A 70,862-nucleotide genomic window follows, 5' to 3' on the forward strand; every position below is an offset into this window, starting at 1 on the left:
GTGTAGCGGTGGCAGACCACATGAAAGGCATGCCGGTCTCTTCCCAACAGATCTCATCTTGGGTGACATCCTGCATCTGAACATGCTACAAATTGGCTCACACTCCCGCTAGCCATCTCACCGCCCATTCTACGCGGGCGCAAGCCTCTTCTGCCGCCTTCCTGGCGCATGTCCCCATCCAGGAAATATGTCGGGCGGCTACCTGGTCATTGATTCACACCTTTGCCTCACACTACGCATTGGTTCAACAGTCTAGAGACGATGCAGCCTTCAGCTCAGCAGTTTTGCATTCTGCAACGTTTCACTCCAACCCCACTGCCTAGGTAAGGCTTGGGAATCACCTAATTGGAATCGATATGAGCAAGCACTTGAAGAAGAAAAGACAGTTACTCACCTTTGTAACTGTTGTTCTTCGAGATGTGTTGCTCATATCCATTCCAAACCCGCCCTCCTTCCCCACTTTCGGAGTAGCCGGCAAGAAGGAACTGAAGGGCCGTTGGGTCGGCAGGGGTATATATCTGGCGCTGTAGCGGCGCCACGCCAGGGGGCGACCCAGCTGACCCACCGAGTGTTTTAGGGTAAAAATCTTCAGACGAGTGTGCACACGGCACGCACACACCTAATTGGAATGGATATGAGCAACACATCTCAAAGAACAACAGTTACAAAGGTGAGTAACCGTCTTTTCACCCTGTGGTCGTGGGATTTGGAGCTATTTCTGGCATCCTTGTTAATTTTAGTCTTGGTTGTTGGGGGGGAGGGTGACCAAAGCCAGGGCAGTTCTTTTCTGCCCCCTGGATGAGGCAATCTTCAGTCATATACATTGAATATAAAGGAGGAGAGGGAGAGAAACAACAAACAAATGTGACAATGAGTTTTTCCTTTCCAAGCTTTTATTAGCTCTGAATTTGAACTTTTTGTTATGCAGCCAAAAGAGGTGAAAATAAGTCAGTACCGAATGCTCCACTATTTCCTGGTACACTACTGCACCTTTTTTTACCGGTACCCCATACTGGCTTACTTTCACCTCTGCCTATGACACACCACCACCGTCACCCCTCAGCTTCCCCGATCTCACCCCAACACTCCACATCCCACTGTCACCCTATGAGACCCCACTGACAGTGTCACCAAACACACCCAGTCTCACCCCAACACTCCACATCCCACTGACCCTCCCCGTCACCCCACCCCACTTGTTACCCCACAGTCACTCCAATGACCCCGCCCCCAACACCCGCAGTCTCAGCGCGCAACACCCCCAATGTCACCGCCCAGGCGCGAGGCTCTGGCTCGCCACGTCACTAACCCCCGCCCCCAGCACAGGGCGGGCTCCCAGGGCGTCCTGCGGTGGGGGGAGGGGCACACAGCGGAGTGCTCCGCCCAGCAGGCGGGGGCTGGCGCCGGAAGTGGGGTCGCTGCCGGCCGGAAGTGGGTCGCCGCCGCCGCTATGGACTCGCTGTGGAGGCTGAAGCGGTTCGATGCGTTTCCCAAGACGCTGGAGGATTTTCGGGTCAAGACCTGCGGGGGCGCAATCGGTGAGGGGCGGGGGCGCGCTCGGTGAGGGGCCTGGCCTGGGGGGGCGGGTGGAGCTGGCAGGTCCCCCTGGCTGAGCCCGTCCCCCGCTGGGGCGCTCGCTGCGGGCCCCGGTCGGAGCCCGTGCAGCGTGCGGGGCAGGCGAGCCCGGGGTGTGGGGCTCCCGGGCCATCGCTCTCTTGCCCCACGCTGGAGCCCTGCCCTCGGCCGCCCGGAGCGAGGCTTTCCCGCCCCCCAGCGCTCCCCGCCGCCTCTCACGTGTAGCCGGGCACCTCCGCAAGGAGCCAGCGGGCTTGCTACAAAAACCACCTAATTCTCCCCTTCCCTTAACCAGCCCCGCCCCCCAGTGCCCAACCTGCAACCCCCTCAAATACAGAACGTGATGGGAGAAAAACACCCCCTCGCTCTGCAGGGATAACAACCCAGCTGTTCCTCTCCCGCTAAGGCTAAGAATAGGTCGTTTCAAGTCCAGCTACATTCTTATCTCTTTCTCCCTGAGCGTCTTTCACCTCCCTAGTCACTAAGGTGAACCACCCCATGCGCAGGGGAAAGGTTGTCATCTAACCCACTCCAGCCCGTGGCCATCAAAGCTGGAATAAAGGACGTCTGCTTGTGTAAAAAGAAAAGAGCCACCTCCCTTGCCCGCATGGTAAGAACCATCAATACCCATCCAAACAAACTGTCCAAACTCACTCCTCAGTCCTAGAGCAGTACTCATCCCTCAACCCAGAAACACAACAATCCCAGCCTCCCCGTCCATGTCATCACTTACACAGCAGAACATCCAGCCCTCATATAGGGCAGATAGTGTCTGATCATCCCAAAGCCAGAGTGATGTTTCCAGCTGGAGTTAAGGGCCAGAGGTGGTAATAAATGGGCTAGGAGTGGCATATATTCCCTCACTGTATTGTTCACACACACCTTCCTTCTGATTGTCTCCCTGCTTCCCTTTCCCATTGTCCTCTCTCTGTTCCTTCTTCCACCCCTGCTTTGAGGAGTAACCTGACCAGTGCCAGCACAGCCAGTAACAGCAGTGAGGGATGGGTAGGGTAGATAGAGGCTGTTCAGTCTCCACTCAGGCCCCAGAACCTGGTTTCTTTTAACTCTGAAGATGGTCAGTGGGCATGATGTTTGGGCTTGTCTACACTGGCAATTTACAGCTCTGCAACTTTTTCTCACTCAGGCATGTGAAAAAACACCCCCCTGAGCGCAGCAAGTTTCAGTGCTGTAAAGTGCCAGTGTAAACAGGGTACCAGCGCTGGGAGCCACGCTTCTCATGGAGGTGGGTTTTTTTACAGCGCTGGGAGACCTGGCAGAAAAAGTGGGAATATGCTAATAAAGTTTGCGGATGACACAAAGCTGGGAGGTATTACTAACACAGAGAAGGACCGGGATATCATACAGGAAGATCTGGATGACCTTGTAAACTGGAGTAATAGTAATAGGATTAAATTTAATAGTGAAAAGTGCAAGGTCATGCATTTAGGGATTAATAACAAGAATTTTAGTTATAAATTGGGGACACATCAGCTGGAAGTAACAGAGGAAGAGAAGGACCTCGGAGTATTGGTTGATCACAGGATGACTATGAGCCGTCAATGTGATATGGCCGTTAAAAAAGCTAATGCAGTTTTAGGATGCATCAGGCGAGGTATTTCCAGCAAAGATGATGAGGTGTTAGTACCGTTATACAAGGCACTGGTGAGACCTCATCTGGAATACTGTGTGCAGTTCTGGTCTCCCATGTTTAAGAAGGATGAATTCAAACCGGAACAGGTTCAGACGGGCTACTAAGATGATCCGAGGAATGGAAAACCTGGCTTATGAAAGAGACTCAAAGAGCTTGGCTTGTTTAGCCTAACCAAAAGAAGGTTGAGGGGGGATATGATTGCTCTTTATAAATATATCAGAGGGATAAATATTAGGGAGGGAGAGGAATTATTTAAACTTAGTACCAATGTGGACACAAGAACAAATGGATATAAACTGGACACTAGGAAGTTTAGACTTGAAATTAGACGAAGGTTTCTAACCGTTAGAGGAGTGAAGTTCTGGAACAGCCTTCCAAGGGGAGTAGTGGGGGCAAAAGACATATCTGGCTTTAAGACTAAGCTTGATAAGTTTATGGAGGGGATGGTATGATGGGATAGCCTAATTTTGGCAATTAATTGAGCAATTGATCTTTGATTATCAGCAGGTAAGTACGCCCAGTGGTCTGTGATGGGATGTTAGATGGGATGGGATCTGAGAATTCTTTCCTGGGTGCTGGCTGGTGAGTCTTGCCCACATGCTTAGGGTTTAACTGATCGCCATATTTGGGGTCAGGAAGGAATTTTCCTCCAGGGCAGATTGGCAGAGGCTCTGGAGGTTTTTCGCCTTCCTCTGTAGCATGGGTCACTTGCTGGAGGATTCTCTGCAGCTTGAAGTCTTCAAACCACAATTTGAGGACTTCAATAACTCAGACATAGGTTAGGGTGAGTGGGTGAGATTGTGTGGCCTGCATTGTGCAGGAGGTCAGACTAGATGATCATAATGGTCCCTTCTGACCTTAAAGTCTATGAGAGCTCTCTCCCAGCACTGTGCCACGACCACACAAGGCACATTAAAGCGCTGCCAGTGTAGAATAGCCCTTTGACTCCTCACTTCAGATTTAAAATTTCAAATAAAGGCTGTGACTCCCTTCTGTCTGTGTCATCCTCCCAGGCAAGGCTCAGTAAGCTCTTGTTCTTTTGTTTGTTGTGTTGTTTTGGGAGTTTTAGGTATAGTGAGGTTCTGGGAGTCCTGCAGGCACCCTTAAACATCTTATCTATTTGACCAAAGTAAGTCATAAGAGACTGTGTTTTGCTATAAGAAAGACCTGTCTGTTTGTTGCTGTATAGGAGAGCCAAGTATTCATATGTAAGGTTTCTGTAGTGCAGAATTTTGGAGCAAAGTGGTGATCCAGTCAGTCAAATAGCCTGTTCCTGACAGTGGCCAATACAAACTAGTGCAGAGAAAAGAACAAGAAACCTCCCACTGGGCCATTATGGAATAAACAGCATATAGGGAAGATGCCCTAAAGCAAAAGGGTTTGCTTTATGCTGCCCTAAAGCAGGAGGGTTTGATTATGCAAATATATATGTTTAAATAATAGAGCCAAAACCACCCCATTAAAAGAATATTAAAGTGGCCAAGTCAAGCCCTCCAAAATTAGGAAATATCAGAATTAAGGTTACCATAGAACCTTAATCCTCCTCCCTCTGCCAATGGTGTGTGTTATGATACAGTCTTTAATTACGTGATCCCATATTATTTTTTCCACAGGACCCTTGCCTCATTCAGGGAATAGATAGTGTTATGGAGCCACAAGATCAGTGCTGCACCCCCAGCTTTGGAACAGTCTCTTGGAGGAACCCCTCTGATGTGCCAGACCCCCAGAGGTCTCGCTCTTCCCTCAGGGTAGGCCACCCGGCCTCGCTGCCTCCTAAGATTGAACCTCTGGGGCTGCAGTACTCCTGCTTTATACAGTGAGCTCTGTTCAGCGAGTCAAACTGAGACAGACCCCTGGGAGAGACTTGTCCGCTCTGCAGGGATTAATGCACCTCACGAAGTATTTAAAGGGACACTTAACAGTGGTTTCAAATCATTTGGGTTTATTTGTCCCTGGGCACACAGCATGGGAAGTCCTTAGGTTAGCACAGAGAAGTGAAGCTTAGCACAGTCCAGTCTGGTCAGCCCAGAGTCCCAGCCATGCTGGGGTAGTGAACCCTATTTTCAGGCTCTGTCTCTCTCAATTTGACCTTCTGTGTTAGTTCCCAGCTTCCTCCAGAAGCCCCACTGCCCACCTTCCAGTCCTTTATTCTTAAACTGGGCTCTCTGCCCAACTTCCTTGCTGAGAGGCCTTATCTCCTGCTTCTTTTGCTTTCCTCAAGCAGGTCTTGCTCCTGACCTGCCTCTGGAACTCCTCATTGTGCCCCTGCCCCGTGAGCCTCCCTGGCTGCCCCTGACAAACCAACCTGAGTTGCCTGAACGACATCCAGCCAGTCCACCTCTGAACTGGACCCAGAAAACACGTGAAGCGCAAGCATGTACACCATCCACTTCCCTGCCCTTGTGTCCCACCCTAACACTAAATGGTGGGACCTGTTGCCACCTAAGGAGGGTGGGCCAGTCTGTACTCTACTCTGGTTCCACAATCCCCCAGCAATATTAGTTAGCAACTCCTCCATGGAGCTGTGAGCACAAGTGAGTACCTGACACAGTTCATGAATTCTCCCTACACCTGTCCCTTGTGTGGTGAAAGGGAGAACCTGGCACACATCTGTGTAGAGTTTGTAAGGTTGCAGTTCCTCTTCTGGCTCCCCCAGAATCTCTTATTGAGGTTAAGTGCACTTTTCCACACACTTTCTAATTCTTGCACACCCCATCCATGATCCTATAAAGTTGCAGGACCTCCTTGTCGACCTCCTTTTGGCACTGGGCAAGATGGCCATCCATCACTCCAGGAGGAGAAAGCTGGATGGGGGTACTCTGACTGTGGGGGCCTATTTCCGGTCCCTTGTCTGATCATGGCTCGAGGTAGAGTTCCTCCAGGCAGTATCCACAGATTCTTTAGATGCCTTTGACGAGTGGTGGGCACAGACCAGGGGTCTCTGTTCAGTGCCCCCTTCTAGTTCCCTGATTATTAACCTTTGACCTCGCTCCCGTTTCTGTTTTCCCCTTTGTTGTCCCATGTACTCACTTGTGGTTGGGCTTAGTGGTTCCTCCCCCTTAGCTGAGGAGGCAGACCTTTAGTTTTGTGTGGGCCTAGACGCGCCTATCCTGGTACCTGCAAATAGAACATGCCTTCCAACTATTGCAACAGTTGAAGCAGCAGGGGTCCTATAGACAACAGCTTATTCATCCCCAGAGCACCATCTCTCAGTTCTAGGATTAACTGCATCTCTGCCCCCTCTGTGGTCTCCTCAAGGGGCACCAGACCTCACCTTTGACCGGGTAGGGACTTGCATCCCTGTCCCTTCATCCAGCACCCCTCTGCCAGGGACTATGCCAGAGTTGTCAGTGACCAGACAGTTTCCACAAACCACAAATCAATTATTTAGAACAAAAGCATTACAGAGAAAACATAATAAAGCAATAAACAGTCTCCATTGCATGCTAGTTTACTGGCCCATCTTCTGACACAGAGACATTGGCAGGTTCCAGTCCTTCACACCCTTCCAACAAGGTTTTGGCCTCTTGATTATAGTTTCATGTCAATTCTTGGATCAGAGGTACCTCAGCCAGTTCAGGCTTATCCTTTATGCCACAAGTGCTTTCTTTGTCTCCTGGATCACGGCTGAACCGATCTGTGTACCTTCCAAAGGGTAGTACTTCTCTGGAGTAGTTTACCTGTCCCAGGATTTGCAATAATTACCCTCATTGATTTCAGATGTTGCGGTAAACTCAGTAATCCTCTGCCATGGGCTAGAATAATGTCTGTAGCTCAGAGTTATGTATCACATGTATAGAGAATTAAATCCACAGCTGACTGCAAGGAATTACAAAGGGATCTCACAAAACTGAGTGACTGGGCAACAAAATGGCAAATGAAATTCAGTGTTGATAAATGCAAAGTAATGCACATTGAAAAACAATCCCAACTGTACATACAAAATGATGGGGTCTAAATTAGCTGTTAGCACTCAAGAAAGATCTTGGAGTCATTGTGGATAGTTCTCTGAAAACATCCGCTCAGTGTGCACTGACAGTCAAAAAAAGCGAACAATGTTAGGAACCATTAGGGAAGGGACAGAAAATATCATAATGGCACTATCTAAACCCACAATATGCCCACATCTGGAATACTGTGTGCAGTTCTGGTCACCCCATCTCAAAAAGATATTTGAATTTTAAAAAGTACAGAGAAGGGCATCAAAATGATTAGGGGTATGGAACAGCTTCTATATGAGGAGAGATTAAAAAGACTGGGACTGTTCATGTCTAGATGTGTTTTTAAAACCTTGAATGATGGAGGCTCAGCAGCCTCTCAAAGTAATTTGTTCCAATGCTTAACTATCCCTTACAGTTAGGAAGTTTCTTCTGTGTCTAACCTAAATCTCCCTTGCTGCAATTTAATCCCATTACTTTTTGTCCTGTTCTCAATGGATAAGGAGAATAACAATTTTTACATATGTCTAGACTGTTACCATGCCCCCCCTCAGTCTTCTTTTCTCCAGACTAAATAAACCCAGTTTTTTCAATCTTTCCTCGTAGGTCATGTTTTCTAGACCCTTAATCATTTTTGTTGCTCTTCTCTGGACTTTCTCCAATTTGTCCACATCTTTCCCAAAATGTGGTGCCCACAGTTGGGCACAATACTCTACTTGAAGCCTTATCAGTGCTGAGTAGGGTGGAAGAATTACTTCTTGTGTCTTGCTTACCACACTCCTGCTAATGCATCTGTCATGGGGTGCACCACTCACTGCTGGTCTGGCACCACCTGGTCACTCTGGACATTAGCTCATTCAGTAGACCCCTATTTAGCGGTTTGCATGCCATTGCTCCAATGCTGTCCAGCCTGCAGCCCCTTTCTCTGTCTCAGGAATCACAGCATCCTCTCCATGCCTCAGTCCTCTGGCTAGGTCACTCAGAGTTCTCCCTTCTGTGGTATAGTTCCTCAGCAGTCCTAGGTAGTCTTCCCATTCACTGCCTTGGTGCCACTCCCCCAGTGGCTGGTAGGGGAACCAGGTCTGCTGTCTGCTCTGGGTTCCAGTCCAGACTGTCCTCCTCTACCCTCACTGCTCTTTGCTTGGGCTGCTTTCTACCACTGGTTCCCCTTCTCTTTCTTGGTTTATCAGTTCCCAAAGCCTCCTCCCTCTTCCAAGGGAATGACTGCAGCCAACACCCCTGTAGTCTCCAAGCATTCCTCCCATCTCCTGGGAGTGTCTGCCCTTTCCCAGCAGCCCCTGCTGCTTCCAATTTTCTGTCTTTATATGTCCTGCTCAGCTCATTCCTTCCCAGCTGGTCCCACACTCACTCAGGGGATTACTTGCCTGCCTGATTCTCCTCAGCTGTGCCCTGTCGGGTTAATTAGCCTCCTTCTTGGCCCTCATTAACCCTAGTGGTGAGTCGGGATAGGGTGGAACACCTCATCACAACATACCAGAATGAGGTTTGCTTTTTTGACAGCAGTGTTACATTGTTCTCTCATATTTAGGTTGTGATCCACCATAACTCCAGATCCTTTTTCGCAGTTACTCCTGGTTACTTTGCTAGTTGTCTGGTCACGTTATTTTTTGTGTGAAGACTGAATCAAAGTAGGCACTGAGCAGCTCCACCGTCTTCTGATCTTCCTTTTTTGCAGTCATTTTCCATTTTCATAGAATCATAGGGTTAGAAGGGACCGCAAGGGTCATGTAGTCTAACTCCTTGCCAAGATGCAGGATTTGTTGTGTTTAAAGCATCCAAGACAGATGGCTCTCCAGCCTCCTTTTGAAAGCCTCCATGCTATGCCTCTGTTAATGCATCCCAAAATCACATTTGCCTTTTTTGCAATTGTCACATTGTTGACTCATGTTGAGGTGATCCACAACTCCCAGATCTTTCTCAGCAGTACTGTTGCCAAGCCAGTTTTCCTCCATTCTGTATTTGTGCATTTGATTGTTCTTCCCTAAGTGTAGCACCTTACATTTGTCTTTGCTGAATTTCATCTTGTTGTGTATAGTCCAGTTCTCCAATTTATCAGGATCCCTTTGAATTTTAGAGCTGTCCATCAAAGTGTTTGCAACCCCACCTAGCTTTGTGTCATCTGCAGATTTTATCAGTATGCTCTTTATTCTTACATCCAGGTCATTAATAAAGTTGTTAAATAACACCAGACTCAGAACAGATGCCTGTGGAACCCCACTTGAGACCTCCTTCCAATCTGACATCTTTCCATTAATAGTCACTCTGTTTGCGATTATTTAACCAATTATATATCCACTTAATGGTAGTTCTACTGAGCCCGTGTTTCTCCAGCTTACTTAAGAGAATATTATGTTGGACTGTGTCAGAAGTATCGCTGAAGTCCAGGTATATTATGTCCACTGCATTCCCCCTATCCATCAAACCAGTTGCCTCGTCAAAGACGGAAATCAAGCTAGTTTGGCATAATTTGTTTTTAGTAAATCCATGCTAGCTGCTAGTGCTCACCCCTTCATCCTCCAGGTATTTGGAAATTGAATGTTTTATATGTTGCTCTAATAGCTTCCCAGGTAATGAGGTCAGGCTGATTGGTCTATAGTTCCTTGGCTCCTCCTTTTTCCCCTTTTTAAAGATGGGCACTATGTTAGCCCTTCTCTGGTCTTCTAGGACCACTCCTGTCATCAGTGAGGTTGAATATATTATTGCCAGGTGGCTTTGAGATTTCTACAGCTAATTCCTTCAGCATGCTGAGTTGAATAGCATCAGGCCCTGCTGACTTGAATTCATTGTAATTAAAACATCTCTGATGTGTTCTTTATTGTCCTGATCTGCATGCCTTCCCCTTTATTGTCGATGGTAACTTTGCTAGTTGTCGGGTCATATGTTATTTTGTGTGTGAAGACTGAAGCAAAGTAGGCATTGAGCAGCTCCACCTTCTTCTCATCTTCCGTTACCAGGCACCCATGGTTGGGTTCAGATGCAGGTGGAAGAGCCAGGAGCAGTGTTGGCATTGGCAATGCAACCTTTCCAAATCATGGTGATTGTATTCTTTCTCCCTCCAAACTCCCTCTCAAGCTTGCCTGTTTGCTGCCCCCTTTTCGCTAGCTGGGTTCAGTTCCAGGTTCTGGAGGGGAATGTGCTCTGCTGGTTATAGACTCCTCTGCCCCTGTGTGCCCAGCCTGGCCTCATTGCCCTCTCCTTAGGACCTCCTCCCATTTGGCACTTATCCATCCCCCCATCTTCCTGCTCCTGCCCCCTTTCTGCTCTGCTCCTATCCAATCCCCTCAGAGGTTTCTGCCTCCCCCACCCCGCAGCTGCTGTCCAACCTCTCTATCTCTCTCTCACACACACCCCCCCACACAGAGTCCTGCACTATATATTCTCCCATATCCCTGCCCTTCTCTCAATCCCACTCCGCCACTGTAGCATGGGACTGAAGCATGCTCAGTTGCTCTGCACACCAGAGCTGTGAGGGGATGGAGCACGCTCAGTACAGATGGAATCTTTGGATAGTTTAGTTGTCAAACTCTAACAAGTCTCTACTGAGCATGCACAAACAGATTTTTCAGAGGCTTATAGCTTGGCCAAATTTGGCTGAATTTTCATGGGGATGTTAGAAGGTACCTCTCTGACCCAAGGGAGACCCCAAATTCCACGTCTCTGTTCCAAAGCATAGAGGCTCTACTGTGTCTGAACAAAATGGTTGTAAGATTTTTTTAGCTTGGGCAGAATAACATATTTTCCCTAATTTCATTCCAGAAAGGGCTGAACCCTTTTAGCTGAAACTTTCCAAAAACAAATTCAGCCTAAGGCAGACACCAAGCATGGAAATTTTTGTCTTGAATGGTTAAAGTTATAAGCAACTGAAAACAGAGTCTTGTAATGGGACATGTCAGTCAGCCTGAAATATAGGCAGTGCTACCAGCTCCACCTATAATATATTTGCAATATTTAATATATTTTGAAGGCCAAGACCATAAGAGGGTTCAAAAAAGAACTATATACGTTAATGGAGGATAGGTCCATCAATGGCTATTAGCCAAGATGGGCAGGGACGGTGTCCCTAGCCTCTGTTTGCCAGAAGCTGGTAATGGGCAACAGGAGATGGATCACTTGATGATGACCTGTTCTGTTCATCCCCTCTGAAGCACTTGGCATTGGCCACTGTCAAAAGACAGGATACTGATGGATCTTTGGTCTGACCCAGTATGACTATTCTGATGTTCTTTTTTAATCCTATCTACTGTGACTGTGGATGCTCTCATTATCCAAATAAAGGTCTGATCGTAGTCAAGCTGGGGCTGCAGCCACACCAGAAAGCATCTCTTCTATGTGAAATGTTTCCTTTGGTGGCCGGGAGAGGAGGACTGTGCCCAAATGAATGAAAACAGCTCCTATCTTGGTATTCAGTACTGGTTCACTCTCCTCTTTAATAACTTTGAAATGCAGGGATTAAAGATTTGCATTGTGGTCTAGCCTTCAAGATCTACTGTCTAACTGGCATTTGAGTTGGGCTATCAGCATGTGTTTTTTACAGAGCACACGGGAGGAGGATAGCGATTTTCATGAGCAGCCTGGTTTCTTCTCACCTGCTGTAATGCCAGCTGCTTTCTTTATGGGAGTCAGGTAGTGGATTAGTGAGTCCCAGAGCTGCTCCACCACAGCCCATGGTAATGCTTGTCATTCTCCATTTGCAGTGACAGTAATCAGTGGACTTATCATGCTCCTGCTTTTCTTCTCAGAGCTGCAGTACTACCTCACTAAGGAAGTAAGTAGAGCTTTGTATTGCTGTCTTTTTGGGGTTTATGTGTTCCCTGTGCTGTCCCGTTGGAGCCCTGGGAAGCAGGTAGGGCCACATATTCAACCAGGTTCCACTGTTTGTCAACAGCTGAGCCAGGCTCCCAAGTTTTGCAAGGCACAAGACCATTCTGTAACTGCACATTGTCTTGCCTTTTCCATGGTGTGATGGGGTGTGCATACCCTGCACTAGGCAGGAAAGGGTTAATCCCACACCCTGAGTGGAGGAAGTCTTGCCCCTCAGACCATGCTCTGCATGCTCCAACTCCTGTGCTAGTACAAAGGAGAGCAGCCCAGCTCAGTAAGGAAGAAGGACGCTTGGTGGAAGCTCCCGCCCAGGAGCTGTTACAGCCCTTGCCTGCAGGAGCCAGAGATCCCACGGCCCAGACCAGAGGCCTGTGGCCTACAGCTGGCTGGCTGGAGTCGAAATCCCAGGGAGTTACCTGTGCCAAGGAGCCCAGAGACCCTGATGTTTGTATACTGCAGCTTCAGGAAGCCCAGTAGGAAGTGACTGAGGGAGGTGGAGTGAGTGGTATCTTCCACCTGTGGAAGGTCAGCGTGTTGTGGTTGGATTTCCCTGCTGACCCAGTGATGGACCTCTCTGCCACTGTTAGGGCCCTGAGTCAGGACCCGGTGGATTCGGGTGGGCTCGGGTCCCCCTACCCTGGCCGCCACCTCCTTTGGTGATGGCCCCGGATTTGGCCACTAGGCCACGCTGTCCTGCACTCGAGGGCTGCTGTACTGACTCTGGCCACTAGCAATGCTTCCCTGTGTTCGTGGACAGCCTTATTGTCTTGGGTCATTAGGCTGCGCAGCCCACGTGGCTCAGAGGACCTGCCTTGTTGCTGTGATGGTGGCTAGAATTTAATATATGTTCCTGCCACACAGAGCCAGCGGTTTGCAGTGCTTGGTCTAGTTCTGTTGTGAACTGGGAAGGAAGTAGGATCAGTGACTTGCAGTAACACTTTGCTTTACTGTGTTTTGAGCTGGCATCGACCCTGCTGAAAGCCCAACTAGTGAGCTGTTGCTGCTCCCTTCCTCTTTCCTCCCTGCTTATCTCAAAAAAGATGGGCACTGGCCCTGCAGGGAGCCTCTTTCCCCTCCTGGTCACCCTAGCATTGGCTTCCTGTGTCTCTGATTGGATTTTCTGTACCTGTCAACTCCACTAAGGCCTGGATCCCCCGCCTGGAGAAGGCAGCAGAAGTCATACTGGGCTGCTGGTTCCTCCAGCTTCTGCTGTGAAGGGAGCACTCTCCTATGTCACCAGTAGGAGATAGCCACCAGTTTCCCACTTACAGACTCCCTAGTAGGGAAGAAATTGCAAAAAGGAAAATATTTTAAATTGCTTTTATTTAATTTAAAGCCCCAAATTATCACTTTGCTGTCTAGGAGCATCACACATGGTAAAAGCACTGCCAGATTTGGAAACTGCTTCAACTGCTCTGTCACAGCATTGCGGAAGGTGCCAGCTTGTGCACCCCATGTGGAGGAGGCCTTTGGAAGTATGGTGGCATGGCACCTGTAGAGAGGCTCCTGGGATGGGGAGAAGGCAAGCGAAAAGGCCTTGCCATGTACTTCCAGGTGGAATAAGACTTTTGTTTTCTTTGTTCCTAGGTTCACCCTGAACTGTACGTTGACAAATCGAGAGGAGACAAATTGAAGATTAATATAGATGTTGTCTTTCCGCATATGCCTTGTGCTTGTAAGTAAGTCTGCTAAAGAGTTGAGAAGAAGGGAGCTTTCACTCTCTGCTGGAGGTTGAGCACACTGGCCAGTCAGTGCACGCAGCAGTTCGATTTGCTATTGAGCTGCTTTTCTTGTCAGCAGTAAGGAATTACATTTCCCTGTAGTTAGAACAGGGAATTCAGTCAGGACTCCTGGATTCTGTTCCCAGCATTGTCATTTGACACAGTAGGAGTCTGGTCCAGTTGCTTCATTTCTCTGAGTGTGTTTCCTAATTTGTGCAATGAGGATAAAGCTCTTTATCCACTGCTGTAAAGTACTTTGAGACCTGCATGTGAAGAAGAAAGAGCCTGTTTGAAAGGAGTATAATGCTGACTTGCTTCCACGGGCTTGTCCCAGTTGCCATTAATTTTTGTAATGTGCAGAGTCTATTATGGAAGTCACTGTAGAGTAGATCTTGGAACCAGCTACTTTCTTGACTCTTGTGTTTAAATTCTGAACGTGTACGTTTATGTCACGTGGAACCAAATCAGTTATGTTACTGATGTCGTGTGAAACATTTTTCACTCTGTAATAACTTCCTCCAAAATGTTTCTATTGGTCTGAATACTTTTTAGCTGAATTGTGAGGTTTGTTGCAACTAAATCCATTCAGCTATTTGTGCTGTTTTTGGGGGGAGACTATTTTTACACTTAAAAATTTTTCAGACCCTTGATCACAGATAGCTCAAGTATGAACACTGGAGCCTCACATTTCCTCTGAGGAATAGGTATTTGGTAATTTAACTGCAAAGTGAAAGTGATTAAAAATCCCACCATTCGAGTATACACTGCAATTTCTATTCTGTTTTTAGTAAGGTGGGCAGTTCTGTGTGCTCTGTCTCAGATCACCCCATTGAAATGTAGTTGCGGAAGATACCATCACCCTAGGGAGGATTCTTCCCCTACTCCAATCTCAGACTTCCTCCCCATCTATGTTTAAGATGGAGTGGACAGTCCAGCAAGTCTGGCAGCTTCTTTCCCCTGGAAAGATATTTACATGTCCCCAAGTAGCAGGCAAGCCCCCCAAGTAACAAACTAGGGCCCAGCAAAGACTATCTGAAACACTTTGGTGAAAGGTAATGGGAAAGGGGCCACAGGGGAGAGCGGCTGGGATTGGAATGGTGGGGGAGTTCTCCAAGTGAATTCAAGCTTTACCAGCAAGTTGAGGTATCTGCAAAGGGTTGGGCAGGTGTAACGATGCGGTTCTGGCGGGACCCAACTGAAAGTGCCAATTCAGGACCAACTGCTTAAACAGGGCAGTTACAGCCCAAGGCTGGAGTTTTTCCACCTCTAAGGCAAACCAAACCAGCCAGACAAAGAGGACTTTGGTCTCACCCCACTGGCTAACCACAAGTCACACAAGCAATTCCCTTAGAAACTCCAGTCTCCCAGTATCAGCACCAGTGCCACTTGTTATGGGGACAAATGGTTATGAAAACCAACACCCCAATAAAAGAAAAAGGTTCTCTCGATCCCAAAGAATCAAGCCCCAGACCCAGGTTAATATACAAATCAGATCTTACCCACAAATCACGCTGTTGCCAATCCTTTAGAATCTAAAATCTAAAGGTTTATTCATAAAAGGAAAAAGGTAGAGATGAGAGCTAGAATTGGTTAAATGGAATCAATTACATACAGTAATGGCAAAGTTCTTAGTTCAGGCTTGTAGCAGTGATAGAATAAACTGCAGGTTCAAATCAAGTCTCTAGAGCACATCCCCAGCTGGGATGGGTCATTCAGTCCTTTGTGTAGAGCTTCCATTTGTAGCAAAGTGCCTCCAGAGGTAAGAAGCAGGATTGAAGACAAGATGGCGATGAGGCATTTTTCCAGGTGTAAGAACACCTCTTTGTTCTTACTGTGGAAAATTACAGCAAAATGGAGTCTGGAGTCACATGGGCAAGTTCCTGCATACTTTGCTGAGTTACAAGGCGTATCTGCCTCCTCTCAATGGGTCAGTTGTGTAGCTGATGGTCTTTAATGGGCCATCAAGCAGGCTAGGCAGAGCTAACACCAAATTGTCTGGGATGTCACCCAGAAGCATAGCATAAGTCTGAAGTACAGACAGTATAGAGCCAATATTCATAACTTCAACTAAAAAAATGACACATGCGTACAGATAGCATAATCATAACCAGCAACCCATAACCTGGTCTAAGACACCTTATATGACACCCTTTACATAAGATTTTGTGCCACTACAGGACCTTGGTTGCAACCATGTTCTATATGGTCCCAGATTATATCAGTAACGTCACAGCAGGTTATTTAGCTTGAGTTTATCTGCCCAGGTGAAAATATGATTTATATGAGAGCTAGCTGAAGAGGATCCCTCTTGGACAGCAAAAGCCTTGTTTGCAGGAGGGATTGAAATGCAGGGGTGCAGTTTGGAGTCACCTTGAGGTTGTCAGCCACCACAATGCAGCCTCTTATGCCAGTCCCCTTCCACTCCTTGATTTTCACTTAATCTGCAGATGAAGTCTTCCTCCTAGATTCCTGCCTTGGTGATCTTCCCTTTGTTAATAGGCTTGTGGTTTCTCACTGGCTTGCTGCTTCCATACACCATCTCAGACCACAAAGAACCTGCCTTAATTCCCCTTGCTTGCTGGTTTCAGATTTGAGCATTGATGCCATGGATGTGGCAGGAGAGCAGCAGCTAGATGTGGAGCACAATCTCTTTAAACAACGTTTGGATAAAGATGGCAATCCTGTGACCCCGGAGGCCGAGAGACACGGTAGTACAACGTCCTGCTGCCTTCCTCTGTTGGATGCTCTAATGGCCTGACTGCCACTGGTCTTCCTCTGTTGCCTTCCATAGGAAATCCCTGGGACTGAAGTGTCAGCCGAAGGGTATTTGAACTCTGAGCAGAGAGTTCACAGCAGTGTAATGCTGTTGTCTCAAGTGCACTGGTGTGGGATGTGCAGAGATGGGTGCTCTTCAGGGATCTGCCCTGCTCGAGGCTATGACTGAGCCTGGTTTAAGGGTGTCTGTCACCCCATGCCATTTATTTTCTCCTTTTTTTGGTCTTTGGGATTTCATAGGATCTGGTCGTTGCATAGCTGGAATACATTAGAGGCTGCCCTCAGCTCTGGAGCTGACATGTCTGCACAGAAGCTGACAGCTATTCAGACTGCCTACACTAGTCTCTTTCCTCTAAAATGTATTCCCTTTGCTAACATTAGTACAGGGAGCACCAGTGTGGACAAGATGCTGGTGAGCTTCGACCATCATGCCCCGACTCTGCTCAGAGCAAGTCTACATGACATGGTGGCGTTCTGTCTTACTGGAGTTCACACTTTTGATACTGTCAGTGAAGTTGCAGTGAAGTTAGCACTGGTGGGGAATCTTAGGGATCAAAAGGCTAATGTGGGTGTGGGCCCAGAGCTTTAACATAAATGCAGCGGGGGAGGAGTGATGTCTGCATCTCGTGACCAGAAGGGCACAAAGCTCATCCATGTTCATGAGCCACACTGACTGTCACACTCATGAGGTAACAAGATATACCAGCCAACCTACTGGATGATCACCAGTCTGCTGCACTGGATCCACTTCTGGATCCCACATGCTTCCAAGGCAACTGGATCTGAGCAGCGTCCACATAGAGTTTCTAGTTCTGGACTCCTGGGCACTCCCATGGTACAGACTTCCTCTCTTGTGCCCTCTTTGGGATGACAGGACTCTGCAGTCCAACTGCCTTTGGCCCCAAGACTTGTGCCAGACCTCACTCCCCAGCCTCCCCAGCAGCTTGTTTATACCAGAACTCCAACTCACTGTGGACCTCTCTAGTTTATTGTTTAATTCTTCAGGGGCAATTAAAGTAAGGGATGTGTAAGAACTTCTTATCCACATCCAGAGTTTACTGTTACAAAGCACAAGAGTGTTACAGATTTAGGCAAAACAACAAATACCTGAACACAACCCCCACCCATCCCTTGTGAGACTGATCACGTCTCCAGTTTGGGTCTGTGGTCTGATCAAGTTCAGGGTTGGTGGGAGAATCCTGTCTCCCCTACAGCAAGTTCCTTAACCTCCTGCACACAGAGCCCCTTCTGCTTACAAGCCAGTCTTGGTCATGAGTAAGGTTACGAGTCTTTCCCGGAGGTCATGGATTCTGTGACTTTCTGGGACCTCTGTGACTACTGCAGCTCAGCAGCTGTTGTGTCTGACCCCAGGGCCACCCGAGCAGCTGGGCGGCCCTGGGGCCAGCTGCACTGGCTGCTGCTTGGATGGCTCCAGACAGCTGGTCCTGCATTGCCCGGAGCAGAGGTCCGGGAGCAGCAGCAGCGGGGCCCCCAGGCGGCTCCGCCCCCCCCCCCAGCTGCAGTGACCGCCAGAGGATCCCGTCCCCCCACCCCCAGAGCAGCAGTGTCTGCTGGAGCACCCCATCTCCCCAAGCACCTAAGATTTAGTTAGGGGTATTTTTAGTAGACGTCATGGACAGGTCACTGGCTGTGACTTTTTGTTTATTGCCCGTGACCTGTCCAAGACTTTTACTAATAATACCTGTGATTAAACCGGAGCCTTAGTTATGAGCCCCAGTATACACCTCCAAGCCCCAGCCATGCTGGGTTCACGGGCCCAACACTCTGGTTGCATAGAGGATGGTAACGTGATTAAGAGTCATTAGCAAGCCAGTCATTCATGGGAATTGGTTGGATGACTCTTCCTGTGTTCACTGTCCCTGAGGTGGGAAACACCCCCTCCAGCTTGTTATACATCTCAACAAACTATATAAATGCCAGCACAACTGGCTCTATACTAGACACAGAGTGGAGTCAGATTAAAAAGGGGACGTTCTAATCCATAGTGCAGTGTGAGATCATGAGTGATACAAACCACAGTTAAATTCATAAGATGACACAGAGACATATTCATAAAACTGTCACACTATTTGAAAGTCTTATTTTGTTTCAGAGCTGGGCAAAGAGGAGGAGAAAGTGTTTGATCCAGATTCCTTAGATGCTGATCGCTGTGAGAGCTGTTATGGAGCAGAGTCGGAGGACATCCGGTAAATGAAGGCTTCCCTGATCTCCTTACTTAGGGTGGGGGGTTGTATGCTGATCCTGATCTGACAGGAATGGGGTGTGTGCACATTCCTAACCTCCAGAATTGGAGGAGACGGGTGGAATGACACATCTGTGGTGTTCTGACCTGTGTGGGGAAGTGGGGTTCGAGTGTGTGTTTCCCAAATACCCTGATTTGGACAGAGGTCAGGTGGGTGAGCCCACACTTGCATAACCTCCTGATTTGTGACAGACCCCACGTACTTCTCTATTCTCCTGATGGGAGGTTGGAGAAAAGAGTATGTGTGTGTGTGCACATGCGAATGCACGATTTTCTGGTCTCCTGATCTCAGAGAGTGAAGTGGGGGACCTGTTCCATATCTTCTCAGCAGCATTTGCCCCAGATGTTGAATGAATCCATATTGTGTGTGAGTTCTCCTTCAAGAATTCCCATATGGATCTACAGTTTTGGGCTAAGCACTTCTGGGCATGTGAGCTTGGATCAGACTGGAAAGAAGTGTCCCTTGGGGTCTCTCCCCTTAGGTGGGGCTCTCAGGGTATAAAAGGAAAAGTGTCCCTCATTAGCTGTGAGCACACTCAGGGCTAGTTCATCATGTTTACCTGCGCTCTGTATGTGGGGCAAACTGGTGATACATTGCTCTCCCCATCTCCTTGCATGCTCCTGCAACAACAGATCAGAATCTGGCCCACAGGGTCTTGGATTCTTTCTCCTCCCCTGTTTTTAATTTTCTGGGCTTAGAATAATCCATCGGGTTGCAGCCCCTGCCTGGAGATGCTGTCTCCTGGGGCATGGGGGATTCAGCCCTCCAGCCTCCCCTTCTCAGGTAACAAAAATGTCAAAAGAATAAAGAAACCACAGTCCTGTGTCCAGAGTCCACCCTGGTCTCCCCCTTGATGCAGGGGAGTGAAGGGGGTTTCTCTTGGCCTGAGACCTGTAGACTAGTGGGGGTGCACTGCAGGAGTGAATTGTTTATTCATGGGGGGAGACTCCAAGCCAGTAAGATGAGGTGCATTAACAGACCTGTTTATGGGACTTCTCTGGCTGGTTAAAAAGTTGTATCACTTTCTAAAGAGAGTCTGGTCCATTGGGAAGATCCTCAGAGCTCTGTTGTGAATGCAGAGGTTCTCTGATGGCTGTCAGATTCAGGAAGGTAGTGACTCAAAGCTGCTCATCTAGGTGGATGGACACCTTCAGTTCTGGGAATTTAGTCTTCCCTTGACCCAGAGACCATCGGCTGAGAGAAACTAGTAGCCCCAGTATGAAGGAGAATTCGCTTCTATGTCCTCTGCAGAGAGATTGTTCCACATTTTGTGGTCTCTGCTCTTGATTTTTGTTTCTCCTCCATTCAGGGTGAGTGAGATGGTGCCTGTACTTTTGCAGGTGCTGTAATTCCTGTGATGATGTGAGAGAAGCATACAGGCGGCGTGGCTGGGCCTTCAAGAACCCTGACACTATAGAACAATGCAAGAGAGAAGGGTTCAGCCAGAAAATGCAGGAGCAGAAGAATGAGGGCTGCCAAGTGTATGGATTCTTGGAGGTCAACAAGGTGAGAGAGAGCTTCCCTTGAACACTCACCTGTGCCAGGCACCTGAAATCACCCCATTGTTAGTGACCAGGAAAGGGCAGAGGTTGGGAGTTCCCCTCCTTCCCCCACTTTGCATGATGTCTCCACAGTTCTGTGGTGCTGGGACTTAGGCCCGTTGGGCATTGTTAGGTGCTCAGTGCTGAGTGCAGCAGAAGAGCCTAAATAAAACAGCAGTTAGTTTTGCAAACTGGAGAAAAAGAAGCAATACAAAGCAATGGCCTTGTGTGTTTTGTTGGCTAGACCTTTCAGAACATGTGGGGACAGAGAGGCTGGTGGATTTTTAACCAATGGCCACTAGCTGTATATCAGGGGTGGGCAAACTATGGCCCGGGGGCCCTCCAGACATTTTAATCCGGCCCTCGAACTCCCTCTGGGGAGCAGGGTCTGGGGCTTGCCCCGCTCTGGCGCTCCAATCAGGGAGTGGGGTTTGGGACTTGCCCCGCTCCGCACGGCTCCCAGAAGCAGCAGCATATTCCCCCGTCTAGCTCCTACACATAGGGGCAGCCAGGGGGTCCACACGCTGCCCCCGAAGCCCCCATTGGCTGGGAACTGCGGCCAATGGGAGCTGCAGGGGCAGTGCCTGTGGACAGGGCAGCGTGCAGTCACCTGGCCATGTCTCCATGTAGGAGCTGGAGTGGGAACATGCCGCTGCTTCTGGGAGCTGCTTGAGGTAAGCGCCATCCAGAGCCTGCACCCCTGACCCCCTCCTGTGCCCAACCCCATTCCCCAGCCCTGATCCCCCTCCTGCCCGCCGAATCCGTCCCAGCCCACACCAACTTCCCGCACCCCAACCCCCAATTTCGTGAACATTAATGGCCCACCATACAATATCCATACCCAGATGTGGCCCCTGCGCCAAGAAGCTTGCCCACCCCTGCTCTGTATGCTAACCAATTGCTGAAAGGCCCAGTACAGAACACACATGGCAGGGTCTTGCTGACTCTGATTTTAGTTAGCCTTTGTCTACACAGGAAGGTTGGGATGTTCAAAGGGCCCTAAGGGAATTAGGTGTCCAATTGCTATAGAAAGTATGTGGAACTGGTGCCTAACTCCCTTAGGCCCCTTTTAAACATCCTAGGCTGAACTTTTAGTTATCTTTGTTTGTTCAGTGATTTATTGTCGCATTCAGCATCACTCTGGGAATATATGTTCCCCTTGTTACTCCACTTTATTTTCCTTCCTCATCTTCCTTTTCTGTTTTTCTTCCCCCTTCCTAGGGGTCTCCTCTCATCTTCCCTGCAGCAACTTTCAGTTCTACTCCTGTGGACTTCACTCTTAAGCCCTCCCCATTATTGTATCTGCTAAAAACGATCAGCAATGAAATAGTTAATGTTGACATTAACATACGGTCTTTCCTGTTGACACCCCAGTGAGATTAAGGTAGATGGTGAAATTCACATCTCTCAGAGACATTGTTTCAGGCTGGCTGCATGTGCATTGGTTACATTTTGTTCCCATTTAAAAAATTACCTTCATAAGCAGGAAAGGTTGAAATATATATACACCTCTACCCCGATATAACGTGACCCATTAGAACGCGGGTTCGCATACAACAGTAAAGCTCTGACATGCTGCTCTGAGCAGTGTGTTAAGGGTGTCGGGCCAGGCTGGGGCTGAGGGGTTCAGTAAGGAGCAGAGGGTCTTAGGGGCAGTCAGGGGCTCCCGCCCCCAGGGTCTGGGGGGCAGGAGCTGTGGGAGGGCACTTTTGGGGGCCCTGCAGTCCCAGAATGGCCCTGGGGATTAGCGGGGGGCTAGGAGCAGCCCACTCTGCTTCCCTCGCCCCAGCCCCAGCTGTGCCACTCTGGGGAGGGGGTTTGGGGGAAGGGATCCACCCCCGCACTCACCAGCAGTGGCAGAAGTGGAGCAGCCTGGCCCCAGCCTGCTCCACTCCACCAGCTCCCAGATGCAGCACTCCGCTTCCCACCACAGGTGAGTACGGGGAGGCGTCCTTTCCCCAACCTCCCTGCACTCACCTGCAGCAGTAAGCGGAGTGCCGCAGCTGGGAGGTGGCAGAGTGGAGCGGGCTGGGGCCACGTCGCTCTGCTTCCCGCTGCTGGTGAGTGCGGAGGGCATCCTTTCCCCAACCTCCCTGCACTCACCGGCGGCAGGAAGCGGAGCGCCGCGGCTGGGAGGTGGCAGAGTGGAGCGCGCTGGAGCCGTGTCTGTGTCGCTCCGCTTTCCGCTGCCAGTGAGTGCAGAGGGCGTCCTTTCCCCAACCTCTCCGCACTCACGGAGCAGCCCAGCCCCAGCCAGCTCCACTCCGCCAGCTCCCAGCTGTGGCGGTCCGCTTCCCGCCGCCGGTGAGTGCAGGACCTTTCCCCAGCTGCCCCCCTGCGACACGGCTGGGGTTGGGGCAAGGAAAGCGGAGCAGACTGGGGCCGCGTCAAACTGCTTCCCGCTGGAGGTGAGTGCAGGGAGGCATTCTTTCCCCAACCTCTCTGCACTCACTGACGGCGGGAAGCGGAGCGCCGTGGCTGGGAGCTGGCGGGGTGGAGCGGACTGGGGCCGGGCTGCTCCACTTCCCGCCGCTGCCGATGAGTGCCTGTCAGGGGGTGGGGATGGGTGGATAGGGGTCGGAGCAGTCAGAGGACAAGGGGGTGGGATCCTGGGGGTGATTAGGGATGGGGGTCTCTGGAGGGGGCGGTCAGGGAACAAGGAACGGGGGGGGGCAAAGCAAGTTTGATATAACGCAGTCTCATCTGTAACACGGTGAGATTTTTTGTCTCCTGAGGACTGCATTATATCGGGGTAGAGGTGTCTTTTAAATGAGAACTTAGATTCTGCACAATCTGTGTAGGCTCCCCCTACACATCAGAAATGGTATGTGAGCCAGGTGTCTGACATCTCTGCTCTACGAATTCCTGAAAAGTACTGATTGTTTTATTTGGAAAAAGGTTCTTTGGGGAGTAGCTGGTTCACTTGTGACTGTTTCAGCAGGTAAGTAACATGGAAGGGGGAAATCACCTTTGAAAAGGGGGCAGCAAGTGTTAATGCTTCACTTTGTAATGTAGAATGGGGCCTTTTAATGAAAGATGACTGTTTCCTACAGGTAGCTGGAAACTTTCACTTTGCACCTGGAAAAAGCTTTCAGCAGTCTCATGTCCATGGTAAAGTATTTGGGGTTTTTTTCCCTGTGGCCTCCTGACTTCCTGGCATGTCTGCTTTTCTCTTTGAACATTTCCCTCTGATTTCCATGTCATTAACCATGATGGATAAAGTTGTCTGAAGTAGCACTGCCAGGGCGGGGAGGAATTGGCAGAAGTGCCAGGGTAGGAGAAGAGAACCATCGGGAGCAAGTGAAGAAATGTTGGGTTGAGGAAGAACTGGGAGGAAGTGGGACGAAGGAGGAGCCTTGACTATGTATACAACCAGCCTGTCCCATCTCATTAAGCAACCCTGTTCTGCTATAAACAGCTCTGTCAGCGTGTTGAGTCCAAAAGTGTTACATGGAGAATTTTAAAGTAATTCAAGTGATTTTTATACAGAAGTTAGGCAAGTTAGTATTTCTGGGGTAACAGAGTGTTTTAATTTATGCCTTAATATATATTCTCAAGAACCTTTTAAAATAGATTTAAGATTGGAAGTATTTATGTAACTTAGTAGTATGTTGCAGTTCCAGAAACATAAATGTTTGAAACTCCAGGTGTTCAGAGTTACGTTTTGACAAAGATTTTTAACTCTACCCTTGTAATCGGCTGCACCATGTAACAACCCATCATGTAACATATACAGACCCATATTTACAGCTTTATAATAAATAGTTACATTAATGAGGCGTGCCTTAAATGCCTTTTTCAACTCTTCTGTGTACTAGATATATGAGCGTAGACTAGCTAGCCCACTTTCAAGAGTGAGACACTCCTCCAGTCTGTGGCTCTGTACAGTGGATGAGTTCAGCATAACTATCTTATTGTATGTGATTGGTGAGGTCTTGGACCCACATCAGGATCATGAATATGATAATAGTGGCTCTAGTCTGTGTAGAGAGGGTGGAAGGGATAGAACGGTCTTGTAGAATGGTGGATAGTGCTGTGTAGTTACTATAGCTTGTGTTGGAGAAAAACAGAGTTCTCACTCTCAGGTTGGGTGCAGCAAGTCAGATACTTTATTATCTCTAGCAATTGCATGGCGGGAGAGAGCTAAACAGGTCTCTCTCTAGGTAAACAATTACAGCAAGCATTTATACCTTTTGTTACATATAATAATGGGCGAAAGCTGCATTTTGTTTATACATATGTCGTCCTGGTATCTTATTTTTCTCACCAGTTTAGACTATGGTCTACACTCTATACTTATCTAACACAAGGTCACAACAACTTCTCATACAGTTCTTTCCCACTGCCTCACACAATCCTCACTTCTACAAATCTCACATTATTAGGGTTACAGCTAACCTACTCTTGCTCACAGAGGGGACTCTTTGCATTGAAATCCCCTTCACAGCCCCATCCATTCTTTCTCTACTTCCACACCTGGATGCAGAGGGTAAGTTTTATGAAAATATGCTTTTCACTGTAATAGGAAGGTCAGGGAGGAGTTAAACTATTCAGTTCCACACAATGCTTCATGTATGCACGCACACACCTTTCACCTTTGAGGAATTCCTTCAAATGAAAAATTGTTGAAGGAGAAGGGATTTGGTTGCAATAGAATAGAAATACTTTCAACCTGTTTAAAGAGGATTCTTCTTTTTTCTTGGTCCAAAAAAAGAAAGGGGAGCCTATCTGAAAAGACTCAACTAGCCTATCAGAGCTCAGATTCCACATGGAATCCTCTTCCTGAGTTCTCAGGATTGGTTCAAATACTTGGCTTTTGAGATAAGTACTTCCACACCTCAATAATGCAGCTGCACTAGAGTTACCTCAGGTTCAGACTGAGGGACAGTCTTCAAAACAAGATGCTAGCTGCAGACCCCAGAGTTTTCACCAGATTTCTGGCATTGGTGGCTGTATTCACTACAGTGTGTTTTTCAACCTACCCAAATTTTGACAGTCATAGGAGCAATGTTAGATATAAGTGCTGCTTCAGTTTTCCTCCCTCCACTCCACTTCTTAGAGCTTCCTGGTAGCAGTGTTGTAGCTGAAAGATCAGGATCCCAGAGCTGATGATGTATAGATATTCATTGACAATTGCATGACTTCAAATGCGACTGCTCCAGACATGGTTAAACAGCCATTACTTGGATGGTCACAGTGTGGTGGTCAGGCTTCCTCAGCCAGTTCAGGAGGTATTAGGTGGTGGTCAGTTTTACAAAATGTCCTGCAGAATGTCACATGCTCTGCTTTCTCAGTCTTTGGGAGAAGTGCTTTTATTTCAGGATAGGGAGCTGCCATAGGTCATCTCACTCCTTAAAGCCTATGAAAGCCAAAAGAAACCAGGTACTAGAACTTGGGGCAATTCATATACCACTCACAGCTTTCACCTGTGATCCTGTACAGGCTATTGGATACTTGGAACCTAAGTTAAACAAATTTTTGATAGGTTCTATCAGAAAACTGACTTTTCTACATAAAGAGATCAAATTAATTTTTAGATTTTAAGGCCAGAAGGAACCATTGATTACGCTTTTATGCCTTTTCTATAATAGCTTGAGAGAGAGGACTCTACTCTCATAGGAAGGTAGTAAGCTAAATTCTACTGTTATTATTAACTATTAAAAACAAGAAATAAACAGTGTAGGTCTTATCACAACACAGTGCTATTCTGTGGTCATGCGCAAGGCTGGAAGCAGGCTGATGGAGCACTTTAGTCTTCTCCATATTGAGAGTCCTAGGCTTCAGTAAGCTTGTGCAAAAAAATCCAATGTGGACTTAAGGCCATTCTCGGTGTGCGTGAGGATGGCACAGTCATTAGCATACTGAAGATCAGTAGTGGATGCCCTGAAGACTTTAGACTTCGAGCAGAGACGTAGAAAATTTAAAAAAAAAACACCCATCAGCATGACCCACCACAAATCACCATTGAGGGACAGACTTTGGAGATAGTCGAGCATTTCTGCTACCTTGGTAGCCAACCTTCTCAAAATGCATAAATCAACAATGAGATCCAACACAGGATCCAGTGCCAAGTGCTTCCTTTGGGAAATTGCGCTGACATGTTTTCACGGACTGTGACCTATAGCAGGACACCAAGATCCAGATCTATAAGACAATTGTTATTCCTACACTCCTTTATGGATGTGAAACCTGGGTGACTATCAACAGCATCTCAAGAGTCTGGAGAGGTACCACCAATGATGCCTCCAGAAGATCCTTCGCATCAAGTGGGAAAATCACTACACTAATGCCAGCAGTCTCACTGAAGCCAGTGTCACCAGCATAGAAGCAATGATCTTCATGCACCAACTCCACTGGGCTATACATTGTGTGCGGATGCCAGATTCTACCTCCTGTCCTCTACTCTCAGCTCACCCATGGTCAGAGATCCCATGGTGGTCAGAGATAAAGCTACAAAGTGTATTTCAAGAAAACTGATGTGGACATCACAAGCTGGGAGGAGCAAGCCGTCACCACCCGACCTCAATTAGTGCCACATCCTCTATCAGGCAATGGCCCACTTCGAGGAGAAGCGCTTTGCTCTCAAAGATGAAAAGAGACAGAGAAGGAAGGAAAAAGAAAGCACTTTATCCCAGCAGGCAGCTGATCTACCAGGAAATGTCTGTACCTACTGTGGGTGGATCTGTGGTTCCAGGATCGGATTCCTGAGTCATCTCAGGACCCATATGTAAATCTGTGGACTTGGGCTTGGTCCTTAAATCCAAATCCTTAAATTTACCATAGTCAGAGGCATCCTCAATAGGCATCTTGTTGAATATGTCCAGAACTCTTCCAGTCAATTTTGCCATTATCTTATTCATTTTTTGATGCTCAGGAATTGCATGGAGGGGGCACAGTCTCTCAAAGATGATGAAATATTCAGCAATATCACTGGATTCATCATACTGTGGACATAGTCACTCCCATTTGTGGATTTTTGGGAAGTGGAGCCAGCTACTGAAGGGTTCCATCTCTTCCACTTCATCACCTCGAGTTCATGCTGCCTCTCTCTTTCCCTCTTCTCCTGAGCAGCTTTTTCTCTGGCCACTTGTGCATCAATCTCCATTTGTTTGAATTCCATTTGTCTTTCATGTTCCTTCTTTTTCTCTTCAGCCTCCAGTCTGGCTAATTCCAGTTTTTTCTGGACCTCACTTTCAGTCATATTTGCTAACCTTCCTGCCCTTACTGTAGCCTAGCCCGAGAGCTAGGGAAAAAAAAAACCAACAGCTTGTGAATTTCCTTGCTGCAGCTTAACTACTCTGCCCTCAGGCAAAGAAAAAACTCCAGCTGCTGTCAGCTTAAAAAAAAAATGTGCCCTTTAAAAAAAATCTCCCTAGTTTTCAAGCAGCCAAAAGGAAAAAATGTGTCCTTTTAAAATCCTGAGGTCTGTGCTTCTGGTTCAGAATGATCCCACCATGCTGCCACCATGTCAGGATCCCCACCCCCCGAACTTTGGGATACAGCTGTGGGGACCTGCATGAAAGACCCCCTAAGCTTATATTGTACCAGCTTAGGTGAAAATCTTCCCCAAGGCACAAATTCCTTTCCTTGTCCTTGGACGGTATTACTGCCACCACCAACTGATTTACACAAAAATTCAGGGGAGGGTCACTTGGAATCCCTATCTCCTCCACCCCTCAAAAATATCCCCCCAAGTCCCTTCACTCCCTTTCCTGGGGAGGCTTGAGAATAGTATACCAACTAATTGCCTTATCAATGTGAGTACAGACCAGACCCTTTATCTTTAGGACACTAAAATCAATCAGGTTCTTAAAAGAAGAACTTTATTATAAAGAAAAAAGTAAAAGAATCACACCTGCAAAATCAGGATGGAAGGTAACTTTACAGGATAATAAAAAGATTTTAAACACAAAGGACTCCCCTCTGGACTCAGCTTCACAGTTACAAAAACAGAAATAAAACTACCTTTGTAGCATAAGAAAATTCACAAGCCAAAACAAAAGATAACCTAATGCATTTCCTTGCCTTACTTACAATTTTTGTAATTTTAGATGGATCATTTCAGGTATGTTTTCAGGAGATGATGTACCTGCCTGGTCTCTCTCTCTGTCCGGAGAGGGAACAAAAAAAAAAAGCCACAAACAAATTCTCCCCCCCTAGATTTGAAAGTATCTTCTTTCCTCGTTGGCACCTGACCAGAAGGACCAACTAGGTGATTTGAGCTACTTAACCCCTTACAGGTAAAGCGATTCAGTACAGCTGCCAAGGAGGGATTTTATGCTACTCTTATCTCTGTTTATGACAGCACCTAACTTTCTGCCTCTGGACATGCACACTGCCACCTCCCTCTAGATAAATATTTATCCACCATGGAATAGTTGTTGGGTCAGACAGAAAGAGAGAGAATGAGAATGGCTCTGTAGTCCAGTCATTAGGGCATCCACCTGGAAGGTGGGAGACCTGGGTCCAGGTCCCTTCTCCAATCACTCTTTATTTATCCACAGTGTAACAACTTCAGCAGGAGAGACTGAGGAAGCCCCACATCAGAATATCACTTAGCTCAGTGGTTAGAGCATCCTCCTGCAAGGTGGAGATCCCTTTTCAAATCCTTTCTCCCCCTTCAGTCAAGGGGGACTTGGACCTGGGTCTCCCACGCCAGGTGAGTGCTCTAACCACTGGGCTAAAATTTATCAGGTGAGTAGTGGCAGCCCCTCCTCCTCCCCCAGCTGTTTTGTGCATAACTCATTCCCCCAAGAAGCTGCATGACTCCAGGTGGCAGCTGGTTCCTGTCCATGGATTGCTGAGCTGAGCAGGCACCATCCTGCAACTCGGACCTAGGCATCACAAGAGAGGGGAAGGTTTTAGGGCACATCTCTCTGGTTGGCATCTGCCATCGGCTAGTTTAGACAGCTTCCTGCCTAGTATGCTGGCTGTTGTGAATCACATTTGAAGGTGTCTGTCTCTCCCCATATATTGTAAAGGAAGCATAGGTGCCTAGCTCAGGCTTTGTGGATCACAGTGTGGTTCCTGTGATTTTTCTAGGCAGCTAAAAATTAGGCACCGTGATTGTCATTCCCAAATTAATAGCTCCTTCATGAGATCTGAGCAAGGTGGGTTCTCTCAGCTGCCTTGAGGACAAAGTATATTTTTATACCCTCATCCAAAATTCTTGGCTGCTTCTGGCTTACTACCAAAGTGCCGGTATCAAATTTATAAAACTGCCACTTGGAGTTGAGTCCACACTTTTACTCGTCAGAATCCTCTCAATATTCAAGCTAGATCAGATCCTTGTTTCAGGAGAGCAGATCTTCAGTCTCTTTAGTTAATACTCAGTCCTTGCCCTGAGGATTTCTGCTGGTTACTAATCTCTGAAACCAGGTTTCTGCATGGGCATTTCCATGACGGAAGGAGAAAAGTTCAAATTAAGAAGCCTTTTTAAAATTTGAGCCCAAATTTAGTTCTGATCTCAGCTGGCTGATTTCTCAGTGATTATCTTCAGAGCTGATATAACTTCTGTCCTTGTTGGAGTTTCTACTTCCAGGAAATAGGGTGAGGGATAAGAGGAGATTTAGGGCTTGTCCAGACATAAAGTGGAACCGAAGTAACTAACGGTGTGAAGTACAACTGATATGATTTCAGTATAGACTAGCCTTTGGGCAGGCCCCTCATTTCATTCCCACAACTCCCCTCTGCCTGGGTTGATTCATTCCTTGGTTAGAGCCCCATTTTCATACACAGTGTGTTGTGCCTTCCCACATATACGTTTTGTTTTCACATACACAAACCCTGCTCTGAAAACACACTTCCAAACAAATGCTCTTCTAGACCGTAGTACACACTATGTTAGTGGAGGTCTAGCAGTACAGGCCAGAGCTAGATACATTACGTGAAAGGTATAGGTAAAGGGTCTGAGCAGTCTTGTTCACATGAATTCATTCCATGCGTTGCAGCCACAAAATTGACCGGTTTGTATCTGGCTTGCAGTGCAACCCCCGATCTTTCCCTAAACCAAGGAACATCTGAGGTCTTGTCTGGACTAGGAAGAAGGTTTGAGTTTAGGTTGGTTTAGCTAGCATGGGCTAGCTAATCTTGATCTTAACTCAATCACTTTTCCTAGGCTGGAAAATGCCAAAAGGTAACTGTTGCATTCCCCCGCCACCCCCTTGTAACAACAGCTTCTCTTCAGGCTTTAGCATTTTTTCAAATCACATTTTAAATCTTTCAGCCTCTCTCGTGGGGCTGACTGAGCCTCAGAATTTTGCTTTCCAATCCGCATTCGGACATTTTGAATTGCCTATTGAAAAGATGACATGTTTTAGCCCAGATTTCTCTGTGAGAAAGATCAAGAGAATCCAAGCTTTGGGACAGTTGGTTTTTAGGAGGGCTAGCTAATGCAGCTCACTCTTTCAAGGAAAGCTAGTCCAGGGGTTCTGACAACAAATTTTTGGTGGCCTTAGAGTGTGGCCACCAACTCTTGCTGGTGGCCACTCTGACAATTTTTCCTAAAATACTTAATTAACTTTAGGAAAAACAAATAAATATGCACATACACATGTCCAAATCACTGTCATATGTTTATGTAGGGTTTTTAGGTTTTTTTTTTGCAGATTTAATAATAAAAATAGTATACAGTCATCTCTATTCTTTACTGGACCCAAACAGAATAGAAACAAATAAGTGAAATAAAAACTATTTCATTAGGATGGTGATGAAGCACTGTAATGAGTTACCTATGTAGGTGGAGGAATCTCCATCCTTAGAGGTTTTAAGTTGGGGTTGGTCTGGATGACCTCCTGATGTCTTCCAAACCTAATCTTCTATGATTCTAAGGTGCTTTGCATGTTCTTGACATTTTTGTTTCTTTTGCTTTTCTTTTGCCCTTGGCTGCAGGGCTCCAGTTTCGGGCTCACCTCCCACCCCATCGTTACTCCTGGCCCCCAAGCTGCCTCCCTACCCACCTCCCCATCCAGGATTTAATTTGTCCCCCAGCTTGCCAGGGCTGAGTAAGTCTGTTGTGAAAAATAATATTTGTATGTTTGTTAATATTGCTTTTCACTGCCTCCCAGCTAGCTAGCAAGTCTGCTGCTGTGAAAAGTAGTATTAACAAACACACAAATACCACTTTTTACAGAAATAGACTTACTAGTTAGCAAGTCTTTAAAAAAAAAAAAGCAATCAGAAAAGCAAAAGAAATAACAAAAAAGGCAAGAACGTGCAAAGCACCTTACAAAAAACCCTACATAAATAAATTCCTATGATTTGAATGTGGAGATGTGTGTATTTATTTGTTTTTCCTGAAATTAATTAAGTAATTTAGCAAAAATTGTCAGAGCGGCCACCAGCAAAAGTTGATGGCCTCACTCTGAGACCACTAAAAATTAGTTGTGAGAACCCGTGCTCTAGGGACTGGTTGGCAAAGTTATTATCCTCCTTTTCTAGAAGGTGTCATTTTTAAATGCAGCCTTATCTGAATGTGTGCTTTTCAATGTAAAAATCTGAATGTTTCTCTTTTCTTTCCTTATTCCTGCCCTTATCTGCAGTGCACGCAGTTGAGCGTAAGTGATGCTTGCTTCTTTCCTTTTCTATACTGTTCACTATGGAATTAATATAATTTCTGTTATGTGCTGTCTCCATAAATCCCTTGGGAAGGGCAGATAGAGCATTAGCTTAGGTTCTTAGCCTGGGATTTGTGAGTAGGTTTCAGGGGGCATGACCACTGACCCTTTCTTTGTCGCTAGAGTGGAGGGTGGATCTGTTCTATACTGGGACCCCCAGTTAGAAAAGGTTGAGAAGCTCTGGCCTGGATTACTTTAATAAGTCTGTAAGAGACAGTAGGTTGGTGGATGTGTTTAGTCTGGTGGACTAGCTGAGGGAGGTCTGATAACAGTTTGGAGAGGTAGAGTTAATAGATTTAAAGACCAGAAGGGATGATCATCTAGCCTGACCTCCTTCATACCACAAGCCAGAGAATGTGCCCCAGTGATTCCTGCATCCAGCCCACTAGCTTGTGACTGAGTTAGAGCAGATCAAGAGGGTTACAAACCATGGGTTTCATTTTCAGGTGTTAAGCAGAAGTTGATTTCTTCAGAGCTAAAAATCCAAACGTTGTTGCCTGCTTGAATGACCTGGCATTCTTAGATTAGACGCTCCATGGGGCAGGGACTGCCCTTTTGTTCTGTGCTTGTACAGTGCGTAGCACAGTGCGGGCCATGCCGAGTGTTCTGAGGTACTACAGTAATACAGATCAGTAATAATAATAACAACAACAACGGTGCTTTACTTGGCTTCTACATTTGTTTTGAAATAATCTTATTTACGGGCAGAGGTCTCCCGTGGGATTTTGGTGGTTGTGGGGGTGGATCTTATTGCTCTTCATAGGCAGGGTGGGAAGAATGAACCCTGCACCCTGGTTGTGGCAGCAGCCAGCCTTCAGTCAGTGGAAGGCTGCTCTCTGTGCTGGATCCCAGACATTCTGGAGGAGCCAGCAGCAAGGATGATCCAACCACCCTTTGTGCCTTCTAGTGAAGAAACGAAGGGAGGCTGAAGTCGAGAGTAGCAAGGGGTTGAAGCAATGGGGATGGTTATAATTGTGAAGGACAGTATGGTTTTGGAGGCAGGATGGGAGGGGCAGCCTGAGGCTCTCCCACCCCAAATACCCCATAGGCTGCCCATTGCCATCCCTTTGGTACCTTTGGCTAAAGTGTCCGCAGAATGTGTAGATTCCCTCCATCACATCACATAAACCACTAATCCTGCGGTACATTGTATTGATCTGCAATCTCCACTATAAATAATTTTTCTATTCACCTTTCATATAGTGTTATGTGTTAGTCACCTACGACATTTCATGTTAGCCTCAAAGTGCCTTACAGTAGAGTTCTAAATACGTGGTGAATAGGCTGTGTATTGGAAACACTTTAACTATAGCAATTGGGCATGCATATGTAATATTGTTCAACATGAAGAGGTATACTGTATGTATATATTATTGAGAAAGTAACATTACGATTTGGTGAGGTCTTGGATATGAGGAGGAGAAGGCAAGGGAGGGATCAAGGATGATACTAAGGTTACAAGCGTGGGTGATGGAAAGGAAGATGGTATTGCTGACAGGGTAAGGAGGAAAGAACAAGTGTTCCTTCATAGCCATGTGGAGTGTAAGGTGGTAGGACGACATCCAAGAGGATGGATTCAGGGGTCTGGGCTGGAGGTTAGAGGTGAACGATGGCTATGTCTGTGTTTGAGAAAGGAGAGCGTGTGTGAATTTTAAGTACTGATCAGAGGAATGATAGTGGAACACATGGGTTCTAATGGTATGGAGGAACAAAAGGAGAGGGCCAAGTATACTGGGCACAAACCTCATCAGTGAGAAGTGGATTCTCATCCTCTCATTGACAACTATTTACTCTGACAGTGGCTGGGTTAGAGCCTCTTTGTACCTTAGTTATTCCATCTGTAAAATGATTCATCGCTGAGTAGATGAAGCTGTGTATTCCACGTAGGTGTGTGCATGCCCGGAGCTGGAGAAATTTGCCTAGCAGTACCTATGGAGGGCTTAGTGGTCATAGCCCCTCCACTGGCTACATGAGGCAGCACCATTCTCACCATTTCTTCTTACCACCCGTGGCTGGACTCAGAGCTCTGTGTGGCTTTAACCTCACAACCTCTCAACTAGTTTAGTTTTTTCGCTTGTTGTGTATAGTTAGTAGTACGCTTAGTATGTCAGAAAACTTGCATTCCTAGTAGCGATAACATCTGCAAGGAGAGTCTACAAGTTGCAGGCTCTGATGGCAGAGCCACCTTATGCACAATTCTCCAAAGACAGAGTGACTTTATGACCGCATCCAAAATTGTTGTGTGAACTGGTTTCTCAGTTTCATTTGAACCAGGTGGTATATTTACCTCTGTTCTTTCCGAAGCCACATTCATCCCCAAAGGAGCAACGTCTTCATCCCTTAGATATTAGGCAATGTCTAGCCTTCTGTGTGGACAAGACTAAACTGTCTCGTGCTTCATCTCGTTTGTGTCATATGCAGATCGCATGAAGGGTAAAGTGGTCTCTTCACAGACAATTACAAATGTATAGCATCCTGCATCATAGAATCATAGATGATTAGAATTGGAAGAGACCTCAGGAGGTCATCCAGTCCAACCTCCCACTCAAAGCAGGACCAACACCAACTAAATCATCCCAGGCATGGCTTTGTCAAGCCGGGCCTTAAAAACCTCTAAGGAAGGAGATTCCACTACATCGCTAGGTAACCCATTCCAGTGCTTCACCACCCTCCTAGTGAAATAGTTTTTCCTAATATCCAACCTAGGTATCCCCCACTGCAACTTGAGACCACTGTTCCTTGTTCTGTCATCTGCCACCACTGAGAACAGCCTAGCTCCATCCTCTTTGAAACCCCACTCTTCTGCAGACTAAATAAGCTTAGTTCCCTCAGCCTCTCCTCATAAGTCATGTGCCCCTAATAATTTTTGTTGCCCTTGGCTGGACTCTCTCCAATTTGTCCACATCCTTTCTGTAGTGGGGGGCCCAAAACTGGACGTAGTGCTCCAGATGTGGCCTCACCCGTGCTGAATAAAGGGGAATAATCACTTCCCTTGATCTACTGGCAGTGTTCCTAATAATGCAGCCCAATGTGCCATTAGCCTTCTTGGCAACAAGGGCACACTCTTGACTCATATCCAACTTCTCATGCACTGTAATCCCCAGGTCCTTTTCTGCAGAACTGCCGCTTAGCCAGTCAGTCCCCAGCCTGTAGCAGTGCATGGGATTCTTCCATCCTAAGTGCAGGACTCTGTACTCGTCCTTGTTGAACCTCATCAGATTTTTTTGGCCCAATCCTCCAATTTGTCTAGGTCACTCTGGACCCTATCTCTACCCTCCAGCATATCTACCTCAGCCCCCAGTTTAGTGTCATCCACGAACTTGCTGAGGATGCAATCCATCCCATCATCCAGATCATTAATGAAAATGTGGAACAAAACCGATCCAATGACCGACCTGCCAACTAGATGTTGAGCCGTTGATCACTGCCCATTGAGCTTGATGATGTAGCCAGCTTTCTATCCACCTTATAGTCTATTCATCCAATCCATTCTTTTTTAACTTGCTGTCAAGGATACTGTGGGAGACCGTATCAAAAGCTTTGCTAAATTCAAGATATATCACGTCCATCACTTTCCCCATATCCACAGAGCCAGTTAGCTCATTACGGAAGGCAATCAGGTTGGTCAGGCATGACTTTCCCTTGAGGAATCCATGTTGACTGTTCCTGATCACCTTCCTCTCCTCCAAGTGCTTCAGAATGGATTCCTTGAGGACCTGCTCCATGATTTTTCTGGGGATTGAGGTGAGGCTGCAGTCTGTAGTTCTCCGGGTTCTCCTCCTTCCCTTTTTTACAGGTGGCACTATATTTGCCTTTTCCCAATCGTCCGGGACCTCCACGGATCGCCATGAGTTTTCAAAGATAATGGTCAATGGCTCTGCAATCACATCAGCCAAGTCCCTCAGCACCCTCAGATGCATTGCATCCGGCCCTATGGACTTGTGCATTTCCAGCTTTTCTAAATAGTCCTCAATCTCTTCTTTCACCACGAGGGCTGCTCACCTCCTCCCTATACTGTGCTGCCCAGTGCAGCAGTCTGGGAGCTGACCTTGTCTGTGAAGACCGAGGCAAAAAAAAGCATTGAGTACTTCAGCTTTTTCCACATCATTTGTCACTAGGTTGCCTGCCCCATTCAGTAAGGGTCCCACACTTTCCCTGACCACCTTCTTGTTGCTAACATACCTGTAGAAACCCTTCTTGTTAGTCTTAACATCCCTTGCTAGTTGCAACTCCAGTTGTGCTTTGGCCTTCCTGCTTACACCCCTACATGCTCAAGCGATATTTTTATACCCCTCCCTAATCATCTGTCCAAGTTTCTACTTCTTGACAGCTTCCTTTCTGTGTTGAAGCTCATTGAAGATTTCTTTGTTAAGCCAAGCTGGTCACCTGCCATATTTGCTATTTTTTCTGCACATCGGGATGGTTTGTTCCTGTGTTCTAAATAAGGCTTCTTTAAAATACAGTCAGTTCTCCTGGACTCCTTTCCCACTCAGATTAGCCCCTAGAGGATCCTGCCCATCAGTTCCCTGAGGGAGTCAAAGTCTGCTTTTCTGAAATCCAGGGTCTGTATTCTGCTGCTCTCCTTTCTTCCTTTTGTCAGGATCCTGAACTCGACCATCTCATGATCACTGCTGCCTGGGTTGCCACCCGCTTCTACTTCCCCTATCAATTCTTCCCTGTTTGTGAGCAACAGGTCAAGAGGAGCACGGCCCCTAGTTGGTTCCTCCAGCAGTTGCATCAGGAAGTTGCTCCCAACACTCTCCAAAAATTTCCCGGATTTTCGATGCACTGCTGTATTGCTCTCCCAGCAGATGTAAGGGTGATTGAAGTCCCCAGAAGAACCAGGGCCTGTGATCTGGTAACTTCTGTTAGTTGTCCGAAGAAGGCCTCGTCTACTTCATCCTCCTGGTCTGGTGGTCTATAGCAGATTCCCACCACGACATCACCCGTGTTGCTCTCATCTCTTAATTTAACCCAAAGACTCTCAACAAGCTTTTCTCCAGTTTCATACTGGAGCTCTGAGCAATCATACTGCTCTCTTGCATACAGTGCAACTCCTCCACCTTTTCTCCCCTGCCTGTCCTTCCTGAATAGTTTATACCCATCCATGACAGTGAGTCATGTGAGTCACCCCACCAATTCTCTGTTATTTCAGTCACATCATAGTTCCTTGACTGTGCCAGGACTTCCAGTTCTTCCTGCTTGTTTCCCAGGCTTCTTGCGTTCATATATAGGCACCTAAGATAATTAGCCGATTGCCCTGCTTTCTCAGTATGAATCAGGAGGCCTTCCCCATTGTACCCTCCTCCTTGTGTTTCCTTCCAGTATCCCACTTCCCCACTTATCTCAGGGCTTAGGTCTTCATCCCCCAGCGAGCTAGTTTAAAGCCCTCCTCACTAGGTTAGCAGGTATGCTCTGACTGCAAATATGCTCTTCCCTCTCTTCATTAGGTGGTTCCCATCTCTTCCTAGCAATTCTCCTTCCGGGAACAACATCCCGTGGTTGAAGAATCCAAAGCCCTCTCTCTGATACCACGTGCACAACCACACATTTACTTCCACAATTTGATGGTCCCTACCTGGGCCTGTATTGGTCTAGCTTAATCTTCCAGCCATTACATGATCTTACCCTTCTCTTTGTTAGACTCAAGGAGCTCAAACTATGCAGCTTATCCATATAAGGCAGCTTTTCTAATCCTTTAATGATTCTTGTGTCTCATTCTCTTTGAACATGCTCCAATTTATCAATATATCTTTTGAATTGTGGGCACCAGAATTGGACACACTATTCCAGTAGCAGTAGCACCAGTGCCAAATGTAAAGATAAAATAACCTCTATACTCCTTCTGGAGTATAAACACGGAATCACATTCGCTCTTTTGGCCACAATATCACACTGTGAGTTCATGTTCAGCTGATTATCCACCATGATTTCCAAATCTTTTTCAGAGTTACTGCTTCCCAGGAGAGACACCCCCATCCTGCAAGTATGATCTACGTTCTTTGTTCCTAGATGTATACATTTACATTTAGCCATATTAAAACGCATAATGTTTGTTTACGCCCAGTTTACCAAGCGATCCTGATCACTCTAAATCAGTGACCTGTCCTCTTCATTATTTATTACTCCCCCAATCACATCCGAAGAAGTGAGCTTTAGCTCACGAAAGCTCATGCTGAAATAAATTTGTTAGTCTCTAAGGTGCCACAAGTACTCCTGTTTTTTTTGCGGATACAGACTAACACGGCTGCTACTCTGAAACCCCAATTATTGTGTCATCTTCAAACTTTGTCAATGATGATTTTGTTTTCCTACAGGTGGCTAATAAAAGTGTTAAATAGTGTAGGGCCAGGAACTGATCCCTGTGGGACCCCACTGAACACACAACCGCTTGATGACGATTCCCCATTTACGATTACATTTTGAGATCTATTATCCATCTTTTAATCCATTTAATGTATGCCAGATGTCATTCTAGTGCTTTTAGTCCAAATGTCATGCAGCATCAAGTCAAATGCCTTACAGAATTATTAGCATATTAGATAAACATTATTACCATTATCATCCAAACTTGTAACCTCATAAAAAAAGATACCAAGTTAATTTGACAGGATCTATTTTCCATAAGCCAAAATTGATTTGCATTAATTACATTACCCTCCTTGAATTCATCATTAATCGAGTCCTGTATCAACCACTTTATTTTCTTGTCTCGGATTGGTTTCAGACTGACACACCCTAATTACCCTGGTTATCTCATTTACCCTTTTTAAAATTGGCACATTAGCTTTCTTCCATTCTTCTGGAACTTCCTCAGTTGCTCCAAGACTTATTGAAAGTAAACGTTAATGGTCCAGCTTACTCCTCGGCCTCTTTTAAAACTCTCGGATGTAAATTATCTGGACCTGCTGATTCAAAAATGTCTAACTTCAGTAGCTGCTGATTTAACATCTTTCACAGATACTAGTGGAATGGAAAGAGTGTTATCCCCATATAGTGAGACTATATCATCTGTTCTTCCCCCAAATACAGAACAGAAGTATTTATTGAACCCTTTTTCCTTTTCTGCATTATTCCTGATAATTCTACAATTTCCATCTAGTAATGGACCAATACCATTGCCAGGATTCTTTTTGTTTTTAATATATTTAAAAAACTCCTTGTTGTCCTTAGTCTGCTGTCCATAGATTTCTCCTTGTGTGCCTTTGCTTCCCTCATCAGTTTTCTGCAATTCCTAACTTCTGAATTATATTAATTGCTATTAATTTCCCCTTTCTTCCATTTGTTATATATTGTTTTTTAATTTTTATAGCTGCTTTGTAAATCCTGATGGATACACTTAATGAGAGATATTCAGGAATTTAGACATAAGCTGTACCCTCACTCTGCAACCGCAGCTTGTTAGCCTAAGAGGAGAAAGCTGAAGTTGGGCAAGTTTGCCCTTTCATGTGGGCAAAGGCATAAATGAAGTAGATCATGCTGTTTCTGGTTGAGCAGTGCTCCCAGTAATGTGGTGTCAAAGTGTGCTGGAAACCAGGAGAAACAGAGAGAGTAGGCTTGTATTCAAGGTCTGGCAATGATAAAATTAGTTCAGATCAAGTCAGATGCTGGTAACCACCCAAAGTCAGAACACAGACAGTCTACATAGATACTTCTTCTTTGAGTGCTGGTCCCTATGTGTCTTCCATACGTGGGTACACATGTGCGCCCTGTGCCTGAGTCCAGAAATTCTTACAAGCAGAATCTGTTGGCCCACACATGTGCAGGAGGTCTCCTTGTGTTCCCAACTGACACCTCGCCAGTTCCTTCTTACCACTGCACCTGAGTGGAATCCTGTCCTTTCTTCCTTCAGCTCCTTTGAAGAACCTGTAAATACATTTGTAAATAGTTTTAGTCTTCTTAGCTAGTTAAAATTTATAGTACAGTAGTATAGTTTGTATAGTAAGTTTTTCCTGGCTGGGGATTTCCTCCTTGGGTCTGGGACTGTGCTCAGAGTCCCAGGTTTCAAGAATTGTGTCTCTTGCCCTCACTCCTTCTGCATTAGCAACAACCATCAGCGCTGCCTCTACAGTCTGGGTGAGACACATATTTCTGCAAAGTGCAGTATTTCTTGTTTGTTCCCACCCAGAATTTGAGAAGCTTGTGAGTGTCGCTTGAGAAAACACTTGATGGAGGATTCTGTGAGGCCCCCATCCTATCTGGGCCAGGGAGACACCCCCCCTCCCCCCATCAGCCTCAATTGACCACCCCAGCCCCAAGTCCATCGAGGTTGGATGAGCCTTTATATGCAAACCTTAAGGAACGAGCTTTCCCGAAAAGCCCCCAGATTGGAGGGTAAAGCGTTTAGAAAGAAAAATCCACCAGTTCCATCGGTCACCCCAATCCCAAAATGTAAGGACCAACATCCACCAGTTCCATCCACAAGTGCGGGTCCAATTTGTCATTGGTACCACCTCATTTGACCAAAGACTGCTCTGTTTCCTGGGATGCACTAGTTCCATCAGACTTGACTGCCAGAACCCCCCAGACACCAAGATGTATCCCCCTCCCCTCCTCTCCAGCCTAGCCCTTGGGAGACATTACTACACTGGAGGAGGATACTACTTTGGTGTCCCAGGAGATATCTTACCGCCAGCCCTCTGACAGGAGAGGTCCAGTACCAATGGCCCCATTGCTACCAGAGGAGCGGTTTTCAGACTTGGATGAGTCAGATGTGTTGGCTGCTCCTGTGTCTCTGCAGTGAGAGTCGAGCCCTGACAGACATTTAAGGAGTTACACTTGCTATCCCTCCAGATATGAATTCCCCAGGGACCACTTGGGGTCCCCTGCAACCGTCTGACCCCCCTTTCTGGTCCCTACGGCAGACACCTGGGTCCTTCTTAGGAATCGTACTGTTGCTCTTCTCACCAACCAGATCCATCAGTGTAAGAGGAGGAAGGCATTGACCTGGATCTGCAGTTTGTGACAGGTATCTCTTCCTCGTCCCCAAATGAAGTAGTCACCCCTTCTTCTCTGTCTCTGCCAGACGACCATAGGTAGTACCAGGAGCTACTGCAAAGGGTTGCCAATGATCTCCAGATTCCACTGGAGAAAGTCCAGGACCCACAACATCAACTCCTGGATGTCCTACAACCTCAAGGACCAAATAAGGTAGCCCTCCTGGTTAATGAAGCCATTCTAGAACTGGCCAGACCCACCTACCCACCCACCTCTTCTCCCATCATTTTTGGGGGCCATCTCACACTGTTCACTCACAACTGGCAGCTGATTTTGCCAAACACTTGGGTCTTGGAGATTATCCATCAGGGATACTTCATAGAGTTCCTCTCCTTTCCTCCTCACAGACCCCCTTTGGGGACCATGAGGTGATTCTTCAGCAGGAAGCGGCATCCCTCCGACACTGACAGGCAATAGAACGCGTCTGACTTCAGTATCACCAGGGAGGGTTCTACTCCCCGTATTTCCTAGTCCCCAAAAAGAACAGATGGTGGAGACCATTCTGGACCTTTGGCAACTCAACTTATTTGTTCAAAAGTTGACATTCCAAATAATTATGGTGGCATCAATAATCTCCTCCTTTCAGGAGGAGATGTGGTTTGCAGCTCTTGACATTCACCCCACCAATTAGGAGAATAATGTGTTTTATGGTGGGCCAGGAACATTTCCAGTTTCGAATCCTCCCCTTTCAACTTGTTACAGCACTAAGAATATTCACAAAAAACTTCTCTGTGGTGGCAGCCAAGATCAGATGCCAAGGCTACTCAATTTTTCCATACTTGGATGACTGGAAAAGAGGAGACTAAGGGGGGATATGATAGAGGTATATAAAATCATGAGTGATGTGGAGAAAGTAGATAAGGAAAAGTTATTTACTTATTCCCATAATACAAGAACTAGGGGTCACCAAATGAAATTAATAGGCAGCAGGCTTAAAACAAATAAGAGCAACAAAGAATCCTGTGGCACCTTATAGACTAACAGACGTTTTGCAGCATGAGCTTTCGTGGGTGAATACCCACTTCTTCAGATGCAAGTGCACTTGCATCTGAAGAAGTGGGTATTCACCCACGAAAGCTCATGCTGCAAAACGTCTGTTAGTCTATAAGGTGCCACAGGATTCTTTGTTGCTTTTACAGATCCAGACTAACACGGCTACCCCTCTGATACTTAACAAATAAGAGGAAGTTCTTCTTCACACAGCGCACAGTCAACTCATGGAACTCCTTACCTGAGGAGGTTGTGAAGGCTAGGACTATAACAGCGTTTAAAAGAGAACTGGATAAATTCATGGAGGTTAAGTCCATTAATGGCTATTAGCCAGGATGGATAAGGAATGGTGTCTCTAGCCTCTGTTTGTCAGAGGGTGGAGATGGATGGCAGGAGAGAGATCACTTGATCATTACCTGTTAGGTTCACTCCCTCTGGGGCACCTGGCATTGGCCACTGTCAGTAGACAGGATACTGGGTTGGATGGACCTTTGGTCTGACCCAGTACGGCCGTTCTTATGACTGGCTCCTGGTAGGCCCCTCCCACCAGGAGGTTAGGTCGGTAACAGTTTCTCATGCAGCTCCTTGCAGCCCTACACATTTGCATAAACAGAGAAAAGTTCATTTTATCACCCACAAGGACAGTAACTTTATTGGAGTGACATTGGCGTGAGAGTTCTCCGCCCCCACACAAAGATTTCAAATAATGAGCAACTTGTTTGCACAAATTACCCCCAGACTGCAAACTACAGTCTTGATGCACCTTTCACTTCTAGGCCATATGGCCAGATGCACCTATGTGACACCATTCACCGGGCTTCATCTGTGATGTCTGCAGCCCTGGATCCACTCAGTCTCCTTACCAGACAAGGATCACGTCAACTCCAAGGTGGCTATTACCACCAGTGTTATTGACTCCTTCTCCTTTTGGTCGATCCCAGAAAAGGTGAGAGTGGGCGTCCCTTCAGTACTCCAATTCCCCAATGCCACCATTGTGACAGATGCCTCCCTCCTGGGGTAGGGTGCCCACCTGAACAATCACACTGCTTGGGGTACCTGGACCCCACGGGAGGCCAGACTACACAATCAACATACTAGAACTGAAAGCAGTCTGCCTTGTATGCAAAGCCTTCCTCCAACTCAAATGCTCACTCCACATCCAAGTGATGTTGGACAATATCACTACCGTGGTTTACATAAACAAACAGGGTGGAGCGACATCTCTTCCTGGAAGCTGTCAGGCTCTGGAACTGGTGCATCAGAAACAGCATCACAATCCAGGCCACTTACCTCCTAGGTATTGAGAACTCCTTAGCAGACAACCTAAGCAGGCACTTCTCAGCAGACCACAAGTGGGAGATCCACGAGTCCGTCCTGACTGAAATATTCACACAATGGGCTACACCTCAATAGGACCTCTTTGTGTCCCAAACAAACAGAAAACTTCCCCTGTATTGCTCCAAAGGTGCCATGGGCTGCTCATTATCCTGGACAAACAACCTCAGATATGCTTTTCCTCTTCCCCTGCTTCCGCAGGTCATAAGAAAGGTATTTCACAACAGAGCCATTGTCATTTTTCTAGCACCCAACTGCACAGATAGTTTTGGTTAACAGCGCTCCTGACCATGTCTGCCTTTTTCCCTCCTCCTTGCCTCCTACCCCCAACCAAGATTTGCCCCTCCCCAGATCTCCTAACTCAGGAGAGGGCAGAATCAAACACCCCAGTCTGGGCTCACTCCACCTCTCAGCCTGGTGTTTGGATGGGCATCAGAAATAGAGCATTTCTGCTCAGCTCCTGTTCAAGCTGTTCTTACCCAGAGTAGGAATGATTCAACTGGAACCTGCTACCTGGCCAAACAGCGGCTTTTCTCTGCCTGGGCACAGCACAATCAACATTCTCCAATTACTGCAAGTATTCCAGTCATCTTAGATTATCTCTTGTCCTTAAAAGGCTCGGGTCTCTCCATTAGTTCGTTGTAGGTCCACCTTGCAGCAATTAGTGCCTGCCTCCCTCCGGTAGACAGATGTTCTGTTTTCAGACACCCAACTACAGTATGGTTTATGATCAAACCTACACCTATATGGGACCTTAATGTCATTCTGTTGACACTCACCAGACCACCATTTGAACCCTTAGTGACATGCTGCATGTCTCACCTGTCCATGAAGGTTGCATTTCTGGTGGCTATCATTTTGGCCAAAAGGGTCAGCAAGCTGGGTGCCATCATGGCAGACCTTCCTTGTACGTTTTTTTCACAAGGAGACGGTTTCTCTTCACTTACATCCTAAATTTCTCCCCAGAGTTGTTTCTGAATTCCACATCAACCAAAGTATCTCCTTAATTGCCTTTTATCTGAAGCCCCATGCTTCTTCTGAAGAGACTTAACTCTCTTGACATCTGGCTTGCCCTGGTGTTCTGTGTGTAGAGAATCAAACCAGTCAGAAAGTCACCAAGACTTTTTATCACCATAGCAGAAAGATCACATGGGCAATCTGTATGCTCTCAAAGGATTTCTAAGTGGGTTTTGGGATACCTTCTACAGTGCTACAGGTTAGCACACATCCCTCCCCTTGGAGGTGTCATGGCTCACTCCACAAGAGCGAAAGCCGCTTCCACAGCATCCCTGCAGGAGGTCCTGATACAGTGCATTTGCAGGTGGCCACCTAGAGCTCCATCCATTCACTATACGCTACACGATGCAGCAGTGTGATTGGCATCTTTGCTGCCGGGTTCCTCGCACCCACCTCCAGTGTGAGCGTTGCTTACGAGTTACCCATGTATGGAATATACATAGGGACCAGCACTTGAAGAAGTAGTGGAGGTTACTTACTGTAACTGGAGGCTCTTTGAGATGGGTGGTCCCTATATGTATTTCACTACCCGCCCTTTATCCTCTCTGCTTTGGATCTTGTTGGATTTGTGGTAAGAAGAAGAACTGGATAGGCATCAGCCCACACTGGCGCTTATACCCTCAGTCAAGAAAATTATGAGACCTACTGAGCATGTGCAGGCCAATAGACACTGCTTGTAAGATTTTCCAGACTTGGGTTCATGGTGCGCATGCATACCCAAATGCAGAATACAGATAGGGACCACACATCTCAAAGAACTTCCAGTTACAGTAAATAACCTCTGCTTTTTTCCCGTTTGCAGTGGGGAAGGACAGATGAGGGCTAGCTGCTACTGGGATGTAGACAATCTGTTTGGATGCTTCATTTGGTGGTTTTTACAGTTCTGTAGGAAAATGCTCTGTTCAGTCACTCATGTAAAATGTGTATGAATATTATTCTGCCTTCACATTCTATGACAGTCTGAGAAGCTAAGCAAGGACCAGAGTTGGAGCTCAGCAAGTGAGCACGAACACCAGTGGAGCTCTCCTAGCCAACCTACAAACCCTGCATGTTTACTTCCTAAAGGCCATGGGCAGATAGTCTGATGATGACTGACGTGTCATTTAAATAAGCCCCCTAGTTCAACTAACTTTCCATCCCTTCTTCTGGAGGTAATTAGTTAATGTTGGAAGGGGGAATTTGGAAGGGGGAATTTCAGTGTCGTTTTATCTGTCCGATGCCCTACTGCAGAGGGGAGAAATCCAGGGTGTTTTCTTAATACTTTAGATGGCAATAGATGTGATGGGAGCTCCCTTCTGAGACAAATAAATGTCCTTTGTTCCATGGTCTGGATTATTTTAACATGCTGTTTCTCTATTGCAGTTCATGATTTACAGAGCTTTGGACTTGATAACGTAAGTGTTGCAAGAGCATGCATGTTGACATGATGGAAAACATTCTTTAAAAAGACCGGATTTCTCCTTTCTTCTTAACTTCTAGCTCTTCTCTGACATTCTTTTTTCCCTTGCCGCGTGTCTAACAGCCATATAAGCACAGAATCCCACTGTGCCCCCAGTTGCACTGAGTTGGCTCTTCTTTGCCCTGCACCAGGAGGGAAGAGCCACCTGTGCCTCAGAACCTCTCCCCAGAGGGAAGCTTCCATGGTGGGAAGGGTGGGGGGAGTTGCCTGCACCTTGGAATCTCAGTGGGTAGGAACATTGAAATTTCCCATGGGAGGGGGAGAGGAGATGCCTATCCCTTAGAGTCTCTCACCAAAGAAAGTTGTTCATATTCTGCAAACCCCAGGGCCCTCATCCTGCCCCTGGGTAGATGCTGTGCCAGCTGTTTGAGTGTGTCAGTGTTTCTGTTTCAGATCAATATGACGCACTATATCAAACGTCTCTCATTTGGGAGGGATTATCCAGGCCTCGTCAACCCTCTGGATGGGACAGACATCACTGCACAGCAAGGTACAGCCATGTGCAGGAGAATCTCTTTCTAAACTTTTGTATCAAATAAGTGTTTCAGAACAACCTAAAGAGCTACAGCACAGCCAAGGCAACTGGGACAGGCTGCAGGGAGAACCCTGTTGGTGCTGCCTAATGGGCAAGCCTTCCTGCCCTAGCAAAAATGACACATCTGCTCTCCCTGACATTTGCTCACTCATTGCCCACTTGGGGGTGGGGCAAATTGGCCTACATAAATGAGTGTCTTTTTCTGGCATAGCATAGGCCACTTTAAAGCACCCCAGTTTCTCTCTCACTCCTGTCCTCCAAATTCCTCCTGCCGTGTGCACCTCCTTACAGTCCTCTATGCTCTCAAACACACCCACCAGTTTCCTCTTCCCTCCAACAGCCCGTACGCACTCCCCTGCCCACACGCATGCACACAGTTCCCCCTCCCTCCTGCCCTCTCTGGTGAGTAGATCAGGTGCAGTGAGTAGCTTTAGTAATTTTTGCCATTATTTCTGATAAATGAAAGTTCTCCTTCAGAGAAATACCCAAAGAATTGTCGTCTTTCAAAATGACTGCCATCTCCTATTGTTCTCAAGGGGACTGAGGTTACAGGCTGACTTCAGTTAAGATGCCTTCTTTCAAACTGGCCAGCACCTTCCATTGCTCCCAAAGTGAAACTAACAGCGAAAGTAAGCAGCTCTTATTAGGCCTTGTCTGCACAGGAAAGTTACCCAAGTTACACCATTATAATTCTACTAGTATAACTCCTCATCTGGACACTTGTATTCCACCCTAAAGAGTACCTTTTGTGATTTAGCAATAACCCCTTCCTGTGCAGCATAAACTAACCTGAAAAACACACTTGTATACCAGAATAAGAGAGTCCAAAATTTACAGGTATTTATTTATACCTGTAAATAGTATCAGTTTAAATTCTCATCTTAAGTCATTCAAAAAAATATTTCCGGTGTAAACAAGGCCTCAGATGGCTGTGTGTGTGTCAGAATGTGAAAAGGAACACTCAGCCCCATTGAACTGGAGGCAGATAAATTCCCTTCTCAAAATGGCTACCTGAGGGCAGTGTGTAGCTTCTGTCTTATTGAGAACAGTTGGATATGGCAGCCATTTTGAAAGAGGGCAGTTTGTAATGGACTTCTCTGTAATAGAACATTATTCGTCAGCCTCTCCTGAAGGAGAAATTCTCAGTTACAGCCCACCATGAACCACAGGTAGCTTGATGGGGCATGTGACTAAAAGCTGTAGGGAGGACTAGAAGAGCCCTCTACTCTTTCCATCTTCCTTGCAGAATAGCTGCCTTCAGTCTTACTGATTCCTGAGAACTTTGCCATTCACTCTCTGAGACAAAGCTTGGAAAGTTTCAGCCCCAAAGGTGAATTTTCTAAACTAGCTCTGGCCTCCGTCAGAGGGGAAGGTCCCTTGAGAATCCCTCTGTGGCAAAAGACCACGGTCGATGGCCTGGTGGTAGGGATTTATTTGTATTGTATTTCAAGCACCAATTCTTTGCTCTAGGTGCCTTTGACCAAAATTAAAATATGCCCTGTAAACATTTTAAAAGAAACATGTGCAATAGTCCCTTCACCCTTTAGAGATTCATCTTATCTCACCATTGCCTCAGAGAGATCTGTTCCCTTCCCTCAATCTAACCCTCACCCCAAATGCCTGGGGAAAAGAGTGAGCATGGTATCCAGGAGGGTAGCAGACCTGCGCTGTTGCAAACCATGGCTAGTATCTTCTGTGGAAAATGCTCTCCCAGCAAGCCCATCTGTCTAAACTAAGGGGCCTCTAAATTAAGCTGTGATGGCATGGGGAGAGAGATCTCCTCTCAGGTAGACAAGTTCCTAACTAGTTAGAGAAGATCAGCATATTTTAACTTAGCTGCAGGTTTCTACTAACATCCTCGACTATAGCTATTCTGTGTGCCATGGCTATGTCATGGCCATGCAGCGTGGCTCTACAGCATGGCTTGGCAATGCTTTTTTGTGTCTATTTTGTGTGCTGTGGTTATTCCACATTATATATACTATGACTAGTCAGAGTTCTCCCAGCCTGTAACACATCTAGGTAGTTCATCATGATGTCTGTCTTCTGCTGTCTGTTGTTGCTGTAGAAAGTATCTGCATTAGCACTTAAAAGAAAGATTTATTAATAAGTGTCAATGAAATTCAGGATGGGCACATCTCTGTCTTTTCTGGTTATTCACTATGTCTCTTTGTCGTCTGCTGCTAGCTTCTATGATGTTTCAGTACTTCGTCAAAGTGGTCCCTACAGTCTATATGAAAGTCGATGGTGAGGTAAGCACTGTTTTTTTTTTCTCTGTACACACATTGGGGATGCTGGTCTCCTTCTGCAGGCCTAACCCCAGAAACACTCCTGTGTTTATATGCTTCTGTGCTTTATTAATTTTGTTTGTATCTTTGAATGTGTAAAGCCTTCTCAAACTGTGATTGGTGGAGCACTTGCTGGAGGGCACTTGTTTGCTCTTCCTTCTGACTATCCATTTATGTCCCACTTGTCAATGGGGTATCTGCTTCCAGCTGCTTCTGTGGGGCTTGGGTGTCCATGGCGAAAAAGGTTGGATGCCCGTAAAAGCAGCTGGAAACAAGAAGGAGCTAGCCTAATCATTTCCATTATGTGGTACTGCTGCGGCTACATAAAGGGAGGAGAGTGTGGGCATGGAAATTGGAGCTGCCCCCATGCTCCAGCTCCACCAGCAAGACTAGAGGTGCCAATGGCATGGAGCCACATGAGTTGTAGCAGGATGACTGGAATGTGGGGTGGGGGTGAGGAACCTGGTACCATGTCCAGTGGAAAAGATGACGACCTTGCAGGAAAGTAGGTTCAGGTGAAGAGGTCTGAGCAGCAAGACAGCATGTGTAAGGGAGAATGGGACCAAGTGGCAGAGAATCATGTGAAGGAGTAGGGGGGGAGAGAGGAGCAGGACACACAGGAGTGGGAGATGGAGTGATGAGCAGAAGGAGACAGTAGGAGTCACTCCTTTAAAGAAGGAACAGTTAAAACGACCTGTATAATTTGCTGTAATCATATTTCCATATAAGCAGTTGTTATTAGCTTTCATATGATACTCAGACAGATATTATTGCAGTAGCGTGTAAATACCACAAGAATATTGTGCAATAATTAATGGGATCGAAGTGAGGAGGGAGGGAATCCATGAGATGAGGCCAGTTGAGTGAGATGCGGTCCTCCCTGTGAAAAGACTTTTAAGAGCCCCTGGCATACCCCTAAAGCATTCTATAGCCAATTTACAAGGGAACCAAGTAAAATGCAGTGTATTCCCACAGAAATGAAAGCTTACAGCATAGGGGGTTATTTGAAGGCTGCAGACCTTGTCAGGCCTCAAGTGGCCTCTCTGGACACAGTCCTCTGCCCTTTAAAACAGTAGACCTTGCCAGATGCCAAACTGAGTGTTATTGTGATTGTGGCAGGGAGTCCCAGATGTGTGTGGCCTGGTTCTTAATTTAGATATCTCCCATACTCCAGTGCCTGCTGCACTTTATTCAACAGGCCATTGTTCTCTGGTTGAATAAACCTAATCTTGTTTTCTTGTCACTTTGATTAAAGCAGGCCCCACCATCAACTTCTTCTTTCAGTGTTACATGCCCTCCTCCCAGCTTCACTTGTGTTCACAGGAGATATGAAATGGCAGGGCCAAGGCTTTGGAATTAGGGGGCAAGGAAGTCATGCAGAGAATCACGCCCGAGTCACATGACTGATCAGAAATGAACTTCATATGGTAACTGCATCATTTGTTTTCACAACATCATATAAACAAATGGTGCAGCCTCATCTGGATACCATGTGCAGTCCTGGTTACCCCATCTCACACAGAGTATTGCACAATTAGATAAGAATGATTTGGAGCCTGGAAAAACTCTTCCTATGAAGAGAGATTGGAAAGAGTGTTTCCCTGGGAAAGATGATGTATAACAGGGGACAAGATACATAGTCTAGGAAAGTTGGCTCAGGAGCTTCTGTTCTCTGTGTCTGATAACACAAGAACAAAGGGACATCCAATGAAATTTAAAAATGGGAAATTCCGAACTGATCAAAGGGAAGACTTTTTCACACAATGAGTAATTAGACGGAGGAACATGTTGCACAGGAAGTTGTTGAGGTCAAGAACGTGGCAAGATTCAGAAAGGGATTATGTCTACATTTATGTGGATACCAAGAATATCCAGGGTTAGAATAATTAATGCTAGCAAAAAGTTCGGAAGAGGTACTGAGCCTTAGTGTGAAGTTATGGGGTTCACCCAGGCCAGTAAGGGGTTTCTGTCCTGTATCCTTGGCTGTCTTGTGGCTATGAAGCTTTGATCCAGAGCTCTGACCCAAGCAGCCTGCCAGCAGTCCACAAACGTCATCCTGGCTCTGTCCAACCTGGTTACTCCTTGCTGTGCCAAGGCGCTCTGAACAGAGGAGGTTGAGCATCAAGTTTAGGAGCCAGCGCCTGATAGATCTTGACATATGGTCCCAGATGAGAGTCGAAGATGCTGTTGCTGCCTTGGAGGCAGCTTTAAAGATTCACGGATTTTTTTTATTTTATTTTTTTAAGGCTAGAGGGGCCATAATGGTCATATAATCTGACCTTGTGCGTAGCATGGATCATAGAATTTCACCCCATGATTCCTGCGTCAATCCCATAACTTGTAGCTGAGCTAGAATGTATATTTTAGAAAGATATTCAGTCTTGATTTAAAGACTGCAAGTGATGGAGAATCTACCACATCCTTTGGTAAGTTTTTCCAGTGGTTAATTCCCCCCACTGCGCCTTATATCCAGTTGAATTTGTCTAGCTTCAGCTTCTAGCCTTTGGATCTTGTTGCCTTTGTCTGCTAGACTGAAGAGCCCTGTGCAATCAGAATTCTGCCTGTGTAGGTACTTATAGACCCATGATCAAGCCCCTCTTAACTTTACCCTTTATAAGCTAAATAGATTGAGCTTCTCACAATCTCTTACTGTAAGGTGAGTTTTCTGGACCTTGAATCATTCTTATAGCTCTTTTCTGAACACTTTCCAGTTTAAGATCCTTTTTGAAGAGTGGACACACCCTTCTCCTACTTGAAATCCCATTGTACAGGTGATTGGGATTGAGCTGGATGACATTGAGGCTCCCTGGATCAATCCCTAAATCCGTATGGAGAGGGGACACAGGAAGCTTTTATGTAAAACTAATGTGATCCCAGGAGCTTCCGCAGTGATGAGCCAGAGAGCAGCTGTCTCCTACTCCATCTCCTGTTGAGGCAAGGTGGTGTCTCATCCATTTAGTGGGAGCTTGGTACAACCAACTCAAATACCGAGACCTGGAGGGTGTTGGGGAGTCATTCTGTAGCATTGTTCCCTGCTTTGGATGGGAAGATAGACAGTGCTTTAGTGAAAGCTATGCCCCTGGGCCTACGAGGGAGGTTGGGTCAAAGCTAACTTAGGCTTACCCTTTCGGGATTTCTCCTTTTGAAGCCCTGCAGCCTGGGCTCATGCTGAACTTACTGGATTCTCTGAGAAACGATTGGAAACATTTCCCATAATGGTTCAGTACACAGGCTGCATTCTGCAAACATCGCCACACAGCATGCCAACCTCTATGCAGAGGAAGCAGTGAATACTTCTTATATGATAGCCATCTTTCTGCCATGTAGATGTTGCATGAAAGCACCTGATGTGTCAAGATAGAGGATGACATTTGCTCAGGGAACGAGGAAAGAAACACTCGAGGCAAGTCGCTCCAAAGTTCGGAGATCTCCAGAGTGCGCTAGGAAAGAACTGAGGCCTTGAGAGAGCAACAAGACTTTGAAATGCTGATGCTCTGAAGCAAGAGTACCAGAGCACTAAGTACAAAGATTCAGGCCACAGAACCAAGGTTCCTCCAGAGCCTCCGAAGGCTGGAGGAACTATCAGCCGTCAGGGAGCCAAAAGGTCACCAGAATAAAAATACCAAAGACTGGAGGGCAAGGAGGAGCATTAGGGGAGGGTTGAGAAGTGCTGGAAAAGTGGCTGCAGGCACCTCTCAAGGAGGAACTGTCTGGAAGGTTCCAAAGATGATGATGGGGGGTGGGGAGGACTTTTGCTCCTACCCACGATCACCACCATTAGGGACCAAAAATCGTCTGCAGTGAAGATAGGGTTAGGTCTGGGAGTGTCCCCCCAGCATCCTCTAGGGGTAGGGTGGCCTTCAGCAGAGGCTCCAAAGTGCAGTCTACACTACTTAGTCTTTTAGTTACTTTACAAATTAAACACAATTTTCCATATTTATTTCCTGCTAGGTGGTGAGGACTAACCAGTTTTCAGTTACCCGGCATGAGAAAATCGCCAATGGGCTAATAGGAGATCAGGGCCTCCCTGGTGTATTTGTGCTCTATGAGCTTTCTCCCATGATGGTGAAACTGACAGAGAAACACAGGTAAGGGGGTGTTTCTATTCACTTCATTCACCCTGCTTGGAAGGATGAGGCCAGTTCTTATACAACCTGAACCTCTCCAGAGTTTATAATATGGCCTATAGTGACAGTAACACAATGTATGTGAGATCTGTGTTTTGTGATGTTTTCAGTAGTGTGTCTATGTATTTTATTGTAGGCAGCTATATTGGGGGTGACACACATAGTGACACAGTGAAACACCAAATATTTCTAACCAGTAGTCAACAAATAAAACACAGTTAAAGGGTACGAAAGTGTATTGTTTAACGTAGCCATGTTTTAAATCAGTGTTCTGATGAAAGGAGAATTCACAGCATTTCTGTTACGATAGGATGGTACTGATGGATGGATTAAAGTTGCCATCAAATAAACTTTCTGGCAACATCCCCCTGCAGTTAATTCTTTTTTTGTTTAGAATATTAACAGATGTGCTCACAGGATACAGCATATTGCACTGTGTGTTACCAGTTTTGGAAAGTGAGCTTTTGTGATGCTGTGTCGCAGCAGAATCCCATTTATCTTTGTGCAATGGTGGAAGTACAGCAGAAAAGAGTAAAGACATTCATATTTGGGGTGGAGGGGGGTGTTAGTCTCAAACACAACCATGTTAATGCTACATGAAGATTGTGAAGTTAATCAGATAGAATTCAGCAAACTGAAAAGCTGAGGTTCCTATTTTAGCTGCACACACAGGATGTCGTAGTTTCTGTTCCTATTTCTCTTATGTTGTACATTAATTACATGTTTCAGAGTAGCAGCCGTGTTAGTCTGTATCTGCAAAAAAAACAGGAGTACTTGTGGCACCTTAAAGACTAACAGATTTATTTAAGCATGAGCTTTCGTGAGCTACAGCTCACTTCTTCAGATGCATAGAATGGAACACACAGACAGGGGATATTTATACATACAGAGAACATGAAAAGGTGGAAGTATGCATACCAACAGGCAGAGTCTAATCAATTGAGATGAGCTGTCGTTAGCAGGAGGAAAAAAACTTTTTGAAGTGATAATTAAGATGGCCCATAGAAGGTGTGAGGAGAACTTAACATAGGGAAATAGATTTGTTAGTCTTTAAGGTGCCACAAGTACTCCTATTAATTACATGTATTACTCTTTGTTAAATATATACCCTTAGCCTGAATGAGGGTGGCAGAACCTGACCAGTAGCTGGACAGATTGAATTTGGGGATTTCATTTTTCTTCACCATTAAATTCTTCCTTTTTGTTTTGTTTAAGCTCTCTATCTCTAACTTGCAAGTGATCTGTCTAGGTATCGATCTGTCATCATGGCACCTGAGCTCATGGAGATTATTCAACCTGTTTTCCTCTCTCTAGGCCCTTTACACACTTCCTCACAGGAGTCTGTGCCATTGTTGGAGGAGTATTTACAGGTATCAGAGCTTTTAGTTTCATTTTTTTCTAAAATGTGCAGGCTTGTCACCCTGCTCATACTAGGACTGAAATATGGATTGAAGCTCTTTTGGGCAGAGATTAGGGCTTTCTTTGCCTTCCTTGAGGTGCCACACGCCCTTTGGAGCTATAAATTATCATTAGAATGAAAGTTCATTTATTTACAAAGATCCAGTTCACAATAGAAGTATAAATACAATAATATCTAATTTCAGCATAAGTGGCAGTACGAAAAGAAGCTAATTTTACACCGAATTTCCATTTGAAACAGTAACAAAGTTGAAGAAATATTACAGAATCTCTGTTGTTACTATAAATTTGAGTCATATTTGTCTAGAAAATGCGTCTGACCAGGGAAACGCTTTCCAGAAGCCGTTCCTTTTGTCAAATGAATCAGTCTTGTTCTAAGCAGGGTGGTTGAGGTTTTCAGGATATGCAGATAGGTTTGGAAATAAATATGCACAATGAAACACGTAGGGGTAGGGGCCCATCTGTCGAAAGGAAACGTCTTGTCCTTTTGCTTTGGAATCTGGCCCCTTACGTTCTGTGAGAATAGTTTAATCTCTTGTCTTTTGGGTACCATTCTGTTCTTCAGCGCATGCATCACTTACCTTGGTGAGAATGGTCTTTGTCCCGAGAAGCATAATCACATCTGTGTCTCCTCTCCATCAGAGGAGATCAGGGTCTCCACAATCTCCCAGGGAGCTGCAAGGGTCCTGTTCTCTGTGCTTAAAGCTGGAACTTCGCCCCTGGGTTCTGTGTTTGTCCCATGCAATAAAGCATTTTCTTCTCTGTTTTGAATGTCTGGGCCGATCCTTCTCTGTTCTTCTTTCAGTGGCAGGACTCATTGATTCCTTGATCTATCACTCTGCTCGTGCCATTCAGAAGAAAATAGAGCTTGGGAAGACGACGTAGATATGAAATTGCTGCAGCCCATGAAGAATGCAGAGAGGAACTAAACAAATCCTTCAAGACACAAGTGACCCCCTGAGTGCGCAAAGAGAAGATACTTGGGATTACCAGACACCCCCACTCATCCTTCCGTCACTATCTCTTTGTGCTTTGTTTGGCATTGATTTATGGATAGGACAGCTCAATCCTTGTTCCTGTGAGGATTTCTCATTAGCCATCTTGTCAGGCTGTGCAGACCCTCCTGTGGGCAGCCTTTCGTGCCCATCGCTGTTGAATTGCTCCTGAGGCTGTTGCAGGAGGAGCAGCATCCTGTCATGAGATGCTGAATGGATTAAAGTTGCCATCAAATAAACTTTCTGGCAACGCCACCCAGCAGTTATTTCCTTTTTGTTCAGAATATTTACAAATGTGCTCACTGGATACTGCATCAGACATCTGTCAAAACGTGCTGACCCCTCCTGTCTTTCCCTGCCAAATCTCTCAGGCAATAAGGTGTAAGACCTAGCACACGAGACATGGTTACAAGGTGATAAATCTCTGCCTAGGGACACCTTAAAACTCCAGCAGTAGGGATGCTCAAAACTGTTCTTTCAATGCAAGAAAAATGATCTGTGCTAGTAAGGAACCAATCTTGGCTGTTTTTAAAAATGTTTAGTCAGCTTTTTAAATTGAATCGTATTTTCATGCCCCATATCCTTACCTTTTGTAATAAAAATATATCATCTGTGGATTTTAGTAAAGCATTTGGTAGAGTGACTCAATGTAACTAATTAATTTATTAAAATTGGTGAATTAACTTTGATCCCATAGTGGTACGTGAATCAAAAACTGTCTGAAGGACCACAGAGGCAGTGATGAATGGCAAAGTGTGCAGGCAGGATGGCATGGTTAGATCTGTTCTCATTTACGTTAGTGATTGGCCAAACTGCATGTTAGCAAAGCTAGCAGATGATACCAAAGCTGAATCTGACTCGGACAAACTGTACATCAAGATGGAGTAATGTTTGTGAGCGTATAGCAGGAAATTAGTGTAAATTACATTACAGGAATGGTGCAATTATCCCCAAACCAAATGCTGCCAGTCCAATACATTCTGAGTTAAACTTAAAGTTAAAAGAAGCCCAATTGATTCAAGGTTTGGAAATGCACCATTAAGGCACCTCGGCCCCAATGTGAGGGCCCCCTTAATTCAGGCATTTCCTAACGTTTGAGGGCTTGATTTGGTCACCTTAATGTTCATGTATTGTAGGGGTTTTTAATGGAATTTCCTACAGTATAAAAAAGCAAACGAATAAAAATGCCATCCTGTGGAACTAAATGACTCCCCCGTAGTTCATCAGCAGGGGTAGTACCTTTACATCCATAGCACAGAGTAACCTATAGCAGCAGTAGTAGGTTGTCATCTTCTGTGGCCCAGCCATTAGAAGGCAGTGAGACTGGCAGCAGAGAAATCCTGACATTCAGGAATCCTTGGTACTATTCCAGTTTCTAAGGAGCCTGCATTCTTCTGCCCTGTCCCCTCCAGCCTGTTCTTGTCCTAGTCTTAGCTTCTCTCTTTCCCCCACCCCTCCCTAGACCCAGTCAGGTTACTTCCTCTTCCTATTCCAGGCTTCCTGAGCACCCAAGGGGGACTGTGGCTGTGCAGAGGTAAAACCCCCTTTAAAGCCCTGCCAAAATGCTGGCTGCAATCTGCTCTCGGGCCAGGGTAGAGAGACAGGTATTCAGCAGGGAGCCCAGCTGCAAGCCCTAATCAGGGCTGGCTCAGAAGAACATGCTGAGCTGACAGCTGGGCTGAGGCAAGTGAGGGCTATAAAAACCCTGAACAAACCTCAGAGAGCCTGGGAGGAGACAGGAGGGTGCTATCACTGTCTCCTTACCAAAGAGAGAAGCCTCTGAGGCAGGAGACCCTGGGAAGTGGCTGTGGGGCGCTAGCTGTTGGGAGACCAGGGAACTGCACAAACAATGTAAATAAAGACACTTGGGTGATCCAGCAAAGGAAGGTGTGGAAGACTCCTTATTATACCAGCCTAACACAGGGTGCAGGCATAAAAGTGGGAGAGCCAGCACCAGCTCTGTGATGGACCAATGAGAGCACTGGAGAGAGTGTCTCTGCTCTCAGCTCCTGTGACCAGTACGCAGGTGCTAGATGCAGCAATTGCAGGGAAAGTACAATAATTACCTGTTCTGCTCCTTCCCTCTGAAGCACCTGGTATTGGCCACTGTTGGCAGACAGGATACTGGGTTAGATGGACCTTTGCTGAGACCCAGTATGGCCACTCTTATGTTCTTTTAAGTCCTACTCAGTCTCTGCAGCCGTGGGCTGGATAAGGGTCAGTACACAGAATTTTCAAAGAATTTAGTTGCCAAACTTAACAGGTCCCCACTGTTAAGAACTAATTCAGGGGCTTGTAACTTGGTCAAATTCAGGTGGCTTTTTATAGGGGATCTCAAAAGACAGCTCTGACACCAGGGCAACCTTCCTGCCAAATTCCAAATCCTTGCTCCAAAGCATGGTAATGGAGATATACCAGTCTCCTAGAGCTGGAAGGGACCTTGAAAGGTCATAGAGTCCAGCCCCCTGCCTTCACTAGTAGGACCAATTTTTGCCCCAGTTCCCTAAATGGCCCCCTCAAGGATTGAACTCACAACCCCCTGGGTTTAGCAGGCTAATGCTCAAATCACTGAGCTGTCCCTCCCCCCGAAGTGGTACTTGTAGGAGGACTGCTAGGGCTACCTGGTTGATCCAGCTTAGCCCTTTCCAGCTTTAAGTGCTTCAGCTCCATTTCCACCTCCAAGCGCTTCACCTCTCTCCTCTCCTCTGCTTCCAAGCGCTTTGCCTCTGCTTCCACCTCCAAGAACTTTTCCTTCACTTCCACCTCCAAGCACTTCATCTTTTTTCTTTCCTCTACCTTCAAGCGCTTCATTTCTAGGAAGAAATTCCTGTCTTCCTGTGATGATTGTGCCCATGGAAGCCAGCTGAGGTCACTCAATTACAGTGAACTGCAAACAGAACGGGGCAGACAAACCCCCAAAGATGGTGGATATTCCAATACTTAAATTTACAAAGTCAGCACAAAACAGCTTCTATATTACCTCACTAGTTACTCAGAAGTGCAAATAATGCAGTTCCCTTAAAGTGCCCAGCCTCAGGCCTCCGTCCAGACAATGATGATCACTGAAAATCTTATCTCATCATGTAAAAGAAAAGGTTCTTCCAACCCCAAAGGATCAGCCACACACCCAGGTCCAGTTATAACTTAGATCTTACATAAAATACACGCTTATAGTCAATTCTTGTTAAACTAAATTTTATTTAAAAAGGAAAGAGTTGGTTAAAAGATCAATATACATACAGACTTGAAGTCAATTATTGAGGTTCAGATACATAGCAGAGATGAGCTTGTAGTTGCCAAAAGTCCTTTTAGAAATAGTCCATAGGTTATAGTCCAATGTCCATATTCAGGGTGACTCCAGGCAGTGACTGGGAATCTCAATTCTTACGGCTTAGCGTTTCCCCTTTTTGAAAGCCAAAGCAGATCTGAGATGAAGGATTGTGTCCCAGGGTATTTATACATTTCCAGCAGCCTTTTGGCCGGAGAAAACAATAGGCTTAACTTTCCTTCTCCCCAACATTATGGCAATTAGCACAGGGTAATTTATCCATTAAACAGTTCAGATACAGGTTACCACAACCTTCAAAGAGACACAGACAATAATACTATTTCACTCAAGTGTCTTCCAAAATATTAATACTCTTTTTTTTTTAATCTTTGAATAAAAGCCATAGTAATAGCACAAGACTTGAGCAAAGATCTACCCTTCCATCTCTAACAATGCAGGCTGCATTTCAAAGCTCTATTCATTTACATATCTTCCTAACAAGCCTTTAAAGTTCGGCCATGGGTCATGTCAGTCTGTGAGTTAATTAACTTTTTCTGGCCCTGTCACCTTTCAATGAGATAGTATATTACACTCAATGTCACACTTCTGCAACTGGAACTTGGTCTGGGTTAAAGGGATCTCTCCATCCTGGCACCTGGATCTTGGGTTGGGGAGGGCTGACCCTTCCTTCCTGGGAAATCGCCAGTCCCCCATCCCCTCCCTGCATTTCTGTCATGGAGCTGGATGTCTAGGCTTGATCTGGGTCTGTCTTCTCCGTGCCATGTCACTTTCGGAAGATGGGTTGCTCTAGGGTTTCGGTGCCTGCCTGCCACCTCATGCACAGGGCTGCTCTACTCTAGCCTAGCTATTTCGTTGCCACGAAGCTAGGGGAAAAAATAAACTGCTTCCTGGACTCCCTGGCTTTGAAGGCTGAACTCTTTGTGTGCCTGTTTCCCCCTTAGGCAGAAAAGAAAAGACAAAATACCCTCCCTGGCTTTGCAGGCTGCCAAAAGGAAAAAATGTGTCCTTTTAAAATCCTGAGGTCTGTGCTTCTGGTTCAAAATGATCTCACTGTTGCCACCATATCAAGGCTGATTCCCCACTCTGGCACTCCGGGTGCAGAAGGTTCCACAAGGATTCTAAGAATTAATCCTGGCCACTCCAGGCTGGTATTAAACTCCCAAGGTTACAGCTTCTCTCTGACCTTGGATTGGTGGATGCTGCCACCACTCAAGTGCAGAACCCCTTTGAGAGCCCAGGAAGGTGCACTTGGGAATTCCTTCCTGTGTGATACCCTCAAGCTCTTTCACCCCCCCCCCACCTCACCTCACCTCCCCCCCCCCAAGAAGAGCTGAGAAAGAAAAAAGAAAAAAAAAAGTAAATTGTATTAATTAAAAAAAAAGAAAAAAATACATCTGGGAATTTAGGCTTTTTCTAGATTAAAAAAACTACAAGGATTAGGCTTCAAGAATAACTTTCTTGAGGTCCATCTTAAAGGTTCCAAGCAAAACAAAAGCACCTGAGATTAGAACACAGGAATCCACAAGCCATAAAGAAATAAAAAGAGATCAACCTAATCGTGTCTTCCTAGACATTTCCTGTTCTACTTACATATCTGGGGTTTTAAATGAGTAGTTTCTATGTGTCATACTGAGGATTTTTCATACCTGGCCCCAGCATAGATGTTGCCCTGTTCACCTCTCCTCAGGAGAACAACAGACAAACAAAGGGGTCGTCTGGTTTTAATTTTTAAAAGTTTTAGCTTTTCCATTGGCTCTTTTGGCCAGGTGCCCACTCACTTCCTTTGACCTGTGCATCACAGGGAGACTTTTTAACCCTTTACAGGTAGAGCAAGTAGAGACCAGCTACTAAGAAGGATTTTATAGCTGCTGGCTGGGTGTCCATAAAAGGGAGCTACCCCACCCCCCCTTCATTTATTACAACCTGCAACCTAGAACTAAAGATCTCACCCGAGTTAAAAAAAATAAATTGTGGGAATAAAAAGCTATAGTTGCAATTAATCGCAGTTATAATCCTACTGTTAAGAGAATACCAATTGAAATATATATAATACATTTTTGGATATTTTTCTACATTTTCAAATATATTGATTTCAGTTACAACACAGAATACAAAGTGTACAATGCTCACTTTCTATTATTTTTATTACAAATATTTGCACTGTAAAAAGAAATTGTATTTTTCAATTCAGCTCATACAGGTTCTGTAGTGCAATCGCTTTATTGTGCAAGTGCAACTTACAAATGTAGAATTACATTTTTTTACATAACTACTCTCAAAAACAAAACAATGTAAAACTTTAGGGCCTACAAGTTGATGCATGAAGGGACAGTTGAATGTTCAGCATCTGTGGCACGTAAATACCTTGTAACGCCGGCTATAACAATGCCACGCGAACGCCTGTTCTCACTTTCGATTGACATTGTATATAAGAATAAAGGTAAACAAACTTGTTTGTCTGAGTGATTGGCTGAACAAGAAGGAGGACTGAGTGGACTTGTAGGCTCTGAAGTTTTACATTGTTTTGCTTTTGAGTGCAGTTATGTAAAAAAAAAAAGTCTACATTTGTAAGTTGCACTTTCACAATAGAGAGTTCACTACAGAACTTGTATGAGGTGAATTGAAAAATACTATTTCTTTTGTTTATCTGGTTTACAGTGCAAATATTTTTAATACAAATAACAACAAAGTGAGCACTGTGCACTTGTATTCTGTTTTGTAAGTGAAATCAATATTTGAAAATGTAGAAAAACCATCCAGAAATATTTATAATAAATTTCTATTGGTATTTTTATTATAGTTTAATGGTGCAATTCCAACGGCAATTAATCGCAACTAGTTTTTTAATCTAGTTAATTTATTTTGGGTTAATCGCTTGAGTTAACTGCAATTAATTGACAGCCCTAACTGGACCCTAGCGTTACTTAACTAATTACACTCCTGCCTTATGGAGTGATGCTCACCCAACGGCCTTCCAGTGTCGTTGAGCTGGGCCTGGGTCTGAGCATTCTTCATGAGACACGTATCTGGTGAAGGATCATAGCCATGTGTCTGCACCGCCCAATAGATCCAAAAAATCCATGGCCTTAAGCAGCTCCCCCCAACCCCACACCCATCCTGATGCTGGTTTTACTCTGGATACTTCCTTCTTGTAGATTTTGTAATCTCTTAATTGGCATCTGGCTTAGTAGGCAAAGAGGCATCACTTGGTGAGGCACACAGTACACAACAGCCAAATGCTAGACAGGGAGCAGTCTATCCTCCCCTCCCCCACCTGAAAGAGTCCTGTCTGAGGTGTCACCTTCTGGGGACCTGCTTTCACTGAAAGACTTTAAGATGCTCATTTCCAGTATGGATATGGTGACAAAGTTCCTCCTCTACCTTGGTGGGTCCTGCGCTTATTGGCGGATTTGCTCACCTCACAGATTTACCCTGTGGCTCAGGAAACAGCCCAGAGATCTTCCCCTCTGGTAGAAGCCACAGTCCAGGACAACTCCTGTGTTTGATCAGGAGTTGGGAGGTTTTGGGGGAACCCAGGCCCAACCGCTACTCCAGGTTCCAGCCCAGGGACCTGTGGACTGCAGCTGTCTAGAGTGCCTCCTGGTACAGTTCTATGACAGCTACAACTCCCTGGGCTACTTCCCCATGGCCTCCTCCCAACACCTTCTTTGTCCTCACCACCACACCTTCCTCCTGATGTCTGATAATGCTAGTACTTCTCAGTCCTCCAGCAGTACACCTACTCACTCTCAGCTTCTTGCATACCTCTCGCTCCCAGTTCCTCTCACACACACACACTTCCTCTCCTCTGGCCTGAGGGGAGTGAGCCCTTTTATAGCATCAGAGGGGCCTTAATTAGAGTCAGGTGCTTAACAGCCTCACCTGACTCTTAGCAGGTTAATTGCAGTCAGGTGTTCTCGTTAGCCTGGAGCAGCCCCTGCTCTGGTCACTCAGGGAACAGAAAACTGCTTCTCCAGTGGCCGGTATATCTCCCTTCTCCTACTCTGCTGGTCCTAACTGGCCTGGGTCTATCACAATACATAATGCCTTAAATATTACCCAGCAGCCATACATGGCACAGTGCTGATGCCGAGGGGGGTTGCTGTCTCTCGGTAAAGACCTTGCATGCCTCCCTTTAGTGGCTTACTGTGCACACAGCTGTCCCTGGGGCTCCCTGTAAAACCCTGTGCCCCCCTGTGAACGGCTCTTCAGCTTCTCATTCATATTCAAAGTAACCAGCAATCAGGTCATAGGCGCCCCGAAAAGCTGCAGCAATGTGCGGCTGTGCACTGGGCAACACCACACACTGCAATGCCCCTGCTCTGCTGCAGCCTTCCTGGGTGGCTTTGGGCAAGTTCCCCAGCTGGCCAACCTCCTGGGGTGTTGAGAGGGTAAAGCCATTGCTGAGTGATGACGGGGCGGGGCTGGCTACCAGGATAGCCAGACACCCCCCTCCAGAGCTTCCCCTCTCAGCGAAGAAAAGCCAGAGGAATGGGGCAGCATGGTCAGAATCTAGCTTTGACGAGTTCTTGGTTCTGCTGCAACGCCGAACAGTCATGCTCCCTGAGCCAGTGGGGCTGGGTGTGGATAGTGGAGCTCCCGCGGGAGGAGGCGCTGCCTGTCTGGGGGATGGCGTTAGGGTAGCAAAGGCTGAAGAGGCCCTGGAGCAGCCCCCTTAGCTAGTTATAAAAGGAGATTTTGCCTTCAGCTGCCAGTTTCTTGATGAGGGTGAGTTCGAAGTCAGCGCTGTGCACGCCGGTCTTGCGGAAGGCTCCAGGGTGACGGTTCTCTTCCCAGTAGTGGTGCCAGTTCCCACTGTTGTCTGCACCATAACCAAACACTGCCACCTGCATGCAAACAGGCAATGTCAGCAGAGCCCCACATGAACCCGCCCCCCACATAAAACGAAACATCCCCCCCCACCCCGTACAGCCACAGCCCGTGGGGCTCCCATTCTGCCTGGCAGATGGCCAAGCCGAACCTGAGGGGCACTGCAACCCTGGCCACCCAAGCACGGGGCCTGCAGCTGCCACTGGGGATTGAGTGCAGGGCAGGCTCAGTCTGCAGCCCCTGCGTCTCCCACTCTGAGGGCAGGATCCCACCCGCCCAAATGCCCCGGCAGCCAGCGGGGAGATGGAGAGTCAGAGTCAGGAAGGGAAATATTTAGGGGAATGAATTGGGGGGTGGGAGGGGGAGGAGTGTGCCAGGGGTTCATATGAGGGCTGGGGCTCACTGAGAGAGGGATCATTTGAGGTATTTTATTATCTACATGTAATAAAAGAAATAAAACAACATTTTTAATGGCTAAAACAAAATAAGAAATCCCCCCCATTCAAAAAATTATTTTAAAAAAAGGCACAAGGCCCTAGCCGCTGAGCTCCCCAGGCCCCACACTGAGCTTCCTGGGGACCACGCTGAGCTGCCCAGGCCCCACGCTGAGCTGCCCTGGTACCACACTGAGCTTCCCATGCTGAGCTCCCCTGATATCATGCCGACCTGCTAGGCCCCAAGCTGAGCTGCCCTGGTACTACACTGCACTGCCCAAGTACCATGCTGAGCTGCCCAGGTACCACGCTATGTTACTCGGGTACCACGTTGAGCTGCCCGGGTACCACGCTGAGCTGCCCAGGTACCATGTTGAGCTGCCCAGGTACCACGCTATGTTACTCGGGTACCACGTTGAGCTGCCCGGGTACCACGCTGAGCTGCCCAGGTACCATGTTGAGCTGCCCGGGTACCATGTTGAGCTGCCCAGGTACCATGTTGAGCTGCCCAGGTACCACGCTGTGTTGCCCGGGTACCATGTTTACCTGCCCAGGTACCACGCTGAGCTGCCTGGGTACCATGTTCAGCTGCCCAGGCCCCACCCTGAGCTGCCCAGGTAGCACGCTGTGCTGCCCGGGTACCATGCTGCAATTTGGGGCAGAGGCGAGCAAGGGCACCAAAGGGGCCTACGGGCAGGCAGCTGCAGCAAGGGTGGTGTGTGAGCTGGCTGCCTGTGGTCTCAGCATGGAGGCTGAACCCGGCATCTGCTCCAGAATCCTCTGATCATAGCGTCTGGACAACATCTGACTCCAGCTTTTCCTGCCCTCATCACAGGCCAAGGGCATTGGCCCCACCCACTCGGACACTTACCTGATCACAGGTGTGCAAGGCAAAGAGCAGTGCTGTGAAGCCAGTGGATGGATACCTCCCATGGTGCTGAGTCCACTTGTCATGGATGTATTTGAGAAAGGCAGGGTTCAAGATTAGCACCTGAGAGGAGGAGAACAGAACAGGGCAAATGCTATGAGATTCTGTCATCATCCTACCCAATACTAAGAGGCCATGCCCGGAAGGCACAGCCCCATCCCTGCTCACTGCTGACACTCCTGTGTGCGTCACTGTCCTGGAAGGGCTAGAGAATATCACAGTGAGAGCCCGTCTGGGACCGTGTGCACAGGGCTGGGCACTCGCTGATGGGGCAGAGATGAGCACCTAGAGAGGGTGAGCTTAGCTCCCATCAGGGCAGGAGCTCTACTGGATTAGTCTGCTGTGAGATGAATGGCCCATCCTGGGTCTTGGTGCGCTGTGGAGAATGCGCCACAAGGGCACCCCACTCCTGAGAGCCTTCTGGGACACTCTAACCAGCTGCTGCTGGAAATGGCCAGCCTGGGAATGCTACGCTTGGCTGGCCAGGAGGTTCTGGAAGGGCTCTCGTGTGCTTTGCTGTTTCCCAGCGGTGTCAGGAGCTTGGAGCTCTGCACTGGCTGGCTAGGAAAGATGGAGTGCTCCTGCAGCCGGTTCTCAGGAACACACCGTCTGTGTGGCTGGACTGGTTTGTTGCCTGAATGACTGGATTCCTAGTCAAGTATCAGAGGGGTGGCCGTGTTAGTCTGGATCTGTAAAAGCAGCAAAGAGTCCTGTGGCACCGAATAGACTAACAGACGTATTGGAGCATGAGCTTTCATGGGTGAATACCCACTTCGTTGGCTGCATGACATGGATTCCTAGTGTGTCTCAGGGATTCCAGAGCACAACTGGCCATCAGGCCACTTTACTGGAAACCACTTTACAAGCACCTGCCCCAGACTCTAACGTACAGACTTTGTGTCGCCAGCTTCCCACGCAAGCGGGTTCCATGGTTAGTCCTTGGCCACTTGATCAAAGTTTTTGGAAATTCTTAGACCCCGCTCTGCCATTAAGCAGTGTCAGGAAACTGTAAACATCTGGCACTGTAACCTTAAGGGCCTCTGATAACTGTCCTCCCCACAGACCTGGCCACCCTCTACCCAGACTCGGGAAGCAAATGTCCAGAGGTGGCTGGTGCTGGCTGTGTCCCCAGCCAGCCCTTACCTTGCTTCTGTCGGCTTCAATGAACTGTTTGACTCTTGTGTACGTGCTACAAAGGAAGAGGAAGCATAGTCAGTGGACAGTGGTGTCCTCTGTACCATATGCTCAGCTTTCTTCTGGCCCCACCGATGACTTCTACAATCCACCAGGGATGAGGCTAATGCCTGCGCAGACCTTCTCAGGCGCTGAGTGGCTGCCTCCTCATCAGTGCGTCTGCTGGAGCTGCTGTCTCCTTGGGGCCATGCACTGACCTCAGCTCAGGAGCCAGGATGCCTTTCAGCACAATGCCATTAAGCCACTGGGCGCTGTGGAGTGTCTCTGAACACCAGTGCTGGAGCCATCAGCCATGAGACATGGCCCTTCCCCGAGGTCTGTACAAATGTTCTCATAGACTCATAGACTTTAAGGTCAGAAGGGACCATTATGATCATCTAGTCTGACCTCCTGCACAATGCAGGCCACAGAATCTTACCCATCCACTTCTATAACAAACCCCTGACCTATGTCTGAGTTATTGAAGTCCTCAAATTGTGGTTTGAAGACCTCAAGCTGCAGAGAATCCTCCAGCAAGTGGCCTGTGCCCCATGCTGCAGAGGAAGGTGAAAAACCTCCAGGGCCTCTGCCAATCTGCCCCGGAGGAAAATTCCTTCCCGACCCCAAATATGGTGATCAGTTAAACCCTGAGCATGTGGGCAAGACACACCCACCAGCACCCAGGAAAGAATTCCCTGTAGTAACTCAGATCCCATCTAACATCCCACCACAGACCACTGGGCATACTTACCTGCTGATAATCAAAGATCAATTGCTAAATTAATTGCCAAAATTAGGCTATCCCATCATACCATCCCCTCCATAAACTTATCAAGCTTAGTCTTAAAGCCAGATATGTCTTTTGCCCCCACTACTCCCCTTGGAAGGCTGTTCCAGAACTTCACTCCTCTAATGGTTAGAAACCTTCGTCTAATTTCAAGTCTAAACTTCCTAGTGTCCAGTTTATATCCGTTTGTTCTTGTGTCCACATTGGTACTAAGCTTCTCACCCTCTCTAACCAGCTTCAGGTCTGCCCTGTCCTTTGCCACCCTCTGGGGTTCAGTGAGCCAAGCCGAACCTCATGTCTGGTGTGTGCCCCGGTCTGAGGGGGAGGAGCCTCTGAGCCTATCAACCTCCCAAGGGAGCCACTGAGTCCCCTCAAGGGACGAGGCAGGAGCAATCTAGCTTCCCAAAGCACAGCCCCCATCTTGGGGGGAGGGGCAGCACCAGTGTCCTGGGGATCCTCCATCCCCCATCCTAGGGTGGGGTCATCCTTCTGGGGGGCCTCCCAAGTCCCCTCTCCTTGGACAAAGGGGTGAATCAGCTTCCACAAGTCATAGAATCATAGAATCTCAGGGTTGGAAGGGACCTCAGGAGGTCATCTAGTCCAACCCCCTGCTCAAAGCAGGGCCAAACCCAACTAAGTCAATGGAGCCTGGGCACCACCTAAGCCCCATCTCGTGTGGGGATTTGTGCTGTGGGCACACTGGAACCCACTGCCCCTTGGGATGAGACAGCACCCCCAGAGCCACCTCAGACCTTGCATCTTAGGAGGACCCCAGAGCCACCTCAGCCTCCACCAGGGGCAAATGAGCCATGCCCATCTGGAGCCTCCTGCCTGGGATACTGCCCTCAAAGGATCCCCCTCAGCAGATTAGGCCCCATGCTCACTAGCGCAGCTCCCCCGTGGAGAAGGCACTGGTCACCCATTTCAGGTCCAGAGGTTTAAAGGGGACCAGCACCAGGTGGACCCCAGGCTGGAGGTCCACAGCGCTCTCTGGGTACATAAAGCGGTGCGTTGTCCTCGCGCCGACATCCTCCTCGAACCCAGCAGTCTGCGCCCTGTTCATCCTGGGGGCACGAGGAGAGAGCACAGATCAGTCTGCTGCAGCACGCCTGGCCACACATGCTGGGACCCTGCACTCCCAGCCTCCCAGGGGGCCCTTCCCAGCCAGCTGGGTGAGGATGGGGCTTGGGCCTCACACTGGCTATCTGGGTGGGGGATGGGGCTTGGGGCTTGCCCTGGCCAGCTGGGTCGGGGATGGGGCTCAGGGCTCGCCCTGGCCAGCTGGGTGGGGGATGGGGCTCGAGATCTGCCCTGGCCAGCTGGGTGGGGGATGGGGCTCCGGGCCCGCCCGGGCCACCTGGGTTGGGGTTGGGGCTCGGGGGCGGCCCTGGCCAGCTGGGTGAGGATGGGGCTCGGGGCCTGCCCTGGCCAGCTGGGTGGGGGATGGGGCTCGGGGCCTGCCCTGGCCAGCTGGGCGGGGATGGGGCTTGGGCCTCACACTGGCTATCTGGGTGGGGGATGGGGCTTGGGGCTTGCCCTGGCCAGCTGGGTGGGGGATGGGGCTCGGGACTCGACTTGGCGGCTGGGTGGGGGATGGGGCTCGGGCCTCGCCCTGGCGGCTGGGTGGGGGATGGGGCTCGGGCCTCGCCCTGGCGGCTGGGTGGGGGATGGGGCTCGGGCCTCGCCCTGGCGGCTGGATGGGGGATGGGGCTCGGGGCTCGCCTGGCCCGCTGGGTGGGGGATGGGGCTCGGGGCTCGCCCTGGCCAGCTGGGTGGGGGATGGGGCTCGGGGCCTCGCCCTGGCCGGACCTGGGTGCGGATGGGGCTCGGGCCTCGCCCTGGCCGGCTGGGTGGGGGATGGGGCTCGGGCCTCGCCTGGCCAGGGCTGGGTGGGGATGGGGCTCGGGCCTCGCCTGGGCAGCTGGGTGGGGGATGGGGCTCGGGCCTCGCCTGGCCCAGACCTGGGTGGGGATGGGGCTCGGGCCTCGCCCTGGCGTCTGGGTGGGGATGGGTTTGGGCCTCGCCCTGGCCAGCTGGGTGGGGATGTGGGCTCGGGGAAGAAAACTGTGGGGCCCACCCAGGCCAGCTGGGTGGGGGATGGGGCTCGGGATTCACCCTGACGGGCTGGGTGGGGGATGGGGTATGGTTATTGCTATGGCTGGGAGGATGGGTTGGGGCAAGGGAGCCATCCTGGCCAGGAGGGAATGGGGGGGCTTGGATCTGTCTGTCGTCGTGGGCGGTGCTCACTGGGGCTGCTAGCCCAAGCTGGCTGCTTTTTTACTTTCAGATGTCGCCCCAGAGCTGTGCCCCGCTCTCCTCCAGCAGCTCCCAGATGAGCTGAAACATGGTGCATGAGGGAAGACAGTTGGCGATACAGATTCCAGGGAGTGCTTCGTACACGGCCTGGGAACTCCTTCCCACCAATGACCAGGTGCCCAAGGGCCGTTGGGGCCTCAGCAGCCTGGCTGCAGCACCGGGTGCCTCCTCACTGCTTGTTGGGAGGGCACAGCGCCGTGAGGCACCCCGGGGCAGGACAGGGTCCCGGGTTCATCTGCGCCTTTGCTGGGGCTCCATCTCAGAGCTGTGGGCAGAGATTTACTCTGCTCCACCAGAGGGCCGGGCCCATTGGAGAGGCACATACAGAGCAGGGGATGAGTCAGCTCTGTCCCACTCACCTCAGAACCCAGTGGTGGGAGTCGATCTCTCGCCCATGGTGGGAGCCCCGCAGGCGCCCGGAGTTCCCCACCACCGCACACGTCCTGCAGCGGGAGGGGGCGCGAGCGTCCAGCGTTGGGGATGGGAGAATGTCAAACATTTGCTGGATTATTCCCTGGAGCTGGGCACTGCTCTGCGAGCCCTGCAGTTCCTAAAGGAAGAAGAACAAAGATAGGGCATGCCTGTAGCTCACCGAGCCCAATGCGCAGCAGGGTGGCAGGGCCTGGGGGCTGGGCCCGGGCAGGCAAGGCCTTCTCTGCAGGGGCCAGAAGAGCTGTGAGCCCAACCCTGCTGTGCTCAGAGGGCACACAGCATGTCCCGGCTCCTGCTCTGCGACACCCCCTTTTTGCAGTGCAATGGCTGGGGCAGTCCTCCCCACCCTGCCTGCGCAACTTCGCCCAGTGCTGCCCCAAGCTCCCTGCCAGCGGAGCTCTGCTGGCCACACGGGTGCATCTCTACTAGGTGTGTTGGTATAATGAAGTTGGGAATTTTTTAATAGTTTGTATGACCTTGATGTGTGCCTCAGTTTCCCTGATACATTGCATGGTTACCCAGTAAGGAACAAGGATTAATTTTGCTTTCAGGGCAGACTAAGGGACACAGGTGCTGATTTTCCACAGTTCTTGACCCCCGGCTCTGCCCCCGGCTCTGCCCCTGGCCCCACCCCCACTCCACCCCTTCCCCCAAGACCCCAACCCTGCCCCACCTCTTCCCATCCCCACTCCACCCCAACCCCACCATTTCCTGCTCAGTTCTGCCCCCTCCCCTGAGTGTGCCACATCCTCGCTCCTGCCCCCTCAGCCTCCTTGCATGCTGTGAAACAGCTGATCATGGCGGGCGGGAGGCATGGGGAAGGAGAGGGAGGTGCTCCAACCTCTGGTGGGTGGGAGGTGCTGGGGAGGATCTGATGGGGGGCTGCCAGTGCATGCTCAGCACCCACCCACCATTTTTTCCCCGTGGGTGCTCCAGCCCCAGAGCACCCACTGAGTCAGCGCCTATGCTAAGGGACATAGGTCTGGGTGGACTGAAGAGTCATTAAGGAACTGGTTGAAATTCACCCAGTTCAACAACAGGACCTGAAAAAACAATGCAAGCTCCAGTGCCTCCTGGATTTCGCTGCCTCTCAGCAGGGCAGTCGGGCACAGAGTCCAGTTTAAGAACAAAGGACTGGAAGGTGGGCAGTGGGGCTTCTGGAGGAAGCTGGGAGTTCTCTGGAGGAACCTGGGAACTGACACAGAAGGTCAAATTGAGAGAGACAGAGCCTGAAAATAGGGTTCACTACAGCATGGCTGGGACTCTGGGCTGACCAGACTGGACTGTGCTAAACTTCACTTCTCTGTGCTAACCTAAGGACTTCCCATGCTGTGTGCCCAGGGACAAATAAACCCAACTGGTTTGAAACCACTGTTGAGTGTCCCTGTAAATACTTCGTGAGGTGCATTAATCCCTGCAGAGCAGACAAGTCTCTCCCAGGAATCTGTCTCCATTGGACTCGCTGAACAGAGCTCACTGTATGAAGCAGGAGTACTGCAGCCCCAGAGGTTCAATCTTAGGAGGCAGCGAGGCCGGGTGGCCTACCCTGAGGGAAGAGCGAGACCCCTGGGGGTCTGGCACATCAGAGG

General features: G+C 47.6%; 2 protein-coding genes across 4 annotated transcripts in view; one reads left to right on the forward strand and one right to left on the reverse strand.

Annotated features, from left to right (window-relative positions):
- Nucleotides 1-1,380: 1,380 nt before the first annotated feature.
- Nucleotides 1,381-55,773, forward strand: ERGIC3 (ERGIC and golgi 3). Of its 3 annotated transcripts, none has more exons than XM_039498244.1 (14): nt 1,381-1,538; nt 11,880-11,950; nt 13,594-13,681; nt 16,316-16,435; nt 18,616-18,709; nt 20,107-20,272; nt 23,361-23,418; nt 31,848-31,862; nt 45,624-45,655; nt 46,114-46,210; nt 48,443-48,507; nt 52,495-52,631; nt 53,985-54,040; nt 54,895-55,773. In XM_039498244.1, exons 1-14 carry the CDS (start codon nt 1,451-1,453, stop codon nt 54,972-54,974), a joined length of 1,167 nt encoding a protein of 388 aa, XP_039354178.1. In that variant the 5' UTR covers nt 1,381-1,450; the 3' UTR covers nt 54,975-55,773. The 3 variants fall into 3 exon arrangements, with proteins under 3 accessions (XP_039354178.1, XP_039354180.1, XP_039354179.1); XM_039498245.1 differs by having other exon boundaries at nt 1,384-1,560; nt 54,895-54,981; XM_039498246.1 differs by lacking the exon at nt 31,848-31,862 and having other exon boundaries at nt 54,895-54,981.
- A 6,450-nt stretch (nt 55,774-62,223) lies between these two features.
- LOC120379713 (CMP-N-acetylneuraminate-beta-galactosamide-alpha-2,3-sialyltransferase 2-like) overlaps nt 62,224-70,862 on the reverse strand; it is a 14,059-nt gene continuing 5,420 nt past the window's right edge. Inside the window, exons 3-7 of the mRNA XM_039497201.1 lie at nt 69,201-69,391; nt 67,410-67,589; nt 65,709-65,754; nt 64,509-64,628; nt 62,224-63,220 (exon numbers count right to left, since the gene is read on the reverse strand). Of these exons, the coding sequence (XP_039353135.1) occupies nt 63,053-63,220; nt 64,509-64,628; nt 65,709-65,754; nt 67,410-67,589; nt 69,201-69,391 (705 nt within the window). The 3' untranslated portion in view covers nt 62,224-63,052. The remainder of the gene's footprint in view (nt 63,221-64,508; nt 64,629-65,708; nt 65,755-67,409; nt 67,590-69,200; nt 69,392-70,862) is intronic.

Source organism: Mauremys reevesii, linkage group 13 (genome assembly GCF_016161935.1).
Source record: "Mauremys reevesii isolate NIE-2019 linkage group 13, ASM1616193v1, whole genome shotgun sequence".
Taxonomy (NCBI): domain Eukaryota; kingdom Metazoa; phylum Chordata; order Testudines; family Geoemydidae; genus Mauremys; species Mauremys reevesii.

What these genes read in the sequence shown, in the direction of transcription:
- ERGIC3 (XM_039498244.1), top strand. Translation starts at nt 1,451, where the DNA reads ATGGACTCGCTGTGGAGGCTGAAGCGGTTCGATGCGTTTCCCAAGACG. An exon ending in AGAGCTTTGGACTTGATAAC is followed by an intron (nt 45,656 to 46,113) that starts GTAAGTGTTGCA and finishes TTTCTGTTTCAG; the next exon opens with ATCAATATGACGCACTATAT. An exon ending in TGTTGGAGGAGTATTTACAG is followed by an intron (nt 54,041 to 54,894) that starts GTATCAGAGCTT and finishes TTCTTCTTTCAG; the next exon opens with TGGCAGGACTCATTGATTCC.